This window comes from Staurois parvus, unplaced genomic scaffold (genome assembly GCF_062004578.1).
Source record: "Staurois parvus isolate SC_StPar_1 unplaced genomic scaffold, SC_StPar_1.0 ptg000302l, whole genome shotgun sequence".
Taxonomy (NCBI): Eukaryota; Metazoa; Chordata; class Amphibia; order Anura; family Ranidae; genus Staurois; species Staurois parvus.
This window is the reverse complement of record NW_028318098.1, coordinates 355-72,443: the sequence shown is the minus strand read 5'-3', so window position 1 is coordinate 72,443 and position 72,089 is coordinate 355.

Sequence of the window (72,089 nt, the reverse complement as noted above, 5' to 3'; positions counted from 1 at the left end):
TATTCCTATTTAACTCCTTATAAACTTTCAGTAAACTTAAATTAGTTCTCATTAACATTTTACCCCCCCCCCTCCTCTTAGCTATTATTTACCTATTTATTATTTTTATGTCGTATCCGTTTATTTATTTTTTTTGTTTTCATTCATTTTGTTTGTTGTTCAACACTGTATGAAAAAATAGACAAAATTGAACAAAAAAAAAGTTTTTTTTTCAATTGCAAATAATCATGCCATGCATTATCCCAGAATTCTTTATTTTAGTATAATTTTAAACAGAACACATTATAGAATAAATTATATATTTTGTATTTACAGTAAAATGGTTTTCTTAAAACTAACACGAGTACAAAAAACAAAAAAGTTATATCCCTTTGTCTATAAATTACATGGAATATAAAAGACAGAAATCCTAATTTGTCTAAAAAAATGTATGTTTTACTTTGTTATCCTAAAGTGTATCTCTGGTCAAAATGTAAAATCATATATTCGTCTCCACATTGTATCTCAAATATTGCTAGCTTACTCCTATTAATCTGAATATTCTTGAAGTTTGTAAACTTACTTTGTGAAGATCCTCACACATTTACTCCCTCATATTCACTATAACCTGTGTATAGACACTGCTGTGTCACATATTTCACACAGCCTGCCTTCTGAACTACAGAGGTGCTGAGAGGAGGAGATTCAGGAGGAGGAGTCAGTACAGGAGTCACTGCTTACAGGTAGAAAACTCCATGGGATATGTAATCCTTAGAAATTGAAAGAAAACAGCAGAGGAGAAGCTGCAAAGCATGCTGGGAATCCAGGAAGTTATGGAAGGAGACACCAAGCAGAGAGACAGAATGCACAACATGAAAGGAAATTTCAAGTAACTTTACATTGGATTGTCAAATATAACTATTGTTTGCTTTGCTATTACAATGCCGATGTTGGAAAAATGAAAGCTATTACCTTTTGTATCACTCAACCCTTCCTCCTAGATTGTAAGTAGAGATGAGCGAATTATTCAAAAATTTGGTTCGGCTGATTCGCCGAATTCGCCGAATAAATTCGCTTCGAGCCGAATATATTCGCTGCAAATTTAACTTATAAAAAGGGTGTTTCTAGGCTTCAGAGAGCCTTTATATTAGTGCAGAACACTGTACCTTTAATTTAAATGCCCTTGGAGTCTGCTTGGGAAGAGAAATAATACTGTCAGTCAGTATGACATGCAGATGAGTGCCGTCGATCTTAGAATCACCGCACACTTCACTCATTTGGGCAGTCACGGGGCCAAAACCAGAGTGTGGAGCCACAGTGTGGCGGTGGAGGCAGCAGCAATGGGAGGCCATACAGCACCCTATGACAAAATGGAACCCACCAGCAGTGTGAGGAGACCTGAAAGTGGCACATGGCAGAGTGTGGCGATGGAGACAGCAGCAATGGGAGGCCGTACAGGGACCCACGACACACTCTGGACCTGGCAGCAGCATGAGGAGGCGGTACAGGGGCCCATGACAGATTACGGGCCTGGCAGCAGCATGAGGAGTCGGTACGGGGGCCCATGGCAGATTATGGGCCTGGCAGCAGCATGAGGAGGCGGTACAGGGGCCCATGGCAGAGTGGCGGAGCGTAAGCAGCTAAAATTGAAGGCCATACAGAGGCCTATGTTAAAAAGTCCCCCCAGCAGCAGCGTGGGGAGACGACTATCAAGAGTCCAATGGCAGAGTGGCGGAGCAGAAGCAGCTTCAATTGAAGGCCATACACAGGCCTAGGTTTAAAAGTCCCTCACAGTTAATTCCAATAACGAACTCTACTCCTCCGTGCAATCTACTTACGAGACCCTGGGCAGGTCTGGGTCCAATTTGTGGTAGAGACTGGTTTTGTTCAGCCATGCTTGAGCGAGTAATAACAGGTCTGTGCTGCCCTTTGGTGTCTGGCTTAATGCGCACAACACTGAATGTCCCAGCGTTTGTCAACGATTTGCCGTTAAGTGATGCAAACCCGCTGAGCCACGTTCATGAGGAGCCGGTACAGGGGGCCATGAATCAGTATGGACCTGGCAGCAGCGTGAGCAGACGACAGAGGCACATGGCACAGGGTGGTGGTGTAGGCAGCATTATTCTGAAGCCATACACAGGCCTAGGTTAAAAAGCGGAAGCCGTCAGCAGCGTGAGCAGACGACAGAGGCACATGGCGCAGGGTGGCGGTGGAGGCAGCAGCAATGGAAGGCCATACAGCACCCTATCACAAAATGGAACCCACCAACAGTGTAAGGAGATCTGAAAGTGGCACATGGCAGAGTCTGGCGATGAAGTCAGCAGCAATGGGAGGCCGTACAGGGACCCATGACACACTCTGGACCTGGCAGCAGCAAGAGGAGGCAGTACAGGGGCCCATGGCAGAGTGGCAAAGCATAAGCAGCTTAAATTGAAGGCCATACAGAGGCCTATGTTAAAAAGTCCCCCCAGCAGCAGTGTGGGGAGACGACTATCAAGAGTCCAATGGCAGAGTGGCGGAGCAGAAGCAGCTTCAATTGAAGGCCATACACAGGCCTAGGTTAAAAAGTCCCCCCAGCAGCAGCGTGGGGAGACGACTATCAAGAGTCCAATGGCAGAGTGGCGGAGCGGAAGCAGCTTCAATTGAAGGCCATACACAGGCCTAGGTAAAAAAGTCCCGCCAGCAGCAGTGTGGGGAGATGACTATCAAGAGTCCAATGGCTGAGTGGCGATCCGGGAAGTCAGCGTTGTGATTGCAGATGCAATGCAGAAATTCTACGAAGTAATGCCGTGGGTGCGAAGAAGATCATATACCGTCGTACTTCCATCCATAAGACGGAACAACCTGCGAACCGGGAGCTTTATTGCCCTGACCCGCTGAGCAGCTTCTGGGATACCCAAGAGGCCCATGGCAGAGTGGCGGAGCGTAAGCAGCTTCAATTAAAGGCCATACAGAGGCCTATGTTAAAAAGTCCCCCCAGCAGCAGCGTGGGGAGACGACTATCAAGAGTCCAATGGCAGAGTGGCGGAGCGGAAGCAGCTTCAATTGAAGGCCATACACAGGCCTAGGTTAAAAAGTCCCCCCAGCAGCAGTGTGGGGAGACGACTATCAAGAGTCCAATGGCTGAGTGGCGATCCGGGAAGTCAGCGTTGTGATTGCAGATGCAATGCAGAAATTCTACGAAGTAATGCCGTGGGTGCGAAGAAGATCATATACCGTCGTACTTCCATCCATAAGACGGAACAACCTGCGAACCGGGAGCTTTATTGCCCTGACCCGCTGAGCAGCTTCTGGGATACCCAAGAGGCCCATGGCAGAGTGGCGGAGCGTAAGCAGCTTCAATTAAAGGCCATACAGAGGCCTATGTTAAAAAGTCCCCCCAGCAGCAGCGTGGGGAGACGACTATCAAGAGTCCAATGGCAGAGTGGCGGAGCGGAAGCAGCTTCAATTGAAGGCCATACACAGGCCTAGGTTAAAAAGTCCCCCCAGCAGCAGTGTGGGGAGACGACTATCAAGAGTCCAATGGCTGAGTGGCGATCCGGGAAGTCAGCGTTGTGATTGCAGATGCAATGCAGAAATTCTACAAAGTAATGCCGTGGGTGCGAAGAAGATCATATACCATCATACTTCCATCCATAAGACGGAACAACCTGCGAACCGGGAGCTTTATTGCCCTGACCCGCTGAGCAGCTTCTGGGATACCCAAGAGGCCCATGGCAGAGTGGCGGAGCGTAAGCAGCTTCAATTAAAGGCCATACAGAGGCCTATGTTAAAAAGTCCCCCCAGCAGCAGCGTGGGGAGACGACTATCAAGAGTCCAATGGCAGAGTGGCGGAGCGGAAGCAGCTTCAATTGAAGGCCATACACAGGCCTAGGTTAAAAAGTCCCCCCAGCAGCAATGTGGGGAGACGACTATCAAGAGTCCAATGGCTGAGTGGCGATCCGGGAAGTCAGCGTTGTGATTGCAGATGCAATGCAGAAATTTTATGAGGTAATGTCGTGGGTGCGAAGAAGATCATATACCGTCGTACTTCCATCCATAAGACGGAACAACCTGCGAACCGGGAGCTTTATTGCCCTGACCCGCTGAGCAGCTTCTGGGATACCCAAGAGTTTGGCTTCTGTGGGGAATATGGTTGAAAACTGAAACTTAAAGGCATGTTGACGGAAGGGCACCAGTGTCAGTGCTCCGGAGGGAATATAGCTTCAAAGCTGACACTTAAAGATATATCGACGGTCAGAGACCACAGGAAGTGGAGCTTGCGTCTTAAATCGACTGAATGTGGCAGACGTGAAACGTCTACGGGCCGTATATGAAACGGGTTGTTCCTCTTTCTGGAATAAGTGTTGGAAATGGCCACTCTTTTTGGTGTGGCGTTTTGTCTATTTAATTCCGATAACGGACTCTACTCCTCCGTGCAATCTAGTTACGAGACCCTGGGCAGGTCTGGGTCCAATTTGTAGTAGAGACTGGTTTTGTTCAGCCATGCTTGAGCGAGTAATAGCAGGTCTGTGCTGCCCTTTGGTGTCTGGCTTAATGCGCACAACACTGAACGTACCAGCATTTGTCAACGATTTGCCGTTAAGTGATGCAAACCCGCTGAACCACGTTTATGAGGAGCCAGTACAGGGGGCCATGAATCAGTATGGACCTGGCAGCAGTGTGAGGAGACCCGAAAGTGGCACATGGCGCAGGGTGGCGGTGGAGGCAGCAGTATTCGGAAGACATACACAGGACTAGTTTAAAAAGCGGAAGCCGTCAGCAGCGTGAGCAGACGACAGAGGCACATGGCGCAGGGTGGCGGTGGAGGCAGCAGTATTCGGAAGCCATACACAGGCCTAGGTTTAAAACTGGAACCCAGCAGAATTCATGAGGGGCCCGACCTGCAGAGTATAAGTCATTAAAAATGTGCAAAACATGAGTCGGCCGACCAGCAGCCTCTCAATAAAATATATATACAAATGTACGGATCAGGTGGAGGTCTTCCATTTGTCCCTAATAACATGTTTGGGGCATGATTCATGGCGGATTTAGTCAGTTGTGTCAGGAACTGGTGGTTTGAAATCCAGACTAATCCACGCCTGATTCATTTTCACAAACGTGAGTCTCTCCACACTTAGGGTGGACAGTCGTGTCCTCCGTGGAGTTACAATACCTCCTGCCACACTAAACACGCGCTCCGATGCCACGCTACTGGCCGGGCATGACAGCCTTTCAAGGGCAAATTCAGCTAGTTGGGGCCAAAGGTCAAGTTTCGTTGTCCAGTAGTCAAGGGGATTGTCTACCTCGGTTGGCAGGGTGCTGTCCACGTAGGCCCAAGCCTGTTGTTTGAGGTCCTGCTCCAGGTCCACCTGATGCTGCTGCTGCTGCGGCTGGTTAGTAGTTTCCTCACTGCGCTGGTGAAGAAAGCTACTCATCATCGACTGCAGACTGAGGCAGCCGCTGCTGGTGGAGCTGCCACTGCTCCTACCACCCCACCCCTCCCCTGCTGCCATGGCAGCGGAACGCGAGCGCACAGGGCCCACAGTGTCTGAGGATGGACGTTGGCGCAGAAAGGCAGAGACCAACTGACTACATAGGTGGTTTTTATAGTACGTTATTTTGGCCTCCCTCTCAGCAGGTGTGAAAAAGGCCACCATTTTTGAACGGTAGCGAGGGTCCAACAAGGTGGACAGCCAAAAATCATCCCTCTGTCTGATGGTTATTATTTGGCTGTCGCTACGCAAGCAACCGAGCATGCTATGGGCCATTTGTGCCAAGGAATGCGAGGGACTCCCTGCCTCCATCTCCACAGCATACTGCCACGGTGCGTCTGGGTCCTCTGTCTCCTCCTCCTCCTCTACCAGATGCTCCTGCTCCTCCACTCCTGTCCGCTGAGTGGAAAAACCACCCATTTCACTCAATAATTCCTGAGCACCAATGTCCTCCTCTACCTCCTCCTCTTCTTCCTGTCCTGCCCCCACAGGGGTCATGTGGCGTTGAGATCTGTGCGCCACGTCTACCGCACCCTGACCAGCCATTGTTAACAGCATTTGTTCCAGGACGTGCAACAGAGGAATGACGTCGTTCATCCCATAGTCCTGCCGACTCACAAATAGCGTGGCCTCCTCAAAGGGCCTGAGCAAGCGGCAGGTGTCACGCATGAGCTGCCAATGGCTGACATCTAAGTTACACAGGGGAGTACCTTTATCCGCTTTTAACATCAGGAAATCGGTGATGGCCTTTTGCTGTTCGTAAAGGCGGTCTAACATATGTAGGGTTGAATTCCACCTTGTTGCAACGTCGCAGATCAGGCGATGCTGTGGAATTCCATTCTGCCGCTGCAGCTCAAGGAGGGTGTGCTTTGCGGTGTAGGAATGGCTGAAATGCATGCAAAGTTTACGTGACATTTTAAGGATGTCTTGCAGTCGGATGGTGGATTTTAGGAACCGCTTGACAACCAGATTGAACACGTGAGCCATGCATGGCGCATGGCACAACCTTTCTTGACGCAGAGCAGACACCATGTTCTTTCCGTTGTCGGTCAACATGGTTCCGATTTTCAGTTTGCGCGGAGACAGCCATCTGTCGATTTCTCTGTTCATTACACTCAGAAGTTCCTCCCCTGTGTGACTACGTTTGCCAAGGCATACCAGGTGCAGCACAGCGTGACACCGTTGCGTCCTGCACATGTGATATGCCGGTCGGGTAATGGGACTTGGCACGGGGGTGGCGGCTGAGGACACGGCGGAAGAAGAGGTGGTAGAGGCGGACATCTTTGCTGGACCAAGGACGTGTAAACGTGGAGGCAAAAGCGGCGTGACCTGTCCAAGTTGCTGGTGCGGCTGTGCCGGCACCACGTTCACCCAGTGGGCTGTAAATGACATGTACTGTCCCTGACCGTAGTTACAGCTCCATACGTCGGCGCTGCCGTGCACTTTGGCAGAGACCGACATGCTCAAAGACTGGCCCACCATCTCTTCTACATGTGAATGCAGGGCTGGCACTGCCTTTTTGGCGAAGAAATGCCGGCTTGGCACTCTCCACCGCGGCGCGGCACAAGCCATCATTTCTCGGAAAGGTGCTGAGTCCACCACTTGGAAAGGGAGGGACTGCAGCACCAGCAACTTGGACAGGAGGACGTTCAGCTTCTGCACCGTCGGGTGCGTGCTCGCAAACTGTTGTCTCTTGGAAACGGATTCCAAGAAAGACTGCTGACGGAATCTGTGAAGAGGAGTAGCAGGAGAAGGAGCATCTGAACGAGCGGAAGATGCCAACGAGCGACAACTCCCCTCAGCAGAGGTGTTGGAGCCTTAACTGGCTTATAGAGGGCGATTGACGTCGGGTGACGGAGCAAGTAACGGAGCGGGTGTTGGAGCGGGGGCTGGGGCAGGCAGAACCGCCGTATCTTTATCACGGTTTTCCCAGGCCACCGAATGGCGACGCTGCATATGCTGACGCAACGCTGTAGTCCCAACATTGGCCCCCTGGCCACGCTTGACTTTCTGGCCACATAGTCGACATATACGGCTACGTTTACTTCCTCGGGCGGCTTGACGAAAAATTGCCACACCGCCGAGTAGGAAACTTTGCCCCCGCTACTCCTCACTGGCTGACTGCTACTTCCTCCGTGCACACCGGCACCACTACTGGCCGTGGTGGTAGGCTGCAGTGGAGCTGGTGCTCTACTCCGTGGCCGTTTGGCTCCACTGACACTGCTGCGACCCTGCTGCCTCCTGGGCAACCCACCGACTGTTTTGCTCGCTGCCAAGCTGGCACCCTCTTCTCCTGATGATGCGGAAGCAATAGCCTGATGACGACGAGGCTGCCAAGTGCGATCAGCCTCATCATCAGCATGCGATACTTCGCTTGGTGAGGGAACACCAAAGGACAGGGGCAGGTCGAGGACATGTGATTTCAGTGGGCTTGCTCCCGGGCCATGGCAACTAACGGTTGTGCTTGACGTACCCACCGACCGTTGGCTGTAGGTGTCAGAGGTGACCTGGGAAGAGGAAGACGACCGAGTCAACCAATCTATGACGGCAGGGTTGTCGGTGGAGACACGACCGCTGGATGACACCGGGAGCACTGGCCTCTGGCTGCGACTAGTGCTGCCTCGACCCCTTCCTCTGCTGCCACGTCTGCTCGCTCCTGAAACATTGCCTCCTCTGCCACTCCTCTGCGTGTTGTCTGACATACTCTTTAATTCAATAAGCACCCCAAAAATAAAACCGGATTTAACTCTTTGAACGTACAATAGTGGTTGTGAAGCAGAAAGTCAGTTTATTTAGCACAATCGGTCAATTGCAGCTTGCCGTTGGCTGTAAACTGTACGTTTATGTCACTGGAATGCACTAATCACCCCAAAAATATTACCGCCACCCGGCGTGTAAATGGATTTAACTCTTTGAACGTACAATAGTGGTTGTGAAGCAGAAAGTCAGTTTATTGTACACAATCGGTCAATTGCAGCTTGCCGTTGGCTGGAAACTGTACGTTTAGGTCACTGGAATGCACTAATCACTCAAAAAATATTACCGCCACCCGGCGTGTAAATGGATTTAACTCTTTGAACGTACAATAGTGGTTGTGAAGCAGAAAGTCAGTTTATTGTACACAATCGGTCAATTGCAGCTTGCCGTTGGCTGTAAACTGTATGTTTATGTCACTGGAATGCACTAATCACCCAAAAAATATTACCGCCACCCGGCGTGTATATGGATTTAACTCTTTGAACGTACAATAGTGGTTGTGAAGCAGAAAGTCAGTTTATTTAGCACAATCGGTCAATTGCAGCTTGCCGTTGGCTGGAAACTGTACGTTTATGTCACTGGAATGCACTAATCACCCAAAAAATATTACCGCCAGCCGGCGTGTAAATGGATTTAACTCTTTGAACGTACAATAGTGGTTGTGAAGCAGAAAGTCAGTTTATTTAGCACAATCGGTCAATTGCAGCTTGCCGTTGGCTGTAAACTGTACGTTTATGTCACTGGAATGCACTAATCACCCAAAAAATATTACCGCCACCCGGCGTGTATATGGATTTAACTCTTTGAACGTACAATAGTTGTTGTGAAGCAGAAAGTCAGTTTATTGTACACAATCGGTCAATTGCAGCTTGCCGTTGGCTGGAAACTGTACGTTTAGGTCACTGGAATGCACTAATCACCCCAAAAATATTACCGCCACCCGGCGTGTAAATGGATCTAACTCTTTGAACGTACAATAGTGGTTGTGAAGCAGAAAGTCAGTTTATTGTACACAATCGGTCAATTGCAGCTTGCCGTTGTCTGTAAACTGTACGTTTATGTCACTGGAATGCACTAATCACCCAAAAAATATTACCGCCAGCCGGCGTGTAAATGGATTTAACTCTTTGAACGTACAATAGTGGTTGTGAAGCAGAAAGTCAGTTTATTGTACACAATCGGTCAATTGCAGTTTGCCGTTGGCTGGAAACTGTACGTTTATGTCACTGGAATGCACTAATCACCCAAAAAATATTACCGCCAGCCAGCGTGTAAATGGATTTAACTCTTTGAACGTACAATAGTGGTTGTGAAGCAGAAAGTCAGTTTATTTAGCACAATCGGTCAGTTGCAGCTTGCCGTTGGCTGGAAACTGTACGTTTATGTCACTGGAATGCACTAATCACCCAAAAAATATTACCGCCACCCGGCGTGTATATGGATTTAACTCTTTGAACGTACAATAGTGGTTGTGAAGCAGAAAGTCAGTTTATTTAGCACAATCGGTCAATTGCAGCTTGCCGTTGGCTGGAAACTGTACGTTTATGTCACTGGAATGCACTAATCACCCAAAAAATATTACCGCCACCCGGCGTGTAAATGGATCTAACTCTTTGAACGTACAATAGTGGTTGTGAAGCAGAAAGTCAGTTTATTGTACACAATCGGTCAATTGCAGCTTGCCGTTGGCTGGAAACTGTACGTTTGTGTCACTGGAATGCACTAATCACCCAAAAAATATTAACGCCAGCCGGCGTGTAAATGGATTTAACTCTTTGAACGTACAATAGTGGTTGTGAAGCAGAAAGTCAGTTTATTTTGCACAATCGGCAAACTGCAGCACCAACTGTGCACGACAGCCACCAAAAAAAAAAGGGTGTATGTCACTTTAAATTTTCGATTCTTTGATAGCTGTGGCCCTAAGTAATGATTCTGTGTCCCTGAGTAACGATTCTGTGTCCCTGAGTAACGATTCTGTGTCCCTGAGTAACGATTCTGTGTCCCTGAGTAACGATTCTGTGGCCCTAAAGTCTCTGTGGCCCTAACTCTGTCCCTTAATACACACAGGTCTGTCTCTCTTGAATGACCGGAGGCTAATGGAGAATTCTAAGATGGCCGCGATTTATAGCTCCACCATTACACAGTGCTGGCTGGCTGCTGATTGGCTAATGCGATCACATGTCATGAATGCATTATGGGTCAGCGCGCCTTGTCTGCGCGCCTTCCCAGAGATCCCCGCCCCATCTTCTCTGTCCATTTTCTCTGTCGCCACACATGTCGCCGCCATTTTTGGGAAAATTTGATTCGTGCATCCGAAGTTTGCTAATCTTCGGATTCGTCGCGAATAGGATTTTTCCAAATCTTCGGAATGAATTCCACTTCGTCATGTTCGATTCGCTCATCTCTAATTGTAAGCTCTGATGAGCCGGGACCTCTGTTTCCTCTTGTACCAAATTGTATTGTAACTGTAATGTCTGCCTTCATTTTGTAAAGCGCTGCGCAAACTGTTGGCGCTATATAAATCCTTTATTATTATAATAATAATAAATAATTATAATTAATTTAGCTTATAACAGATGTTGTTATTCTTTAATAATTCTGATTCTCCAAAGTCTGCATATTGAGACTCAGCATTAGCTAGATTAAAATGAACCGTGTGGATGGGCTCTGTAAGCCGGGTTCAAGTGCACCATGGTATTTCATGGCTAAGAGGTCAGTAGGTCAATGGCTTCCCATCCTAAAATCTATCACTTGGAATGCAGTAAAGAGTTAAGTAAGAGATAAGAAAATATCTTTTATAAAGAGAATCAATTCTAATCTATAATATAGCTAGTTAGTTATTTCATATAGTTAATTAACTAATTAGTTAGGAATAGTGTGTGATAGTATATTCTCAAGGTTGGACCTGTTTTAAGAAGAATAGTTATGTGATCCTATAGTACGGGAAGATCATATAACAGTCCAATGTAACAGTATTGTATGTTTCTGCCGAGCGATGTATTTTGTAGATAACATCAGCTAAGAACCAGACATATGTTTAGAACACTTACTAATATGACTATTACACATTTCTCTCAGACTGAATTAGGAAATAGCTGTAGCTTCTAGTTGTTATCCTGCTAAACAAGAAAATGTTTCTGTTTCCTCATACTGAATAATTCTTTGTGCTCAGATACTGGATGTCTACAAGGTGGCATCTGGTATTCCTTTATGTAGGGATGAGATGGACAGAACCAGGTTTGGTAATACACAAGTGCCCCAAAAGCAAGCGGCTTGCTATGGGGGCACTTGGTGTGGGGGGGGATCACCATCGGGGAACCCAAGAAGTGTAGGATCAGTGCTGCTTTTTGCAAAACCATTACACATAGCAGGTTACATAGTTACATAGTTAGTCTGGCTGAAAAAAGACAAAAGTCCATCTAGTTTAACCATGAAAAAAAGTTATAATCCTACACCCAGAGTTAATCCAGAGGAAGACAAAAAAAAAACCTCCGCAAAGCATGATCCAATTTTCTCCTGCAGGGGAAAAAATTCCTTTCTGATCCCCCAAGAGCCAATCAGATATTACCTGGATCAACATTACCTATAAAAAGTATAAATGTTCCCCACCCAGGCCGATGCTCTCCTGGCCCCCATCTCCTTCCCGACACTCTCTGAGCACCAACTAGCAGCCTTAGAACAACCCATCACCCCAACCGAAACCTTAAGCGCAATTAAAAATCTAAAGCTTCGTAAACGCCCAGGACCAGACGGTTATTTTGGACATCAGGAAGGCATTTTATACAGTTTCATGGCCCTATCTATGCTACATTCTGAGCCGCTGGGGCTTTGGCCCACATTTTTTAACCTGGGTTTTCTCATTATCTCAGAATCATATTCCTTTCCTGGGAATCAGACTAACTCCTAATTTATCAGATCTTTATACAGCTAACTATACTCCTATACTAACACATCTTACCGCTCTTATGACTAAGTGGTCCTCCTTACCACTCGCATGGCTTGGCAGAATAGCAGTCATAAAGATGTCAATACTTCCAAAAATGTTATATCTATTCAGAGTTCTCACAATCCCTGTACCTCCCCATTATCTTTGTGTTTTACAGCGTCGCATTTCATCTTATGTATGGGGCACTATCCACCCCCGCGTACCCTGCTCCACCCTCGTTCGCTCCAAACTCAAGGGAGGTCTTGGTCTTCCCAATATCGGTAAATATTATCAGGCGGCGCACTTGGCTCAGTTGCCAAAATATCATGCGACCTATGAAATACCTCAGTGGGTTGTTCTTAAATCTATAGATTATGACCCCCTTTCCATGGCTAATTTACTTTGGCTTTGACCAAGTGACCGTCGCTCGATAACAAACCCCATCATCTCTCATTTTCTATCATTATGGGACAAATTTAAGACTCGCTACCTCCTCTAATCATCACATAACCCCTTACTCTCACATCTCAAGAATCTAGCTTTTCCCCCGGCTGGTCGTCACCACTCTCATTCAAATTATGGACCTCTGCTAACCTACTCCGCACTCATCACTTCCTACAGAGGAACAAATTCAAATCTTTCGCTTTACTGCAGGAGGCATATAGAATCCCAGCCTCTGAAATATTCAGATATCTACAACTGCAACATTTTTATGGCCCCTACACTAAAATACCCAACCAAACTAATACCATGTCACCCTTTAAATGAGCTCGCTATAAAGATCCTCATAGGTGCGGCCTCATTTCATACCTATACTCCCTCATTGCAACTTTGGCATCCACACCCCCCCTTCATATACCCGCACATGGGAAACAGACCTGAATAGGCAATTAGATCAATCTGACTGGGACCACATATGGGCCAATACAAAATCATCTTCACAGAACGTTGTTGCTTTGGAAACCAACTATAACCAACCAACTATAAAGTTTTGACCCGTTGGTACATGGATCCAGCAAGAATCGCAAAATATACTCCTAACTACCCCCCCCCCCCCCAACTGCTTCAGAGGCTGTGTAGACCCGGGAACATACTATCACATCTGGTGGGATTGCCCGGTAGCCAAAACAATTTGGATGGATTTCTTCACTATGTTATCCAGACTTAGTGCAAACACGCTCCAACCCACCCCGACAACAGCTCTTCTCAATCTGCGCCTCCCAATGTAACGTCGTCACAATTCAAACTCATCATGCAAGTTACCACAGCAGCCAAGCAAGTCATAGCAAAATCTTGGAAAACCCCCACCTTAAGCATTGCTGCTGTTAGAACTAGAGTAATGCAAGCTATTAGAGATGAGCGAATCGAAGTAGGCGAAGTGGAATTCGTTTCGAATATTGGAAAATTTTCGATTCGCGCCGAATCCGAAAAATAGCATACTTCGGATGCGCGAATCAAAATTTTTCCTAAAATGGCGGCGACATGTGCGGCGACGGAGCGGGGATGTCTGGGAAGGCACGCAGACAAGGCGCGCTGACCCATAATGCATTCATTAGTGACATGGGATCGCATTAGCCAATCAGCAGCCAGCCAGCACTGTGTAATGGTCGAGCTATAAATGGCGGCCATTTTAGAATTCTCCATTTGCCTCCAGTCATTCAAGAGAGGCAGACCGCTCTGTATTAGGGACAGAGTTAGGGCCACATAAACGTTACTTAGGGACAGAGAAACGTTACTTAGGGACAGAGAAACGTTACTTAGGGACAGAGAAACATTACTCAGAGACACAGAATTGTTACTGAGGGCCACAGAATCGTTACTTAGGGCCACAGAAACGCTAGTTAGGGCCACAGAATTGTTACTCAGGGACAGACACAGAATTGTTACTGAGGGCCACAGAATTGTTACTGAGGGCCACAGAAACGTTACTCAGGGACACAGAATTGTTACTGAGGGCCACAGAACTGTTACTTAGGGCCACAGAAACGTTAGTTAGGGCCACAGAATTGTTACTCAGGGACAGACACAGAATTGTTACTGAGGGCCACAGAACCGCTACTTAGGGCCACAGAAACGTTACTCATGGACACAGAATTGTTACTGAGGGCCACAGAACTGTTACTTAGGGCCACAGAAACGTTAGTTAGGGCCACAGAATTGTTACTCAGGGACAAAAACAGAATTGTTACTGAGGGCCACAGAATTGTTACTGAGGGCCACAAAACCGTTACTTAGGGCCACAGAAACGTTACTCAGGGACACAGAATTGTTACTGAGGGCCACAGAACCGTTACTTAGGGCCACAGAATTGTTACTCAGGGACAGACACAGAATTGTTACTGAGGGACACAGAATTGTTACTGAGGGCCACAGAACCGTTACTTAGGGCCACATAATTGTTACTCAGGGACACAGAATTGTTACTGAGGGCCACAGAACCGTTACTTAGGGCCACAGAATTGTTACTCAGGGACAGACACAGAATTGTTACTGAGGGACACAGAATTGTTACTGAGGGCAAACAGAACCGTTACTTAGGGCCACAGAATTGTTACTCAGGGACAGACACAGAATTGTTACTGAGGGACACAGAATTGTTACTGAGGGCCACATAACCGTTACTTAGGGCCACAGAAACGTTACTCAGGGACACAGAATTGTTACTGAGGGCCACAGAACTGTTACTTAGGGCCACAGAAACGTTAGTTAGGGCTACAGAATTGTTACTGAGGGACAGACACAGAATTGTTACTGAGGGCCACAGAATTGTTACTGAGGGCCACAGAACCGTTACTTAGGGCCACAGAAACGTTACTCAGGGACACAGAATTGTTACTGAGGGCCACAGAACCGTTACTTAGGGCCACAGAATTGTTACTCAGGGACAGACACAGAATTGTTACTGAGGGACACAGAATTGTTACTGAGGGCAACAGAACCGTTACTTAGGGCCACAGAATTGTTACTCAGGGACACAGAATTGTTACTGAGGGCCACAGAACCGTTACTTAGGGCCACAGAATTGTTACTCAGGGACAGACACAGAATTGTTACTGAGGGACAAAGAATTGTTACTGAGGGCCACAGAACCGTTACTTAGGGCCACATAATTGTTACTCAGGGACACAGAATTGTTACTGAGGGCCACAGAACCGTTACTTAGGGCCACAGAATTGTTACTCAGGGACAGACACAGAATTGTTACTGAGGGACACATAATTGTTACTGAGGGCCACAGAAACGCTACTCAGGGACACATAATTGTTACTCAGGGACACAGAACCATAACTTAGGGCCACAGAATTGTTACTCAGGGACACAAAATTGTTACTGAGGGCCACAGAACCGTTACTTAGGGCCACAGAATTGTTACTCAGGGACAGACACAGAATTGTTACTGAGGGACACATAATTGTTACTGAGGGCCACAGAACCGTTACTTAGGGCCACATAAATGCTACTCAGGGACACAGAATTGTTACTGAGGGCCACAGAACCATTACTTAGGGCCACAGAATTGTTACTCAGGGACAGACACAGAATTGTTACTGAGGGACACAGAATTGTTACTGAGGGCCACAGAACCGTTACTTAGGGCCACAGAATTGTTACTCAGGGACAGACACAGAATTGTTACTGAGGGCCACATAACCGTTACTTAGGGCCACAGAATTGTTACTCAGGGACAGACACAGAATTGTTACTGAGGGACACAGAATTGTTACTGAGGGCCACAGAACCGTTACTTAGGGCCACAGCATTGTTACTCAGGGACAGACACAGAATTGTTACTGAGGGACACAGAATTGTTACTGAGGGCCACAGAACCGTTACTTAGGGCCACAGAAACGTTACTCAGGGACACATAATTGTTACTGAGGGCCACAGAACTGTTACTTAGGGCCACAGAAACGTTAGTTAGGGCTACAGAATTGTTACTCAGGGACAGACACAGAATTGTTACTGAGGGCCACAGAATTGTTACTGAGGGCCACAGAACCGTTATTTAGGGCCACAGAAACGTTACTCAGGGACACAGAATTGTTACTGAGGGCCACAGAACCGTTACTTAGGGCCACAGAATTGTTACTCAGGGACAGACACAGAATTGTTACTGAGGGACACAGAATTGTTACTGAGGGCCACAGAACCGTTACTTAGGGCCACAGAATTGTTACTCAGGGACAGACACAGAATTGTTACTGAGGGCCACAGAACCGTTACTTAGGGCCACAGAATTGTTACTCAGGGACAGACACAGAATTGTTACTGAGGGACACAGAATTGTTACTGAGGGCCACAGAACCGTTACTTAGGGCCACAGAAACGCTACTCAGGGACACAGAATTGTTACTGAGGGCCACAGAACCGTTACTTAGGGCCACAGAATTGTTACTCAGGGACAGACACAGAATTGTTACTGAGGGACACAGAATTGTTACTGTGGGCCACAGAAACGTTACTTAGGGCCACAGAATTGTTACTCAGGGACACAGAATTGTTACTGAGGGCCACAGAACCGTTACTTAGGGCCACAGAATTGTTACTCAGGGACAGACACAGAATTGTTACTGAGGGACACAGAATTGTTACTGAGGGCCACAGAACCGTTACTTAGGGCCACAGAATTGTTACTCAGGGACACAGAATTGTTACTGAGGGTCACAGAACCGTTACTTAGGGCCACAGAATTGTTACTCAGGGACAGACACAGAATTGTTACTGAGGGACACAGAATTGTTACTGAGGGCCACAGAACCGTTACTTAGGGCCACAGAATTGTTACTCAGGGACAGACACAGAATTGTTACTGAGGGACACAGAATTGTTACTGAGGGCCACAGAACCGTTACTTAGGGCCACAGAAACGTTACTCAGGGACACAGAATTGTTAATGAGGGCCACAGAACTGTTACTTAGGGCCACAGAAACGTTAGTTAGGGCCACAGAATTGTTACTCAGGGACAGACACAGAATTGTTACTGAGGGCCACAGAATTGTTACTTAGGGCCACAGAAACGTTACTCAGGGACACAGAATTGTTACTGAGGGACACAGAATTGTTACTCAGGGCCACAGAATTGTTACTCAGGGACAGACACAGAATTGTTACTCAGGGACACAGAATTGTTACTCAGGGACACAGAATCGTTGAATTAAAGAGTATGTCAGACAACATGCAGAGGAGTGTTTTAGGAGCGAGCAGACGTGGCAGCAGAGGAAGGGGTCGAGGCAGCACTATTCGCAGCCAGAGGCCAGTGCTCCCGGTGTCATCCAGCGGTCGTGTCTCCACCGACAACCCTGCCGTCATCAATTGGTTGGCTCGGTCGTCTTCCTCTTCCCAGGTCACCTCTGACACCTACAGCCAACGGTCGGTGGGTACGTCAGACACAACCGTTAGTTGGCATGGCCCGGGAGCAAGCCCACTGAAATCACGTGTCCTCTACCTGCCCCTGTCCTTTGGTGTTCCCTCACCAAGCGAAGTATCGCATGCTGTGGGCTCAGCCCCACTGTACAGTGAGGAAGAGCTAACAGAGGGCGGTCAGGAACGGGGGGAGACATCCGCCTTTTCAGCAGCCAGGCGAAGAAGTACTGGCGAGGAGAGTGGCTCGGTAACCGGTCTAGAGACAGGTCTGTCTCCTGACCCAGACGCAGCCGAGGGGGCTAGTAGTGAGGCGGAGACCGTACTTGATGATGAGGAGGTTGATCGCACTTGGCAGCCTCGTCGTCATCAGGCAATTTCTTCCGCATCATCAGGAGAAGAGGGTGCCAGCTTGGCAGCGAGCGAAACAGTCAGTGGGTTGCCCAGGAGGCAGCAGGGTCGCAGCAGTGTCAGTGGAGCCAAACGGCCACGGAGTAGAGCACCAGCTCCACTGCAGCCTACCACCACGGCCAGTAGTGGTGCCGGTGCGCACGGAGGAAGTAGCAGTCAGCCAGTGAGGAGTAGCGGGGGCAAAGTTTCCTACTCGGTGGTGTGGCAATTTTTCGTCAAGCCGTCCGAGGAAGTAAACGTAGCCGTATGTCGACTATGTGGCCAGAAATGCAAGCGTGGCCAGGGGGCCCATGTTGGGACTACAGCGTTGCGTCAGCATATGCAGCTTCGCCATTTGGTGGCCTGGGAAAACCGTGATAAAGATACAGCGGTTCTGCCTGCCCCAGCCCCCGCTCCATCACCCGCTCCGTTACTTGCTCCGTCACCCGACGTCAATTGCCCTCTATCAGCCAGTCAAGGCTCCAACACCTCTGCTGAGGGGAGTTGTCGCTCGTTGGCATCTTCTGCTCGTTCAGATGCTCCTTCTCCTGCTACTCCTCTTCTCGGATTCCGTCAGCAGTCTTTCTTGGAATCCGTTTCCAAGAGACAACAGTTTGCGAGCACGCACCCGACGGTGCAAAAGCTGAACGTCCTCCTGTCCAAGTTGCTGGTGGTGCAGTCCCTCCCTTTCCAACTGGTGGACTCAGCACCTTTCCGAGAAATGATGGCTTGTGCCGCGCCGTGGTGGAGAGTGCCAAGCCGGCATTTCTTTGCCAAAAAGGCAGTGCCAGCCCTGCATTCACATGTAGAAGAGATGGTGGGCCAGTCTTTGAGCATGTCGGTCTCTGTCAAAGTGCACGGCAGCGCCGACGTGTGGAGCTGTAACTACGGTCAGGGACAGTACATGTCATTTACGGCCCACTGGGTGAACGTGGTGCCGGCACAGCCGCACCAGCAACTTGGACAGGTCACGCCGCTTTTGCCTCCACGTTTGAACGTCCTTGGTCCAGCAAACATGTCCGCCTCTACCACCTCTTCTTCTGCCATGTCCTCAGCCGCCACCCCCGTGCCAAGTCCCATTACCCGACCGGCATATCACATGTGCAGGGCGCAACGGTGTCACGCTGTGCTGCACCTGGTATGCCTTGGCGAACGTAGTCACACAGGGGAGGAACTTCTGAGTGAAATGAACAGAGAAATCGACAGATGGCTGTCTCCGCGCAAACTGAAAATCAGAACCATGTTGACCGACAACGGAAAGAACATGGTGTCTGCTCTGCGTCAAGGAAGGTTGTGCCATGCGCCATGCATGGCTCACGTGTTCAATCTGGTTGTCAAGCGGTTCCTAAAATCCACCATCCCACTGCAAGACATCCTTAAAATGTCACGTAAACTTTGCATGCATTTCAGCCATTCCTACACCGCAAAGAACACCCTCATTGAGCTGCAGCGGCAGAACGGAATTCCACAGCATCGCCTGATCTGCGACGTTGCAACAAGGTTGAATTCAACCCTACACATGTTAGACCGCCTTTACGAACAGCGAAAGGCCATCACCGATTTCCTGATGTTACAAGCGGATAAAGGTACTCCCCTGTGTAACTTAGATGTCAGCCATTGGCAGCTCATGCGTGACACCTGCCGCTTGCTCAGGCCCTTTGAGGAGGCCACGCTATTCGTGAGTCGGCAGGACTATGGTATGAACGACGTCATTCCTCTGTTGCACGTCCTGGAACAAATGCTGTTAACAATGGCTGGTCAGGGTGCGGTAGACGTGGCGCACAGATCTCAACGCCACATGACCCCTGTGGGGCCAGGACAGGAAGAAGAGGAGGAGGTAGAGGAGGACATTTGTGCTCAGGAATTATTGAGTGAAATGGGTGGTTTTTCCACTCAGCGGACAGGAGTGGAGGAGCAGGAGCATCTGGGAGAGGAGGAGGAGGAGGAGACAGAGGACCCAGATGCACCGTGGCAGTATGCTGTGGAGATGGAGGCAGGGAGTCCCTCGCATTCCTTGGCACAAATGGCCCATAGCATGCTCGGTTGCTTGCATAGCGACAGTCGAATAATAACCATCAGACAGAGGGATGACTTTTGGCTGTCCACCTTGTTGGACCCTCGCTACCGTTCCAAAATGGTGGCCTTTTTCACACCTGCTGAGAGGGAGGCCAAAATAACGTACTATAAAAACCACCTATGTAGTCAGTTGGTCTCTGCCTTTCTGCGCCAACGTCCATCCTCAGACACTGTGGGCCCTGTGCGCTCGCGTTCCGCTGCCATGGCAGCAGGGGAGGGGTGGGGTGGTAGGAGCAGTGGCAGCTCCACCAGCAGCGGCTGCCTCAGTCTGCAGTCGATGATGAGTAGCTTTCTTCACCAGCGCAGTGAGGAAACTACTAACCAGCCGCAGCAGCAGGACAGCACCCTGCCAACCGAGGTAGACAATCCCCTTGACTACTGGGCAACGAAACTTGACCTTTGGCCCCAACTAGCTGAATTTGCCCTTGAAGGGCTGTCATGCCCGGCCAGTAGCGTGGCATCGGAGCGCGTGTTTAGTGCGGCAGGAGGTATTGTAACTCCGCGGAGGACACGACTGTCCACCCAAAGTGTGGAGAGACTCACGTTTGTGAAAATGAATCAGGAGTGGATTAGTCTGGATTTCAAACCACCAGTTCCTGACACAACTGACTAAATCCGCCATGAATCATGCCACAAACATGTGCCACTTTCAGGTCTCCGCACACTGCTGCTGGGTTCCATTTTGTCATAGGGTGCTGGCAGATTACGGGCCTCCCATTGCTGCTGCCAGGCCCCTAATCTGCCATGGGCCCCCGTACCGCCTCCTCATGCTGCTGCCAGGTCCACAGTGTGTCATGCCATGTGCCACTTTCAGGTCTCCTCACACTGCTGGTGTGTTTCATTTTGTCATAGGGTGCTGGCAGATTACGAGCCTCCCATAGCTGCTGCCAGGCCCCTAATCTGCCATGGGCCCCTGTACCGCCTCCTCACGCTGCTGCAAGGTCCACAGTGTGTCATGCCATGTGCCACTTTCAGGTCTCCTCACACTGCTGGTGTGTTTAATTTTGTCATAGGATGCTGGCAGATTACGGGCCTCACATTGCTGCGGCCAGGCCCCAAATCTGCCATGGGCCCCCGGACCGCCTCGTCACGCTGCTGCTGGGTCCACAGTGTGTCATGGGTCCCTGTACCGCCTCCCATTGCTGCTGTTTCCATCACCACACTCTGCCATGTGCCACTTTCAGGTCTCCGCACACTCCTGCTGGTTTCCATTTTGTCATAGGTTGCTGGCAGATTACAGGCCTCCCATAGGTGCTGCCAGGCCCCAAATCTGCCATGGGCCCCCGTACCGCCTCGTCACGCTGCTGCTGGGTCCACAGTGTGACATGGGTCCCTGTACCGCCTCCCATTGCTGCTGTTTCCATTGCTCCCACTCTGCCATGTGCCACTTTGAGGTCTCCTCACACTCCTGCTGTTTTCCATTTTGTCATAGGTTGCTGGCAGATTACAGGCCTCCCATAGGTGCTGCCAGGCCCCAAATCTGCCATGGGCCCCCGTACCGCCTCGTCACACTGCTGCTGGGTCCACAGTGTGACATGGGTCCCTGTACGGCCTCCCATTGCTGCTGTTTCCATTGCTCCCACTCTACCATGTGCCACTTTGAGGTCTCCTCACACTCCTGCTGTTTTCCATTTTGTCATAGGTTGCTGGCAGATTACAGGCCTCCCATAGGTGCTGCCAGGCCCCAAATCTGCCATGGGCCCCCGGACCGCCTCGTCACACTGCTGCTGGGTGCACAGTGTGACATGGGTCCCTGTACCGCCTCCCATTGCTCCCACTCTGCCATGTGCAACTTTGAGGTCTCCTCACACTCCTGCTGTTTTCCATTTTGTCATAGGCTGCTGGCAGATTACAGGCCTCCCATAGGTGCTGCCAGGCCCCAAATCTGCCATGGGCCCCCGGACCGCCTCGTCACACTGCTGCTGGGTCCACAGTGTGTCATGGGTCCCTGTACCGCCTCCCATTGCTCCCACTCTGCCATGTGCCACTTTCAGGTCTCCTCACACTCCTGCTGTTTTCCATTTTGTCATAGGTTGCTGGCAGATTACAGGCCTCCCATAGGTGCTGCCAGGCCCCAAATCTGCCATGGGCCCCCGTACCGCCTGGTCACGCTGCTGCTGGGTCCACAGTGTGACATGGGTCCCTGTACCGCCTCCCATTGCTCCCACTCTGCCATGTGCCACTTTGAGGTCTCCTCACACTCCTGCTGTTTTCCATTTTGTCATAGGTTGCTGGCAGATTACAGGCCTCCCATAGGTGCTGCCAGGCCCAAAATCTGCCATGGGCCCCCGGACCGCCTCGTCACACTGCTGCTGGGTCCACAGTGTGTCATGGGTCCCTGTACCGCCTCCCATTGCTCCCACTCTGCCATGTGCCACTTTCAGGTCTCCTCACACTCCTGCTGTTTTCCATTTTGTCATAGGTTGCTGGCAGATTACAGGCCTCCCATAGGTGCTGCCAGGCCCCAAATCTGCCATGGGCCCCCGTACCGCCTCCTCACGCTGCTGCTGGGTCCACAGTGTGACATGGGTCCCTGTACCGCCTCCCATTGCTCCCACTCTGCCATGTGCCACTTTGAGGTCTCCTCACACTCCTGCTGTTTTCCATTTTGTCATAGGTTGCTGGCAGATTACAGGCCTCCCATAGGTGCTGCCAGGCCCCAAATCTGCCATGGGCCCCCGTACCGCCTCGTCACACTGCTGCTGGGTCCACATTGTGACATGGGTCCCTGTACGGCCTCCCATTACTGCTGTTTCCATTGCTCCCACTCTACCATGTGCCACTTTGAGGTCTCCTCACACTCCTGCTGTTTTCCATTTTGTCATAGGTTGCTGGCAGATTACAGGCCTCCCACAGGTGCTGCCAGGCCCCAAATCTGCCATGGGCCCCCGTACCGCCTCGTCACACTGCTGCTGGGTCCACAGTGTGACATGGGTCCCTGTACCGCCTCCCATTGCTCCCACTCTGCCATGTGCCACTTTCAGGTCTCCTCACACTCCTGCTGTTTTCCATTTTGTCATAGGTTGCTGGCAGATTACAGGCCTCCCATAGGTGCTGCCAGGCCCCAAATCTGCCATGGGCCCCCGTACCGCCTCGTCACACTGCTGCTGGGTCCACATTGTGACATGGGTCCCTGTACGGCCTCCCATTACTGCTGTTTCCATTGCTCCCACTCTACCATGTGCCACTTTGAGGTCTCCTCACACTCCTGCTGTTTTCCATTTTGTCATAGGTTGCTGGCAGATTACAGGCCTCCCACAGGTGCTGCCAGGCCCCAAATCTGCCATGGGCCCCCGTACCGCCTCGTCACACTGCTGCTGGGTCCACAGTGTGACATGGGTCCCTGTACCGCCTCCCATTGCTCCCACTCTGCCATGTGCCACTTTCAGGTCTCCTCACACTCCTGCTGTTTTCCATTTTGTCATAGGTTGCTGGCAGATTACAGGCCTCCCATAGGTGCTGCCAGGCCCCAAATCTGCAATGGGCCCCCGTACCGCCTGGTCACGCTGCTGCTGGGTCCACAGTGTGACATGGGTCCCTGTACCGCCTCCCATTGCTCCCACTCTGCCATGTGCCACTTTCAGGTCTCCTCACACTCCTGCTGGTTTCCATTTTGTCATAGGTTGCTGGCAGATTACAGGCCTCCCATAGGTGCTGCCAGGCCCCAAATCTGCCATGGGCCCCCGTACCGCCTCGTCATACTGCTGCTAGGTCCACAGTGTGACATGGGTCCCTGTACCGCCTCCCATTGCTCCCACTCTGCCATGTGCCACTTTCAGGTCTCCTCACACTCCTGCTGGTTTCCATTTTGTCATAGGTTGCTGTATGGCCTCCCATTGCTGCTGCCTCCACCGCCACACTGTGGCTCCAAACACTGGTTTTGGCCCCGTGACTGCCCAAATGAGTGAAGTGTGCGGTGATTCTAAGATCGACGGCACTCATCTGCATGTCATACTGACTGACAGTATTATTTCTCTTCCCCAGCAGACTCCAAGGGCATTTAAATTAAAGGTACAGTGTTCTGCACTAATATAAAGTCTCTCTGAAGCCTAGAAACACCCTTTTTTAAGTTAAATTCACAGCGAATATATTCGACTCGAATCAAATATTTTCCACGAATTCGCCGAATCAGTTGAATCAAATTTTTGAATACTTCGCTCATCTCTACAAGCTATGATACACGCAAAGGTTGAAGCCACAATTCTAGATACAATCCCTAATTTTTTGAACGTCTGGACTCCCTGGGTCGAGAGTTTCTTTCCACAAAATTTTGACGAATCCCTCCTTCTTCCCTGATATTCAAATTAAATATTTTTTTCACAGTACTGGTACCACTTTTAACCACTCTCATGTTTTACTTATATTCCTTCTCAATAGTCCTGGAGTAATCCCTGCCTCCCCCCCCCCACTCCTCCTTGGTCTCCCTCGGTCTCTCCCCAACTCCTCACGTAGCTCTGGAGAGTCTTTATCCCCGACGAACGAACTTTTCTTTCACACATCATTACCTTTTGCTAGAATATTCTCTGTATGCCTAGAGCCATAAGCTTTATTGCATTGTTTGTTTGCCGCTTTCTCTCCCCTTTTGTTTACCTCTACAATTCACAGCCTATACAATGTCTAATGCCAGTTGTCAATGTCTTTACCTCTTTGTTTCAAAACCAATAAAATGTTTGAACAAGAAAAAGTATAAAAGTTATTTGTTATTTTAAAAAAATACATTTACAATCACGTTAAGTGGAGAGGGCAGTGCAGCTTGGATTAGGGTCTGGTAATAATTTTAGGGAGATCCCTGGTCATTTTTCTGCATGGGGCTCCTAAACTTCATACTAGGTGTAGAGGTGAAGGTTTTTGGAGACCCTTTGTCCTTTCCACCAATCTCTTGCCTTTAAGCTTTAAAAATTGGGATAATTGATTTGCAGTTCCGGCTCTTCTTGATTTCAGTGGAGTTGGGATTTGGAACCCAGATTTATGATATGTTTGCTGAACATCAAGTGAACCAAACCTGATTCTGTCCATCTCATCCCTACATACAGGAATACCAGATGCCACCTTGTAGACATCCAGTATCTGAGCACAAAGAATTATTCAGTATGAGGAAACAGAAACATTTTCTTGTTTAGCAGGATAACAACTAGAAGCTCCATGAATGGTCTCATGATTTCTGAAAGCACGCCATTATCAGATGTTATTTTATCTCCGTATTTTCCAATATAAGAGTTTGCACAGAATAAGTGTTTATTAACCATTTCAACTTTTGTATCTTTATGCTCCATATGGACCGCTATGCGTCTGTTTAATTCAGCAATATTTTTCTACTTAACCACTTGCCCTCTGGAAGATTTTGCCCCTTTCATGACCAGGGCATTTTATTGCTGTTCAGCACTGCACTACTTTAACTGGCAATTGCTTAGTCATGAAGTGTTGTACCAAAACAAAATTGATATAATTTTTTTCACCCAAATGGAGCTTTCTTTTGGTGGTATTTTTGTTTAGGTTTTTCTGTTTTGCTATATAAATAAAAAATAATTTGCATTTTAGAAAAAAAAAACATATTTTCTACTTTCTGTTTTAAAAAATATCCAATAAAATCAAATGTATGCATAAATGTAGGTCAAAATGTATTCTCATACATGTCTTTCATAAAGAAAAATCCCAATAGGTGTATATTATATGGTTTGTGTGAAAGTTATAGTGTCTACAAACGATGGTAAATATATTTGAAAATTGTTCATTCCTGATATACCGACAGCCAATCATTTCTTGAGGCCCTAGAATTCCAGGACAGTACAAATACCCCAAATGACCCCTTTTTGGAAAGTAGAGAGTCTGAGGTATTTAGTAAATAGTATTGGCCATTTTTTTGAAGTTTCACTTTATGGAAAATGCACTGGAAAATGAAGAAATCAAATATAATTTGGTGTTTTTTTACAATGTTTTTGCATACTATCACCAGTGGAGTACAATGTCATTATATGACTGGTGGGGTGGTGATCAGGGATGCTGACTGCTGTCAGTATGTAAAAAAAAAATTAAAAATAAACATGTTTTATTCTATTTTTTTCACTTTTCTTATTTCACAATTTATTTTTAACTTTTTTTTACATACTGTCATCAGAGTAGTACAGCGTAACCATAGTGACATTGTACTACTTTGGGGGCTGAACAGGGATTTATTTTACACCGTGGTTGCTGTTACATTGATGATCACTGTAACAGCAATTGTTTGAACTGGCATGCATTAATTTCAATGATAACAGCTGTGCTTACTCCAGGGGTGCTGTGATTTACCCACAGCTATCACATGGTACAGGGTGCTGTGATTTGCCCAGGTACCATGTGATAGCTGTAGGCTAATCATAGCATCACTATAGGAGACACATCTGTTATGCATGAAATTCACTCATAACAGCTTTGTTGAGATTGTGATCTTGTGATACCTCGGATACACAAAGCAGGGGGTGCACCAGTGTGCACGTGCTCAGCAATGTATATTCATGTTGCTGAGTCTGAAGAAGTAAAGTGGTTAAAGGAAATACGTGGTCAAAGCATGCATTTTCGTTTTCCAACATCAGCATTGTAATAACAATACAAACAATATTTATATTTGACAATCCAATATAAACTTACATGAAAATTCTCTTTTCATGTTGTGAATTCTGCCTGCCTGCTGGCTATCTCTTTCCACAAGTTCCTGCATTTCCTGTGATTGGTTCACAGCTAACACATGGTACCTGGCTACCTGGATTATGTAATAGCTGTTGGCCAAACACAACATCACAATAGTAACAAAAAACATTCATGACAGTTACAAAGATTTCTTATAATTGTGATTATCCCTGTTATAAGCAATCACAGTGTAAAAAAGAATATACCTGATCACCCTCCCATTCCCCAGAGTAGTATAGTGTCATTATGGTGCCACTGAACTACTCTGGTTACAGTATGTATCAAAAAAAGGAGATTATAAATTGTAGAAAAAAAAGTAAAAAAAAATTAAATAAATTATAAATATTAATATTTTTTTAACATATTGTCACCAGTCAGTATCCCTGATCTCTGCCCCACCAATCAAATTATGACGCTGTATTGCTCTGGTGACAGTATGTAAAAAAAACCCCGAAAAAACACATTTTATTTCATTTCTTCATATTCCTAAAAATTGTGACAAAAATGTACAACTTAAAGAAAATTGCCATGCCTCTTACTAAATACCTCAGACTACTTCACAAAAAGGGTTCATTTGGGGGTTATTTGTACTGTCCTGCCATTTTAAGGGTCTCAGGAAGAGTGTCAGTACATTAAAAACTTATCTTTAATATACAGAGGGTATAGAAAAGAATCACCCCCCTTTAAAATAATCATATTTGTTGCTTTCAAGCCTAAAATGAAGACAGACACAGTTTTTGTTTTATCCGGCTGTATTTACTCAGTGCAACTTATAACATCCAAGTGAAAGATATAACACCAACATATCATATAGTAGCAGAATACATTGTAGCTAAAATTTAAAAAGTAAGATTACTTGTTTATGACAGAAACAAAAAACATATTTTTTAAAATGTTTGGTATTTTTTCCTTTATATAGCAAAAATAAATAACAATTAAAGAAAGCTCTACTTGTGTGGAAAAAAATATATAAATGTCATTTGTGTACAGTGTTGCATGACCGATCAATTGCCAGTTAAAGTAACTTTTTTTTTTTAGTTAAGCTCTGCCTTAAAACTTCCCAGCTGAGGAACCTTTAAATCTTTCCTGTATTTCTGGAGGATTCTCCTGTTATGTTTCTGCAAGGTGGTGACTGGTGGAATGGTAGTTTGGTCTGTGGACAAACGCAATGTACTTAGCAAGATATAGAATGTGAGGACAAGATGGATTCACAAAGATGTATAGATGTCTGAACACAAAGAATTATTTAGCACGAGGCGACAGAAAACATATTTTTGGTTTAGCAGGATAACAACTAGAAGCTACTTTACTGGTCTTCTGATTTCTGCAAGTACGCTATTATCAGATTTTATTTGATTTCGCTATCACACAGGATAATCATTTGCACACAATAAATGTTTATTTAAAGGAACTTTATGATCCTTGTGGACCCGAGCTATTGTTACATTTCCACTATGGGTCTGTTTATTTAACAATCACCTTTTTCGTCACTGAAAGGAAATCTATGGTCACAGCATACATTTATTATATTTATTGAAAGACTTTAGAAATGGATTGTTCGCTGACGATGTTATTCTCACTGTCACTGATCCGGTGAAATCCCTTATGGAAATTTCATCTTCCTTGCATTCCTTCAGTGCAGTCTCCTATTACAAACTAAACATTACAAAATCATGTGCCTTACTGATAGCCATATCGAAGACGCTATTAAAGGATCTCAAAATTAAATTTCCCTACTGCTGGACCCAGAAAAAACTTGACTACCTTGGTATATATATTTCTTCTCCAACTTATAATACCTTCAAAGATAATTATGAAAAGCTATACAAGTCTGTTCTATCGGAGCTACAGTGACTGAATAATTTTTAAACATCTTGGATAGGTAGAATAGCAGCTTTTAAGATGCTGAATCTTCCCAAAATATTATATTATTTTCGAACAATTCCAATTATTATCCCCCATGCTTACTTTAATAAACTAGAGGCGGCTATTAGAACCTATATTTGGCAAGGGAGGAAAGCGAGAATCTCTTTCCTGTCACTCACTAAACATAAATCTAAAGGGGGGGATCGGCCTTCCAGTGCTCTCTAAGTATTATTATGACTCTATTTTGGACCAACTTCCGGAGTGGTTCTCCTCATCAGATAAACTATGGGTACAAATTGAGAAATCTGTAATTTCCAATAGGGACCTTCGGGCTCTTTTATTAGCTAAATCTGCTAACCCCAAACTCCTCAATACATTCCCTCCATCTATTACTGCATCCCTTGAGGCATGGTTATTTAGCATAAATAAAATAAATTCCTCTTCCCCTAAGATCCAAATAGACATACCACTCTCAGCTTACGAACACTTCATTCCTAACCTCAACACCAAGCCTTTACAAGATTTGGGTTTCAGCACCTTTGGTGATATAGGGACTACTATCCCTAATAGCGGTCTTCACCCACTCCTACAGATTAGAGGCTTCCATAGGGTGAACCCGAAGACATGGGTTGAAATTGACTCCAAACTATGGCAAGATATGGCAAATTCGGTCCAACTTATAAAATGGATCTCGTGGTTCTACAGTTACCTACATTATGATAATGACATCGCTCTCCTCCGTAATATACATAACTGGGAAACAGATCTTAAACAATCTTTTACTAAAGATGAATGGGAAGCTGCCATGGTCAACAGCTTAAGTATTACTAAATGCACTAATCTTTGGAACTGCTCTCTTATAATACTATATTGTAGCTACCTTACCCCTTATAAACTCGCTAAAATGTACCCCAATATGTCTCCCTTATGTTAGAGGAACTGTGGGGAGGAAGGTAATATACTCCATACTTTGTGGGCATGTCCACTCCTACAAAAATTCTGGCAGGAGGTCTTTGCACTCATCTCATGGGTTACAGGCATGTTAACTAGCCCAGCACCTCATCTTGCGCTACTCAATATCTCCTTGCACTTATTTCCCACCCAGTATAGAACAATTGTTGGCCGTATACTTATTGCTGCTAGAATGTCTATTATTGCTGTCTGGAAATCAGTGAGGATCCCCTCCTTGCTAGAAGCAACTCATAGAGTTCATTCAAATTATCTGTGTGAAAGAGCTGTGGCTCTTCAATGCCAAAATATGGGGAAATTTGACTTGAAATGGTCTAGTTGGACAACAATGTTTATGCCCCAAGATTTGAATACTTGAATACTGGAATATCTGAATGTATGAGTATACAACTTCACATACCATAGCGCTCTCATGGTTCATCTGTTTTTTGCTGCTTCTGTGTTCTTATCCCATCTCCCTCTATCTTTTTCATTCCTTATTTTTTTGTTTCTCTCCCCCCTTTTTTTTTTTCTCTTGCACTATCTTTGTCTATAACGAGCACTATGTATGCACTATATACCTTAAAGGTCACTAATTATGCTGGTTACCTGTATTGTAAACTGAAAACTATTTTTCTTTTAGATACGCAATGGTAGGCCAAGGGCCATCACACAACTGCTCTTCTTGATCTGTGAGTGTAGTGGCGCCATGGTGCTAAGATATGTCTATGTACACTGTCTATGTATATTTTCTACTCTGATCTAGTATTGTTAATGTAACTGTATTCTTTTGAAAAATGTAATAAAAAAGAATTGAAAAGAAAGACTTGACAAATGTTGTTTGTTGTCTATTTACTATTGTCATTTTATTTTTGTAAATGCATATTTTATATACTATGTACCCCTTACTCATCCATGCTGGGGAGAGATCTGGAAGCCCTCATTTTTTGCAAGGGGATTCCAGATTCTAAAAAGTCGCCCCATGCCCCCAAAATCACCAGATCAGGGTTGTGGGGAATAGACCATTGGCCTCACCAACATGGGGCCACCTACTTTGAGGGCTAGTGCACCGGTATAGTTTAAAGTGGTTGTAAATGCTGAAGGTTTTTTACCTTCATGAATTCTTATGTGAAGGTAAAAAACCTTCAGTGTGCAGTTCCCCAGCCCCCCCCAATACTTTCCTGAGCCCCATCTCGATCCAGCGATGTGCACGGGAGCAGTGGCTCTCCCAGCTCTCTCCATCCTCATTGGTAAAGACACAGCAGTGGGAGCCATTAGCTCCCATTGCTTTCAACCACATCCAGTGAATAGAGAGTGGGAAGTGGGGCTGGACCATACTTTGTGTGTCTTATGGACACACAGAGAGCGACTCAGGAGTGAGCATGCACAAGTACCCCCATAGAAAGTGGCTTGCTATGGGGGCACTTGGTGGGGGGGGGGAGCCAGGAGCACCATTGGGGGACCCAAGAAGAGTAGGATCAGGGCTGCTCTTTGCAAAACCATTACACAGAGCAGGTAAGTATGACATGTTGATTATTAAAAAAATACATTTACAATCACTTTAAGAGGAGAGGGCAGTGCAGCTTGCATTAGGGTCTGGTATTCATTTTAGGGACACCCCTTGCCATTTTTTTGCATGGGGTTTCCTAAAATTCACTTCGTAGAGGTGTAGGTTTTTTGAGACCCTTTGTCTTTTTCACCAATCTTTTGCCTTTTTAGCTTTAAAAATGGGGATAATTGATTCTACAGTTTTGGCTCTTCTTGATTTCATTGAGGTTGCAATTTGACTTCCAGAATTTTGGCATGTTTGCTGAACATCAAGTGAACCAAACCTGGTTATGTTCATCTCATCCCTACATACAGGAATAACAGATGACACCTTGTAGAAATCTAATAGGGAAATTATGGCAAACTTTCCTCCCAGTTCATCCTACTTCATCTATGGGAAGTCTCAATGCTCTGTCATCACCAATGTCATCTTCTCAGTTCCTTCTTCTCACCTGCTATGCTCGATCTTTGGCCACTGAGCAGCCATGATAATGGAACTCTCTCATATGGGCGCACTGTATGGGAGATACATTATCCCAGCATCTGGCTCCTATTCTTTGCATTGTTCAGGTGGTTGGAGGGCAGGAAGGTTCACTGGAATGTATGTGCACCTTCCAAAATTCCAAGCAAAAGGGACATACAGTGGGGATTGAAAGTTTGGGCACCCCAGCTAAAAATTTGTATTAATGTGTATAAAGAAGCCAAGGAAAGATGGAAAAATCTCCAAAAGGCATCAAATTACAGATTAGACATTCTTATAATATGTCAACAAAAGTTAGATTTTATTTCCATCATTTACACTTTCAAAATAACAAAAAACAAAAAATGGCGTCTGCAAAAGTTTGGGCACCCTGCAGAATTTATAGCATGCACTGCCCCTTTGCAAAGCTGAGACCTGCCAGTGTCATGGATTGTTCTCAATCATCGTCTGGGAAGACCAGGTGATGTCAGTCTCAAAGGTTTTAAATGCCCAGACTCATCTGACCTTGCCCCAACAATCAGCACCATGGGTTCTTCTAAGCAGTTGTCTAGAAAACTGAAACTGAAAATAGTTGACGCTCACAAAGCTGGAGAAGGCTATAAGAAGATAGCAAAGCGTTTTCAGATGTCAATATCCTCTGTTCGGAATGTAATTAAGAAATGGCAGTCATCAGGAACAGTGGAAGTTTAAGCAAGATCTGGAAGACCAAGAAAAATATCAGACAGACAGCTCGCAGGATTGTGAGAAAAACAATTCAAAACCCACGTTTGACTGCACGATCCCTCCAGAAAGATCTGGCAGACACTGGAGTTGTGGTCACTATTCCACTATAAAGAGATACTTGTACAAATATGGTCTTCATGGAAGAGTCATCAGAAGAAAACCTCTTCTACATCCTCACCACAAAAATCATTGTTTGAACTTTGCAAATGAACATATAGACAAGCCTGATGCATTTTGGAAACAAGTTCTGTGGACCGATGAGGTTAAAATTGAACTTTTTGGCCGGAATGAGCAAAGGTACGTTTGGAGAAGAAGGGGCACAGAATTGAATGAAAAGAACCTCTGTCCAACTGTTAAGCATGGGGTTGGATCAATCATGCTTTGGGGTTGTGTTGCAGCCAGTGGCACAGGGAGCATCTCACGAGTAGAAGGAAAAATGGATTCAATAAAATTTCAGCAAATTTTGGATGGTAACTTGATGCCATCTGTGAAAAAGCTGAAGTTAAAGAGAGGATGACTTCTACAAATGGATAATGATCCTAAACACACCTCGAAATCCACAGGGGATTACATCAAGAGGCGTAAACTGAAGGTTTTGCCATGGCCTTCACAATCTCCTGACCTCAACATAATTGAAAATCTATGGATAGACCTTAAAAGAGCAGTGCGTGACAGACAGCCCAGGAATCTCAAAGAACTGGAAGACTTTTGTAAGGAAGAATGGGCAAAGATACCTCAAACAAGAATTGAAAGACTCTTGGCTGGCTACAAAAAGCGTTTACAAGCTGTGATACTTGCCAAAGGGGGCAGTACAAGATATTAACTCTGCAGGGCGCCCAAACTTTTGCAGACACCATTTTTTTGTTTTCTGTTATTTTGAAAGTGTAAATGATGGAAATAAAATCGAACTTTTGTTGACATATTATAATAATGTCTAATCTGTAATTTGATGCCTTTTGGAGATTTTTCCATCTTTCCTTGGCTTCTTTATGCACATTAATACAAATGTTTAGCTGGGGTGCCCAAACTTTCGATCCCCACTGTACAAAGTTGCTCCTATGAAAAACTCTAGACATTAATTTTTTGTTTTTACTTTTCATCTGCTTCAAATACTCACAGCTGAAGGACTTTTAAATATTTCATATGCATTTAAGGAATATTCCCCTGTTATGTTTCTGCAAGTTGGCATCTGGTGATTGGTAGTTTGGCCTGTGGACAAGTGCAAGATTCAGAATGTGAGGGAGAGATGGTTGGATATCTGAGCAACTAGAAGCTAAGATAATGGTTAGAGATGAGCGAATCGAAGTAGGCGAAGTGGAATTCGAGTCGAATATTGGAAAATTTTCGATTTGCGCCGAATCCGAAAAATAGCCTACTTCGGACGTGCGAATCGAAATTTTTCCTAAAATGGCGGCGGACATGTGCGGCGACGGAGCGGGGATGTCTGGGAAGGCGCGCAGACAAGGCGCGCTGACCCATAATGCATTCCTTAATGACATGTGATCGCGTTAGCCAATCAGCAGCCAGCCAGCCAGCACTGTGTAATGGTCGAGCTATAAATAACGGCCATTTTAGAATTCTTCATTTGCCTCCAGTCATTCAAGAGAGGCAGACCGCTCTGTATTAGGGACAGAGTTAGGGCGACAGAAACGTTACTTGGGGACAGAGAAACGTTACTTAGGGAAGAGAAGCATTACTCAGGGACACAGAATTGTTAATGAGGGCCACAGAATCGTTACTTAGGGCCAAAGAAACGCTAGTTAGGGCCACAGAATTGTGACTTAGGGACAGACAGAATTGTTACTGAGTGCCAGAGAATTGTTACTTAGGGCCACAGAAACGTTAGTTAGGGCCACAGAATTGTTACTCAGGGACAGACACAGAATTGTTACTGAGGGCCACAGAACTGTTACTTAGGGCCACAGAAACGTTATTAGGGCAACAGAATTGTTACTCAGGGACAGACAGAATTGTTACTGAGTGCCAGAGAATTGTTACTTAGGGCCACAGAAACGTTAGTTAGGGCCACAGAATTGTTACTTAGGGACAGACACAGAATTGTTACTGAGGGCCACAGAACTGTTACTTAGGGCCACAGAAACGTTATTAGGGCCACAGAATTGTTACTCAGGGACAGACAGAATTGTTACTGAGTGCCAGAGAATTGTTACTTAGGGCCACAGAAACGTTATTAGGGCCACAGAATTGTTACTCAGGGACAGACAGAATTGTTACTGAGTGCCAGAGAATTGTTACTTAGGGCCACAGAAACGTTAGTTAGGGCCACAGAATTGTTATTCAGGGACAGACACAGAATTGTTACTGAGGGCCACAGAACTGTTACTTAGGGCCACAGAAACGTTATTAGGGCCACAGAATTGTTACTCAGGGACAGACAGAATTGTTACTGAGTGCCAGAGAATTGTTACTTAGGGCCACAGAAACGTTAGTTAGGGCCACAGAATTGTTACTCAGGGACAGACACAGAATTGTTACTGAGGGCCACAGAACTGTTACTTAGGGCCACAGAAACGTTATTAGGGCCACAGAATTGTTACTCAGGGACAGACAGAATTGTTACTGAGTGCCAGAGAATTGTTACTTAGAGCCACAGAAACGTTAGTTAGGGCCACAGAATTGTTACTCAGGGACAGACACAGAATTGTTACTGAGGGCCACAGAACTGTTACTTAGGGCCACAGAAACGTTAGTTAGGGCCACAGAATTGTTACTCAGGGACAGACAGAATTGTTACTGAGTGCCAGAGAATTGTTACTTAGGGCCACAGAAACGTTAGTTAGGGCCACAGAATTGTTACTCAGGGACAGACACAGAATTGTTACTGAGGGCCAAAGAACTGTTACTTAGGGCCACAGAAACGTTATTAGGGCCACAGAATTGTTACTCAGGGACAGACAGAATTGTTACTGAGTGCCAGAGAATTGTTACTTAAGGCCACAGAAACGTTAGTTAGGGCCACAGAATTGTTACTCAGGGACAGACACAGAATTGTTACTGAGGGCCACAGAACTGTTACTTAGGGCCACAGAACCGTTACTTAGGGCCACAGAATTGTTACTCAGGGACAGACAGAATTGTTACTGAGGGCCACAGAACCGTTACTTAGGGCCACATAATTGTTACTCAGGGACACAGAATTGTTACTTAGGGCCACAGAAACGTTACTCAGGGCCACAGAATTGTTACTGAGGGCCACAGAACTGTTACTTAGGGCCACAGAAACGTTAGTTAGGGACACAGACTTGTTACTCAGGGACAGACACAGAATTGTTACTGAGGGCCACAGAATTGTTACTTAGGGCCACAGAAACGTTACTCAGGGACACAGAATTGTTACTGAGGGCCACAGAACCGTTACTTAGGGCCACAGAATTGTTACTCAGGGACAGACACAGAATTGTTACTCAGGGACACAGAATTGTTACTGAGGGCCACAGAACCGTTACTTAGGGCCACAGAAACGTTACTCAGGGACACAGAATTGTTACTGAGGGCCACAGAACCGTTACTTAGGGCCACAGAATTGTTACTCAGGGACAGACACAGAATTGTTACTCAGGGACACAGAATTGTTACTGAGGGCCACAGAACCGTTACTTAGGGCCACATAAACGTTACTCAGGGACACAGAATTGTTACTGAGGGCCACAGAACCGTTACTTAGGGCCACAGAATTGTTACTCAGGGACAGACACATAATTGTTACTGAGGGACACAGAATTGTTACTGAGGGCCACAACCGTTACTTAGGGCCACAGAATTGTTACTCAGGGACACAGAATTGTTACTGAGGGCCACAGAACCGTTACTTAGGGCCACAGAACTGTTACTTAGGGCCACAAAATTGTTACTCGGACAGACACAGAATTGTTACTCGGGGACACAGAATTGTTACTGAGGGCCACAGAACCGTTACTTAGGGCCACAGAATTGTTACTCAGGGACACAGAATTGTTACTGAGGGCCACAGAACTGTTACTTAGGGCCACAGAATTGTTACTCGGACAGACACATAATTGTTACTCAGGGACACAGAATTGTTACTGAGGGCCACAGAACCGTTACTTAGGGCCACATAAACGTTACTCAGGGACACAGAATTGTTACTGAGGGCCACAGAACCGTTACTTAGGGCCACAGAATTGTTACTCAGGGACAGACACAGAATTGTTACTGAGGGACACAGAATTGTTACTGAGGGCCACAGAACCGTTACTTAGGGCCACAGAAACGTTAATCAGGGACACAGAATTGTTACTGAGGGCCACAGAACCGTTACTTAGGGCCACAGAATTGTTACTCAGGGACAGACACAGAATTGTTACTGAGGGCCACAGAACTGTTACTTAGGGCCACAGAATTGTTACTCAGGGACAGACACAGAATTGTTACTGAGGGACACAGAATTGTTACTGAGGGCCACAGAACCGTTACTTAGGGCCACAGAAACATTAATCAGGGACACAGAATTGTTACTGAGGGCCACAGAACCGTTACTTAGGGCCACATAAACGTTAATCAGGGACACAGAATTGTTACTGAGGGCCACAGAACCGTTACTTAGTGCCACAGAATTGTTACTCAGGGACAGACACAGAATTGTTACTGAGGGACACAGAATTGTTACTGAGGGCCACAGAACCGTTACTTAGGGCCACATAATTGTTACTCAGGGACACAGAATTGTTACTGAGGGCCACAGAACCGTTACTTAGGGCCACAGAATTGTTACTCAGGGACAGACACAGAATTGTTACTCAGGGACACAGAATTGTTACTCAGGGACACAGAATCGTTGAATTAAAGAGTATGTCAGACAACACGCAGAGGAGTGGCAGAGGAGGCAATGTTTTAGGAGCGAGCAGACGTGGCAGCAGAGGAAGGGGTCGAGGCAGCACGATTCGCAGCCATAGGCCAGTGCTCCCGGTGTCATCCAGCGGTCGTGTCTCCACCGACAACCCTGCCGTCATCGATTGGTTGGCTCGGTCGTCTTCCTCTTCCCAGGTCACTTCTGACACCTACAGCCAACGGTCGGTGGGTACGTCAGACACAACCGTTAGTTGGCATGGCCCGGGAGCAAGCCCACTGAAATCACGTGTCCTCTACCTGCCCCTGTCCTTTGCTGTTCCCTCACCAAGCGAAGTATCGCATGCTGTGGGCTCAGCCCCACTGTACAGTGAGGAAGAGCTAACAGAGGGCGGTCAGGAACGGGGGGAGACATCCGCCTTTTCAGCAGCCAAGCGAAGAAGTACTGGCGAGGAGAGTGGCTCGGTAGCCGGTCTAGAGACAGGTCTGTCTCCTGACCCAGACGCAGCCGAGGGGGCTAGTAGTGAGGCGGAGACCCTACTTGATGATGAGGAGGTTGATCGCACTTGGCAGCCTCGTCGTCATCAGGTAATTTCTTCCGCATCATCAGGAGAAGAGGGTGCCAGCTTGGCAGCGAGCGAAACAGTCGGTGGGTTGCCCAGGAGGCAGCAGGGTCGCAGCAGTGTCAGTGGAGCCAAACGGCCACGGAGTAGAGCACCAGCTCCACTGCAGCCTACCACCACGGCCAGTAGTGGTGCCGGTGCGCACGGAGGAAGTAGCAGTCAGCCAGTGAGGAGTAGCGGGGGCAAAGTTTCCTACTCGGTGGTGTGGCAATTTTTCGTCAAGCCGCCCGAGGAAGTAAACGTAGCCGTATGTCGACTATGTGGCCAGAAATGCAAGCGTGGCCAGGGGGCCCATGTTGGGACTACAGCGTTGCGTCAGCATATGCAGCGTCACCATTCGGTGGCCTGGGAAAACCGTGATAAAGATACGGCGGTTCTGCCTGCCCCAGCCCCCGCTCCATCACCCGCTCCGTTACTTGCTCCGTCACCCGACGTCAATCGCCCTCTATCAGCCAGTCAAGGCTCCAACACCTCTGCTGAGGGGAGTTGTCGCTCGTTGGCATCTTCCGCTCGTTCAGATGCTCCTTCTCCTGCTACTCCTCTTCTCGGATTCCGTCAGCAGTCTTTCTTGGAATCCGTTTCCAAGAGACAACAGTTTGCGAGCACGCACCCGACGGTGCAAAAGCTGAACGTCCTCCTGTCCAAGTTGCTGGTGCTGCAGTCCCTCCCTTTCCAACTGGAGGACTCAGCACCTTTCCGAGAAATGATGGCTTGTGCCGCGCCGCGGTGGAGAGTGCCAAGCCGTCATTTCTTCGCCAAAAAGGCAGTGCAAGCCCTGCGTTCACATGTAGAAGAGATGGTGTGCTGCACCTGGTATGCCTTGGCGAACATAGTCACACAGGGGAGGAACTTCTGAGTGTAATGAACAGAGAAATCAACAGATGGCTGTCTCCGCGCAAACTGAAAATCGGAACCATGTTGACCGACAACGGAAAGAACATGGTGTCTGCTCTGCGTCAAGGAAGGTTGTGCCATGCGCCATGCATGGCTCACGTGTTCAATCTGGTTGTCAAGCGGTTCCTAAAATCCACCATCCCACTGCAAGACATCCTTAAAATGTCACGTAAACTTTGCATGCATTTCAGCCATTCCTACAGCGCAAAGCACACCCTCCTTGAGCTGCAGCGGCAGAACGGAATTCCACAGCATCGCCTGATCTGCGACGTTGCAACAAGGTGGAATTCAACCCTACACATGTTAGACCGCCTTTACGAGCAGCGAAAGGCCATCACAGATTTCCTGATGTTACAAGCGGATAAAGGTACTCCCCTGTGTAACTTAGATGTCAGCCATTGGCAGCTCATGCGTGACACCTGCCGCTTGCTCAGGCCCTTTGAGGAGGCCACGCTATTCGTGAGTCGGCAGGACTATGGTATGAACGACGTCATTCCTCTGTTGCACGTCCTTGAACAAATGCTGTTAACAATGGCTGGTCAGGGTGTGGTAGACGTGGCGCACAGATCTCAATGCCACATGACCCCTGTGGGGCCAGGACAGGAAGAAGAGGAGGAGGTAGAGGAGGACATTTGTGCTCAGGAATTATTGAGTGAAATGGGTGGTTTTTCCACTCAGCGGACAGGAGTGGAGGAGCAGGAGCATCTGGGAGAGGAGGAGGAGGAGGAGACAGAGGACCCAGACGCACCGTGGCAGTATGCTGTGGAGATGGAGGCAGGGAGTCCCTCGCATTCCTTGGCGCAAATGGCCCATAGCATGCTCGGTTGCTTGCGTAGCGACAGCCGAATAATAACCATCTGTCAGGGATCGCGGCTCCGTGCCCCTCGATCGTGGCTCCGTCCCCCGCGCATGCGCATTAGCGGCAGATCGCGCCGGGACACAGGCACTAGGTCCCGGCGAGCCGCGGATGACAGGACGTCGCGCATGCGCAGTAGGTGCCGGGGGCGCGCCTCATGCGCCCAATGACAGCCGGGGGCGCGTCCTAGCCGGCCAATGACAGTGCAGGGCGCACTATTTAAAGATGCCCTGCACTGTCACAGATTGCCGCAAGGTCTTCCTGTGATCCTGAGTTCCTGCACCTGTCTTGTGACCCTGATTGACCCTGACTACGCTGCCTGCTCCTGTGATTGACCCGGATTGTCCTGACTATTCTGCCTGCTCCTGCGTTTGACCCGGATTGCCCTGACTATTCTGCCTGCTCCTGCGTTTTGACCCGGATTGCCCTGACCATTCTACGGATTGACTTCCCTGCTGACCCTGCGTGTGACCCGACTATTCTACGCCTACCGATTCTGTACCCCGCTTACCCTCACGGGCCCACGATCCGTTACTACCCTGCTGGGGCCGCCATCCTCTTCATATCTGGCTCTCCCGGTACCTGTCCCCAAAGGTCTCCTCAGCCACTGGCGGGCCTGCTCGGAGGTCGTGACCTGGCCCGGGACTGTTTCAAGTCCATCCCCACCATCAGGGGCTCTGGTGAAAGCACAGCCCGGGCTTAGACCCCACGCTCTGAGTAGGTCTGTCAGTTGGCAGCCTGAGGCACCACCTGCGGATCATAACAGTACCTTGCGGCCATGACAGAGCCAGGAAGTGGACCGGCGTCCCTAGAGGATATTTGTCAGCACCTGGCAACCTTGACCCAGGCTTTTCAGAACTTCCACAGTCGCTGCGCCCGACTGGAGGACCGCATGGAGTCATTAGCCCCTCTGACTCCCCCTGCTCAGTGTCCTCCACCTGCAGAACCTCCCGTTAACCCGGTATCCGGAGCGGTTGCCACACGCCTAGCTCCTGAACCCCGCGTTCCTCTGCCGGAACGATTCCGTGGTGACCGGAGCCGCTTCCGAGCCTTCCGGAACGCCTGCACCCTATACTTTGACTTACAACCCCGCACGTTCACCACCGAGACCGTCAAGGTGGGGTTCATAGTCTCCCTCCTTCAGGATGAGCCCCAGGATTGGGCTCACCATCTGATGGAGAAGCACGACCCCCATCTTGACTCCGTGACCGAGTTCTTTCGGGCCATGGCCGTCTTGTATGACGACCCTCAGCGAGCTGCTTCCGCAGAAGCTACTCTATACTCCCTGCGGCAGGGCCGCCGGACAGCCGAAGAGTACGCGTCCGATTTTAGACGTTGCATGGGAGACACCAGATGGAACGATGCGGCCTTATGTCACCAGTTCCGCATCGGGCTGTCTGAGTCTCTCAAGGACGAACTAGCACGAGTAGGCCTACCTGACTCCCTGGAAAAACTGATTGAGTTAGCCATTCAAATTGACCGTAGACTAAGGGAACGTCGGCTGGAGAGGAGCAGCCAGGGTCAATGGGTGGCATGGATTCCATCCAGAGATACAGCTCCAACCCCAGGGAACCATCCGCGAAGCACGGAAACAGGGGACAACCCGGAACCCATGCAGCTGGGATTGGCCCGTTCCCACTTATCGGTCGAGGAACGTCAGAGGAGATTATCACAGAACCTATGTCTGTACTGCGGGGAAGCTGGTCATCAGGTGCACTCCTGTCCTGCTAAACTGAGTAAGTCCACGCCCGTTTCTTTTTCTTTACCTGCAGGAAGGGATGATCAGTCGAGTTACCTGGCCATTCCTGTGTCTTTACAGCTCCCCGGAGGAACATTGTCGGTGACCGCAATCGTTGACTCAGGAGCCTGTAGTTGCTTCATCGATCTGACTTTTGCCCACCGGCAAAAGATCCCTCTCCAGACCAAAGAAAGGGGGTTCAACATCTTCTTGGCAGATGGGTCCCGTATAAATCAGGGGTGGTGGACCAGGAGACACCCCCCATTTTCACCACAGTGGCAGACCATCACCAGGAGTTCCTCCGTATGGATGCCATCGCATCCCCCCTTTTTCCAGTCATTCTGGGCCTCCCTTGGCTGAGGGCCCATAACCCCCAGATTGACTGGGAAAAGGGAACAATTCAATTTTGCTCACCCTATTGTTTGAGTCACTGCCACGTCACAGGATCCGTGGTTCCCCGGTTCCTCCTGTGCTTGGATGGTGACACCAATCTATCCCAGGTTATTCCGCCGGCCTACCATGACTTCTTAGACGTCTTTAGTAAGCGAGGAGCTGACGTTCTCCCTCCGCACCGTTCTTACGACTGCCCCATAGACCTCCTACCCGGATCTGAAATCTCATTCGGCCGTATCTTTCCCTTGTCCGAATCAGAATCAGGAGTACTGAGGGAATACCTTGACGAAAACCTTCAGAAGGGATTTATTCGTCCATCCACATCCCCAGCCGGGGCCGGGTTATTCGTCGTAGAGAAGAAGGACAAATCGTTACGGCCCTGCATAGACTACCGTGACCTGAACAAAATAACGGTAAAGAATCGTTATCCCTTACCCCTAGTCCCCGAGCTCCTCCAAAGATTGAGATCGGCAACGATATTTACCAAATTAGACCTGCGGGGGGCCTATAACCTTGTCCGTATCAGGGAGGGGGATGAGTGGAAGACGGCGTTCCGTACGAGATTCGGTCACTACGAATATTTAGTGATGCCGTTCAGGCTCTGTAATGCTCCGGCGACCTTTCAGCACTTTATCAACGATGTTTTTCGTGACTTTCTCGATATTTTTGTGGTGGTTTATTTGGATGACATCTTAATTTTCTCCCCCTCACTGGAGGTTCATCGGGGTCACGTGATACAGGTATTAGAACGGTTGCGTCAACACGGGCTATACGCAAAGGCAGAAAAGTGCTGTTTCGAACAGCACGAAGTCACGTTCTTGGGACTGGTTCTCTCTTCCGCGGGGGTCGCGATGGATCCCCAGAAAGTCACGGCGATCTTAGATTGGCCAATACCCGCCGACAAAAAGGGGGTACAGCGTTTTATCGGTTTTTCCAACTTTTACAGGAAGTTTATTAGGAACTTCTCCGGTCTGGTCTCCCCGATCACGCAACTGACGAAACAAGGGGCCCGCTTTAAATGGACTCCCGAAGCGCAGACAGCCTTCGAAAAGCTCAAAGAATTGTTCACCTCTGCTCCCATTCTCTGCCATCCAGATGCTTCTCTCCCATATGTGTTGGAAGTGGACGCCTCCGAAAATGCGGTAGGGGCGGTTTTGTCCCAAAGGAATGGTACCAAGGAACTTCTGCACCCTGTGGCGTTCTTCTCCAGGAATTTGACACCAGCGGAACGTAACTATGACATTGGGGATCGGGAGCTCCTGGCCATTAAAACTGCTCTTGAAGAATGGAGGTATTTACTGGAAGGAGCCACACACCCAATCCTTATATTCACAGATCACAAAAACCTTGAATATTTGAGAACGGCAAAACGACTGAGACCTCGCCAAGCGAGATGGGCTCTTTTCTTATCTCGATTCTCATTCCATATAACTTACCGACCCGGTACTAAGAACACTAAACCAGACGCTCTGTCCCGCATGTTTGAGGACCCCGACGACGCTGTGGTACCTGACACCATCCTACCTTCTGGGAGTTTCCTCGCTCTACAAACAGAACTTCGCTCCCGGCTTCTCGATGCTTCAGTAGGACTATCAGTTCCGTCTGGGTCACCCCTCCAGAGCCATGGTGGGCTATTTTGGAAGGAAGACCGGATCATGGTCCCAGAAGAAGTGCGAACCTTGGTCCTAGGGCACTGCCACGACCATCCTATGGCGGGCCACTTCGGGGTAACGAAAACTTTGGATCTACTACGGTGCTCGTTCTGGTGGCCAGACATGATCAAGGATTGTGAGCGTTACGTCCGAACTTGCCCCACCTGTCAAAGGAACAAGCCCTCCAGGAGCAGGGCATGGGGATTGTTACGTCCATTACCCATACCCAAGCGGGCCTGGCAAATGATAGCCATGGATTTCGTGGTCGAACTTCCACCATCCCAGGGCTACACTGCAATAATGGTGATCGTTGATCGCTTTTCAAAGATGGCACATTTCGTGCCCCTGGAGAAGACCCCATCTGCACCGGAAACGGCACGGATCTTCATCAAGGAAGTGGTTAGGCTTCATGGTGTTCCCGAAGATATAGTATCTGATCGGGGGGTCCAATTTACCTCCAGGTTCTGGAACGCCTTATGTAAATCGCTGGGAATCAAGCTGTCGCTTTCATCCGCCTACCATCCACAGACCAACGGCCAAACTGAGAGGACAAACCAGACGCTGGAACAGTACTTACGGTGCTACACATCCTACCTTCAGGATGACTGGCTATCATTGCTGCCTTCCGCGGAATTCTCGTACAATAACTCGAGTCACTCAGCCACGGGTCAATCCCCATTCTTTTCCAATTATGGGTATCATCCCACATTCCTCCCTGATCTGATGCCTGAAAATCCGGTACCGGCATCTCAAGACATCTTGAACTTCTTTTCGGTCAATAACATGACAATTCAGGAAGCCATCGCTAAAGCCCAAGAGGACAGTAAAAGGGCATTCGACCGAAAGAGAAGAGGAGAATTACTGCTTCAAACAGGGGATCAGGTTTGGCTGGCAACAACCAACTTGAAGATGCTGTGTCCTTCAAGGAAGCTGGGACCCAAGTACATTGGCCCATTTCCGGTAAAACGAGTAGTTAACGAAGTGGCCTACGAACTCGAGCTTCCGCAGACCTTCAAGATACATCCTGTCTTCCATGTATCTCTCCTGAAGCCATCCAGACCGGATCCCTTCCCGGACCGTGAATCCAGACCTCCCGAGGCAGTCTCCATTGGTGACCAGGAGGAATATGAAGTGGAGTCTATCCTCAGTTGCCGATGGAGGGGGGGCCAGACACAGTTCCTGATAAAGTGGAAGGGGTATGGCCCTGAGGAGAACTCATGGGAACCCGCCCAGAACGTCCACGCACCCAGGCTCATCCGGGAGTTTTATCGTGCTCACCCGCGGTGGAGAGATCAGTGGGGCTCCCGGAGGGTGCCCATTGGGGGGGGGCAATGTCAGGGATCGCGGCTCCGTGCCCCTCGATCGCGGCTCCATCCCCCGCGCATGCGCATTAGCGGCAGATCGCGCCGGGACACAGGCACTAGGTCCCGGCGAGCCGCGGATGACAGGACGTCGCGCATGCGCAGTAGGTGCCGGGGGCGCGCCTCAGGCGCCCAATGACAGCCGGGGGCGCGTCCTAGCCGGCCAATGACAGTGCAGGGCGCACTATTTAAAGATGCCCTGCACTGTCACAGATTGCCGCAAGGTCTTCCTGTGATCCTGAGTTCCTGCACCTGTCTTGTGACCCTGATTGACCCTGACTACGCTGCCTGCTCCTGTGATTGACCCGGATTGTCCTGACTATTCTGCCTGCTCCTGCGTTTGACCCGGATTGCCCTGACTATTCTGCCTGCTCCTGCGTTTTGACCCGGATTGCCCTGACCATTCTACGGATTGACTTCCCTGCTGACCCTGCGTGTGACCCGACTATTCTACGCCTACCGATTCTGTACCCCGCTTACCCTCACGGGCCCACGATCCGTTACTACCCTGCTGGGGCCGCCATCCTCTTCATATCTGGCTCTCCCGGTACCTGTCCCCAAAGGTCTCCTCAGCCACTGGCGGGCCTGCTCGGAGGTTGTGACCTGGCCCGGGACTGTTTCAAGTCCATCCCCACCATCAGGGGCTCTGGTGAAAGCACAGCTCGGGCTTAGACCCCACGCTCTGAGTAGGTCTGTCAGTTGGCAGCCTGAGGCACCACCTGCGGATCATAACACCATCAGACAGAGGGATGACTTTTGGCTGTCCACCTTGTTGGACCCTCGCTATCGTTCCAAAATGGTGGCCTTTTTCACACCTGCTGAGAGGGAGGCCAAAATTACGTACTATAAAAACCACCTATGTAGTCAGTTGGTCTCTGCCTTTGTGCGCCAACGTCCATCCTCAGACACTGTGGGCCCTGTGCGCTCGCGTTCCGCTGCCATGGCAGCAGGGGAGGGGTGGGGTGGTAGGAGCAGTGGCAGCTCCACCAGCAGCGGCTGCCTCAGTCTGCAGTCGATGATGAGTAGCTTTCTTCACCAGCGCAGTGAGGAAACTACTAACCAGCCGCAGCAGCAGCAGCAGCAGCAGCAGCAGCATCAGGTGGACCTGGAGCAGGAGCTCAAACAACAGGCTTGGGCCTACTTGGACAGCACCCTGCCAACCGAGGTAGACAATCCCCTTGACTACTGGGCAACGAAACTTGACCTTTGGCCCCAACTAGCTGAATTTGCCCTTGAAAGGCTGTCATGCCCGGCCAGTAGCGTGACATCGGAGCGCGTGTTTAGTGCGGCAGGAGGTATTGTAACTCCGCAGAGGACACGACTGTCCACCCAAAGTGTGGAGAGACTCACGTTTGTGAAAATGAATCAGGCGTGGATTAGTCTGGATTTCAAACCACCAGTTCCTGACACAACTGACTAAATCCGCCATGAATCATGCCACAAACATGTGCCACTTTCAGGTCTCCTCACACACTGCTGGTGTGTTCCATTTTTTGTCATAGGGTGCTGGCAGATTACGGGCCTCCCATTGCTGCTGTCTCCATCGCCACACTCTGCCATGTGCCACATTCAGGTCTCTTCACACTGCTGGTGTGTTGAATTTTTTGACATAGGGTGCTGGCAGATTACGGGCCTCCCATAGCTGCTGCCAGGCCCCTAATCTGCCATGGGCCCCTATATACCGCCTCCTCATGCTGCTGCCAAGTCCAGAGTCTGTCATGGGTCCCTGTACGGCCTCCCATTGCTGCTGTCTCCATCGCCACACTCTGCCATGTGCCACTTTCAGGTCTCCTCACACTGCTGGTGTGTTGAATTTTTTGACATAGGGTGCTGGCAGATTACGGGCCTCCCATAGCTGCTGCCAGGCCCCTAATCTGCCATGGGCCCCTGTACCGCCTCCTCATGCTGCTGCCAGGTCCACAGTCTCTCATGCCATGTGCCACTTTCAGGTCTCCTCACACTGCTGGTGTGTTGAATTTTTTGACATAGGGTGCTGGCAGATTACGGGCCTCCCATAGCTGCTTCCAGGCCCCTAATCTGCCATGGGCCCCTATATACCGCCTCCTCATGCTGCTGCCAAGTCCAGAGTCTGTCATGGGTACCTGTACGGCCTCCCATTGCTGCTGTCTCCATCGCCACACTCTGCCATGTGCCACTTTCAGGTCTCCTCACACACTGCTGTTGTGTTGAATTTTTTGACATAGGGTGCTGGCAGATTACGGGCCTCCCATAGCTGCTGCCAGGCCCCTAATCTGCCATGGGCCCCTATACCGCCTCCTCATGCTGCTGCCAAGTCCAGAGTCTGTCATGGGTCCCTGTACGGCCTCCCATTGCTGCTGTCTCCATCGCCACACTCTGCCATGTGCCACTTTCAGGTCTCCTCACACACTGCTGTTGTGTTCAATTTTTTGACATAGGGTGCTGGCAGATTACGGGCCTCCCATAGCTGCTGCCAGGCCCCTAATCTGCCATGGGCCCCTATACCGCCTCCTCATGCTGCTGCCAAGTCCAGAGTCTGTCATGGGTCCCTGTACGGCCTCCCATTGCTGCTGTCTCCATCGCCACACTCTGCCATGTGCCACATTCAGGTCTCTTCACACTGCTGGTGTGTTGAATTTTTTGACATAGGGTGCTGGCAGATTACGGGCCTCCCATAGCTGCTGCCAGGCCCCTAATCTGCCATGGGCCCCTATACCGCCTCCTCATGCTGCTGCCAAGTCCAGAGTCTGTCATGGGTCCCTGTACGGCCTCCCATTGCTGCTGTCTCCATTGCCACACTCTGCCATGTGCCACATTCAGGTCTCTTCACACTGCTGGTGTGTTGAATTTTTTGACATAGGGTGCTGGCAGATTACGGGCCTCCCATAGCTGCTGCCAGGCCCCTAATCTGCCATGGGCCCCTGTACCGCCTCCTCATGCTGCTGCCAGGTCCACAGTCTCTCATGCCATGTGCCACTTTCAGGTCTCCTCACACAGCTGGTGTGTTCCATTTTTGTCATAGGGTGCTGCCAGATTACGGGCCTCCCATTGCTGCTGCCAGGCCCGTAATCTGCCATGGTCCCCTGTACCGCCTCTTCATGCTGCTGCCAGGTCCAGAGTGTGTCATGGGTCCCTGTACGGCCTCCCATTGCTGCTGCCAGGAGGCAGCAGGGTCGCAGCAGTGTCAGTGGAGGCAAACGGCCACGGAGTAGAGCACCAGCTCCACTGCAGCCTACCACCACGGCCAGTAGTGGTGCCGGTGTGCACGGAGGAAGTAGCAGTCAGCCAGTGAGGAGTAGCGGGGGCAAAGTTTCCTACTCGGCGGTGTGGCAATTTTTCGTCAAGCCGCCTGAGGAAGTAAACGTAGCTGTATGTCGACTATGTGGCCAGAAAGTCAAGCGTGGCCAGGGGGCCCATGTTGGGACTACAGCGTTGCGTCAGCATATGCAGCGTCGCCATTCGGTGACCTGGGAAAACCGTGATAAAGATACGGCGGTTCTGCCTGCCCCAGCCCAGGGTTCCATTTTGTCATAGGGTGCTGGCAGATTACGGGCCTCCCATAGGTGCCGCCAGGCCCCAAATCGGCCATGGGCCCCCGTACCGCCTGGTCACGCTGCTGCTGGGCCCACAGTGTGACCTGGGTCCCTGTACGGCCTCCCATTGCTCACACTCTACCATGTGCCACTTTGAGGTCTCCTCACACTCCTGCGGTTTTCCATTTTGTCATAGATTGCTGGCAGATTAAAGGCCTCCCATAGGTGCCGCCAGGCCCCAAATCGGCCATGGGCCCCCGTACCGCCTGGTCACGCTGCTGCTGGTCCCACAGTGTGACCTGGGTCCCTGTACGGCCTCCCATTGCTTCCACTCTGCCATGTGCCACTTTGAGGTCTCCTCACACTCCTGCGGTTTTCCATTTTGTCATAGGTTGCTGGCAGATTACAGGCCTCCCATAGGTGCCGCCAGGCCCCAAATCGGCCATGGGCCCCCGTACCGCCTGGTCACGCTGCTGCTGGGCCCACAGTGTGACCTGGGTCCCTGTACGGCCTCCCATTGCTCCCACTCTACCATGTGCCACTTTGAGGTCTCCTCACACTCCTGCGGTTTTCCATTTTGTCATAGGTTGCTGGCAGATTAAAGGCCTCCCATAGGTGACGCCAGGCCCCAAATCGGCCATGGGCCCCCGTACCGCCTGGTCACGCTGCTGCTGAGCCCACAGTGTGACCTGGGTCCCTGTACCGCCTCCCATTGCTCCCACTCTGCCATGTGCCACTTTGAGGTCTCCTCACACTGCTGGTGTGTTCAATTTTTTGACATAGGGTGCTGGCAGATTACGGGCCTCCCATTGCTGCTGCCAGGCACGTAATCTGCCATGGGCCCCCGTACCGACTCCTCATGCTGTGACGTTGCAACAAGGTGGAATTCAACCCTACATATGTTAGACCGCCTTTACGAACAGCGAAAGGCCATCACAGATTTCCTGATGTTAAAAGCGGATAAAGGTACTCCCTGTGTAACTTAGATGTCAGCCATTGGCAGCTCATGCGTGACACCTGCGCTTGCTCAGGCCCTTTGAGGAGGCCACGCTATTCGTGAGTCGGCAGAACTATGGGATGAATGAGGTCAAATCGGCCATGGGCCCCCGTACCGCCTGGTCACGCTGATGCTGGTCCCACAGTGTGACCTGGGTCCCTGTACCGCCTCCCATTGCTCCCACTCTGCCATGTGCCACTTTGAGGTCTCCTCACACTCCTGCGGTTTTCCATTTTGTCATAGGTTGCTGGCAGATTACAGGCCTTCCATAGGTGCCGCCAGGCCCAAAATCGGCCATGGGCCCCCGTACCGCCTGGTCACGCTGCTGCTGGTCCCACAGTGTGACCTGGGTCCCTGTACGGCCTCCCATTGCTCCCACTCTACCATGTGCCACTTTGAGGTCTCCTCACACTCCTGCGGTTTTCCATTTTGTCATAGGTTGCTGGAAGATTAAAGGCCTCCCATAGGTGCCGCCAGGCCCGTAATCTGCCATGGGCCCCTGTACCGCCTCTTCATGCTGCTGCCAGGTCCAGAGTGTGTCATGGGTCCCTGTACGGCCTCCCATTGCTGCTGCCAGGAGGCAGCAGGGTCGCAGCAGTGTCAGTGGAAGCAAACGGCCACGGAGTAGAGCACCAGCTCCACTGCAGCCTACCACCACGGCCAGTAGTGGTGCCGGTGTGCACGGAGGAAGTAGCAGTCAGCCAGTGAGGAGTAGCGGGTGCAAAGTTTCCTACTCGGCGGTGTGGCAATTTTTCGTCAAGCCGCCCGAGGAAGTAAACGTAGCCGTATGTCGACTATGTGGCCAGAAAGTCAAGCATGGCCAGGGGGCCCATGTTGGGACTACAGCGTTGCGTCAGCATATGCAGCGTCGCCATTCGGTGGCCTGGGAAAACCGTGATAAAGATACGGCGGTTCTGCCTGCCCCAGCCCAGGGTTCCATTTTGTCATAGGGTGCTGGCAGATTACGGGCCTCCCATAGGTGCCGCCAGGCCCCAAATCGGCCATGGGCCCCCGTACCGCCTGGTCACGCTGCTGCTGGGCCCACAGTGTGACCTGGGTCCCTGTACGGCCTCCCATTGCTCCCACTCTACCATGTGCCACTTTGAGGTCTCCTCACACTCCTGCGGTTTTCCATTTTGTCATAGGTTGCTGGCAGATTAAAGGCCTCCCATAGGTGCCGCCAGGCCCCAAATCGGCCATGGGCCCCCGTACCGCCTGGTCACGCTGCTGCTGAGCCCACAGTGTGACCTGGGTCCCTGTACGGCCTCCCATTGCTCCCACTCTGCCATGTGCCACTTTGAGGTCTCCTCACACTGCTGGTGTGTTCAATTTTTTGACATAGGGTGCCGGCAGATTACGGGCCTCCCATTGCTGCTGCCAGGCACGTAATCTGCCATGGGCCCCCGTACTGACTCCTCATGCTGTGACGTTGCAACAAGGTGGAATTCAACCCTACATATGTTAGACCGCCTTTACGAACAGCGAAAGGCCATCACAGATTTCCTGATGTTAAAAGCGGATAAAGGTACTCCCTGTGTAACTTAGATGTCAGCCATTGGCAGCTCATGCGTGAAACCTGCGCTTGCTCAGGCCCTTTGAGGAGGCCACGCTATTCGTGAGTCGGCAGGACTATGGGATGAACGAGGTCAAATCGGCCATGGGCCCCCGTACCGCCTGGTCATGCTGATGCTGGTCCCACAGTGTGACCTGGGTCCCTGTACCGCCTCCCATTGCTCCCACTCTGCCATGTGCCACTTTGAGGTCTCCTCACACTCCTGCGGTTTTCCATTTTGTCATAGGTTGCTGGCAGATTACAGGCCTCCCATAGATGCTGCCAGGCCCCAAATCTGCCATGGGCCCCCGTACCGCCTGGTCACGCTGCTGCTGGGCCCACAGTGTGTCATGGGTCCCTTTACCGCCTCCCATTGCTCCCACTCTGCCATGTGCCACTTTCAGGTCTCCTCACACTCCTGCTGGTTTCCATTTTGTCATAGGTTGCTGTATGGCCTCCCATTGCTGCTGCCTCCAGCGCCACACTGTGGCTCCAAACACTGGTTTTGGCCCCGTGACTGCCCAAATGAGTGAAGTGTGCGGTGATTCTAAGATCGACGGCACTCATCTGCATGTCATACTGACTGACAGTATTATTTCTCTTCCCCAGCAGACTCCAAGGGCATTTAAATTAAAGGTACAGTGTTCTGCACTAATATTAAGTCTCTCTGAAGCCTAGAAACACCCTTTTTTAAGTTAAATTCACAGCGAATATATTCGACTCGAATCGAATATTGTCCACGAATTCGCCGAATCAGTCGAATTGAATTTTTGAATACTTCGCTCATCTCTAATAATGGTCTCATGATGAAAACACAAAATTATCAGATTTCCTTTTAACTCAGTATTTTACAATGTAATAGTTTGAATGGAATAAGTGTTTATTAACCATTTCAGCGTTTCTATCATTATGCTCCTTGTGGACCACTATTGGTCTGTTTATTTAACAATAAACTTTTTTTTATTACTTAAAGAAAATCTATGATCACAGCATACACTTTCATTTTCCAACATCAGCATTGTAATAGCAATGCAAACAATAGTTATATTTGAAAATCCAATATAAAATCTCCTTTCATGTTGTACGTTCTGCTTGTCTGCTGGGCATCTCTTTACACAACTTTCTGGACTCTCAGTGTCATGGTCAGGGGTCAGGCTCAAAGACTAGTTGCTATAGCAGCGGAAAAGCTCACACCAAAACCAGCAGGATAGGTACACAAGCAGGATACAGTGGCGGAGGAGTGGGCTCAGCTGAGGTGCAGAGTCTTAGTACTAACCTGTGTTCACCAGAGCTCCTGATGGTGGAGATGGATTTTGCTGCATGTTAGTGCTAGGATGCGGTCCTCAGGATCCCCCCACCAGGAGGTGAGCAAGCGGAGGTCCAGTAGTGTATTAAGCAGGTAAGGATCAAATGGAAGCGTGGTCAGTAAACAAGTCAAGGTTGGTAAGGAGCAGTCGCAGGTTGAGATCAGGCAGAAGCGTAGTCAAGCACAAGTCAAGGGTCAATAACGAGTGATAGTAAAATATGGATAACAGCAGAGAAGGCAAGGAGCAAGATACTGGCTGGAGAGCACAATAATCTGGCAAACAGGAAGTGCAGAGACATGGCTTATATCAGGAAGTTCGTGGGAGGTTCAAGGTTCATGACAAACAAGGTTATGGCAGAATCATCAATTTTTTTCTAAACATCCTAGAGTCAAGAATTTTCTCCACCACATATTCTTCTTCACCCTGTACCTCAACAGGTGGACAAGGGGGAAGAATTCTTCCAGAGAAAGGATTTTCATGAAATGGTTTGAATAGCGATATGTGAAAAACAGGGTAAATCTTCATACTGTCAGGAAGTTTTAAGAGAAAGGTGACTGGGTTGATCTGAGCAGAAATCTGGAAAGGTCCCACAAACTTTTGGCCCAACTTCAGATGGATCATGAAACTTTAGATTTTTGGTTGATAGCCAAACCTTGCACCCACATGAAAGTTAGGAAGTGATCTGTGATGTCTGTTGGCAGCCTTTTTATAATATTCCTGACCCTCCCCCAAGGTCTCGATCAACTTCGACCTGAATCTCCTGCAATGCAGTTAATCTGTTGGCAACAGCAGGAATTTGAGTTGCGATAGGGAGATCAGGAATAAAAACTGGATGATAGCCAGTATTGAGGAAAAAAGAGCTTTGGGAGGTGGAGATATATTTAGCATTGTTATAGGCAAACTCTGCCGTAGGAAGATAGTTCACCCAGTCATCCTGAAGTTAAGTGACAAAACACTGAAGGTACTGCTTCAAAGTTTGATTGGTCCGCTTGGTCTGACCATTAGACTGAGGATGAAAAGCAGAGGACAGGTTGATTGTTACACCTAAAGCTGAACAAAACTTTTCCAAAATTTTTAAGTAAACTGTACTCCTCCGTCAGATACCACATCATCAGGAATTTCATGCAGTTTAAAAACATTTCGAACCATCAACTCTGCAGTTTGTTTAGCAGAAGGCACCCCCTTAACTGGTATAAAATGAGCCATCTTTGTAAGACGGTTGACGACTACCAAAATAGTGGTCATTTCTTTTGAGGGAGATATCTCGGCTACAAAGTCCATAGAAATTGACCCCCAAGGTACTGATGGAACAGGAAGTGGCTGGAGCAAAGGAGAAGCTTGGGATGTGTTATGGGTGCGCACGTCAGACAGGAGGCCACATAGCATTTGACATCTTTCTTATAACCAGGCCACCAGAAGGAACTTGACAAAAGTACATCTGTCTTGGAAATACCACCAGTTTAGAGTCATGAACTAACTTGAGGACTTCCACCGGAGCAGATTCAGGTACATAGAGACGATGTGCTTGAGTCCAAAAGCCATTCTTGTACTCAAGGTTAATGTCCTTAGGACGATAATTGAGAAATGGGTCATTGTCATACCCCTCCTTGGGAAGACTCAAGAATGTCTTGGTACTTGTGGCCCCTAGGAAGTTCTTTTGAGTTAGGATTGAACATTCAGAGTTATTTTAATAGAATAGTTTTTTGTGAGCCACCAGGAGTTAACTTACTCTATTATTAGTGTTAATTGTGTGCTTAAGTGAATATTTATTAAATATTAGATCGCTAGGCACTAATTACACCCTCTCTAGGTGTATAAATATAAACTATGAATTCTTATACTGTACCGCGCTCCAATATTATCAACCTTTTGTGATTGACCTTTTTTGATTGTGTGAATTTCTTAATATACCACCTATAATCCAATCATTACTTACTTCTATGGTGCTTAAATATACAATTAACATAAATTAATTTATAAATGTGAATTAAAAAATTATATGTGATTATAACAAATATTAATAAAAAATTAATGAAAAATTGGAATGTCAATTCTATGTGAATAAAATTAAAAAAAAAAAAAAAAATAATAAAACATTAATAAAAAATGGGAATGTCAATTATTTTCTTTGAATTTGAGATGGTGTTGTTATTCAATTTAGTTAATGTGATGAGTCTGTGTTGGCAGTTTGAACCTCTCCCTCTTGTCTCCTCTCCTCAGCTCAGCCTTCTCAATTGTGCTTTCTTCACTGGCTGCTTTATTTATTCCTCCATGTACGGAACATGCAGAGAAGGGAAAAGAAACATAGTGTCTTATCCGGGATATAAGTGATTTATTGCTCTTTGATCTCCCACTCACATTGTGTAAATGTAAATAACGCTTTGCATACAATGTATCCAGATCATGCTTCAGACAGCCTGGCTGATGTGTTTGTTTTCAGTAAATATACTCGAGATCCTCTGTGGATGCGTGATAACGTCACCGCCCCTCCCCTACGCGTTACGCTACAGGGACTCATAGCTTCCTCTGGGGGATGTGGATTTGCATTCCATCATTCACAGAGGCTATTTATATCCTGCCAGCTCCAATTTTGCTGTGATTTGTTAACTATTCGTTACCTCTCCATTGCTTTGGAGTCCAGACTATATCTCAATATTATTCATTGTATATATACAAAGTGCGCATCATCATCCTTCGGCTGTATACTTAATGCTTACATCCACACCCCTCACAATCTGGATTACAATCTTATATTTGATCATCTTTCCACAAAGTTTTTTAATATCTAAAATTTAACTTAAATATCTTATTTACCATACTTTATTAATTCAGACTTTTAACTCTTAAAAATATATATATACCCTACACTCAATTTAAATTTAATATGAAATAAATTTAAATAAATAAAATTACATATATCTGTATAAAAATCAATAATAATGGAGAGTATAAAATTTATTGAAAATTTACTTATAATTCAAAATAAACAAAATTAAAATATATAAAATAAACTAAAAATAAATATTATAATGAAATAATGCAAAAAAAAAAAAAATTTATCAAATTAAAATAAAAGTAAAAATAAAAATAAAAAATAAAAAATAAAAATAAAAATTAAAAATGTTTATCTAAAATTCTTTAAGTTTAATATTATGCAAACTTAATAGCTTAAATACTACTTTGAAATGCTTGTATATGCTATTGTATGCTTAATGTCTTTATCATTAATCCTTCTATTTTCCCCTTTATTATGTTCTATATTTAATAATCGCTCAAGAAACAAGCTAAATCAAATTCCTTGTTTAATCCCAACGGATGCAAGGAATTCATTTGATATATCCACTGGGATTCTTTCTTACTTATTTCTCTAATGAGATTATCTCCTCTCCAGTGTGCCTTATGCTTCTCTATTCCCCAAAATTCTAGGCCTTCTGTTTTTTGTTCATGGTATAGTTTGAAATGTAATGATACATTATGGTATTTATAACCTTTTGAAATGTTCCGAACATGCTCCTTTATTCTCTCTTTTAGCCTGCGTTTAGTTCTTCCTATATAAATTTTATTGCACGGACATTTCAATGCATATACTACCCCCTTGGTGTCACATGATATGAATTGTTTTATCTTAAATGTTTTACCACTTATCAAATTAGTGAAATGCATTCTTTTTCTGGGGTTATTTTTTGTTCTGATACAGCTATAACATCTTCCACACTTATAAAATCCAATATCCTGAAAAACAGTAAGTGTATTTTGTTTAGGTGGATTTAATACGTTCTTCACTATCTTGTCTCTGATATTGGGGGCTTTTTTATAAATAAATCTTGGATTTTCAGGGATACTATCTTTTAAATCTTTATCTAGCTTTAATATGTCCCAATGTTTATTTATTATTCTTTGCACATCTTTATATTGCTTATTGTACGGCATTATAATAGTCATAACATTGTCCATACTATTGTTATTCTGACTTTTTGTTAGTAATTTGTTTCTATCTAGTACTCCTACCCTTTCTCTTTCTTCTACTATATATTCTTTTTTGTACCCTTTATTAATAAATCTCTTTATAAGGATGTCACTCTGTTCCTGGTAATCAATATCATGTGTACAATTTCGTCTCAGTCTCATAAACTGCCCTCTGGGTATGTTCTTTATCCATGCTTTATGATGGCAACTATGGGTGGGTATATATGAATTTCTGTCTGTATTTTTAAAGTAATTTTTTGTAGAGATTTTTGATCCCTCTTTCACTAGCCATATATCCAAAAAAATAATGGTTTTATCGCTGCTATTCCAGCTAAGTGATATATTATTATTATTATTATTATTATTATTATTATACAGTATTTATAAAGCGCCAATAGTTCGCTCAGCGCTGTACATTACAAAGGGGGACAGAACATGTGACAGAACAATACCAATACAATGCAAAACATGAGGGGATCGAGGGCCCTGCTCTTTCAAGCTTACAATCTAGGAGGGAGGGGATGGTGGCACAGGAGGAGATAGCTGTGGAGGATGGAGTGGTAGGAAGAGTGGAGGAGGTCGGCAAGTTAGCAGGGGGCGGGGTAGGCTTCCCTGAAGAGATGGGTTTTCAGGGTGCGCCTAAAGGAGAGGAGAGTAGGTGATAATCTGATGGGTTGGGGCAGGGAGTTCCAGAGGATGGGTGACACCCTGGAGAAGTCCTGGAGGCGGGCATGGGAGGAGGAGACCAGGGAACTAGAGAGAAGGAGGTCTTGTGAGGAGCGGAGTGTGCGTGCTGGGCGGTACTTGGATATTAGGTCAGTGATGTAGTTCGGGGCAGTATGGTGGACAGCTTTGTACGTCAGCGTTAGGATTTTGAATTTGATCCGTTGCGCAATCGGAAGCCAGTGGAGGGATTGGCAGAGGGGGGTGGCGGAAACGGAGCGGTTGGAAAGGTGAATGAGTCTGGCAGCTGTATTCAGGATTGACTGAAGCGGGGATAGCCAGCGGCGAGGCAGGCCAGTGAGGAGGGAGTTGCAGTAGTTGAGTCGCGATATGATGAGGGAGTGGATGAGCTGTTTAGTGGTTTCTGGAGTTAGGAACGTGCGGATTTTGGCGATGTTGCGGAGGTGGAGTCTGCACGAGTTTGTTAAAGAGTGGACTTGGGGCTGGAAGGATAGGTTGGAGTCCAAAATGACACCAAGTACTCTGGCCTGCGGGGCGGGTTTGATGGTGGCGTTGTTGGACATGATGGAGAAGTCAATGGGGGGTGGTGTCCGGGCTGGAGGGAAGACAAGAAACTCGGTTTTGGAGAGGTTCAGTTTAAGGAAGTGGAGCGACATCCAGTCTGATATGTCGCTCAACAGGTGTGTGATTCGGGCGGAGACCGAGGGGGTGAGGTGGGGGGTTGAGAGATAGATTTGTGTGTCATCGGCATAGAGGTGGTAGTTGAAGCCGTGAGAGTGTATGAGTTGGCCAAGGGAGGAGGTGTAGATGGAGAAGAGAAGGGGCCCGAGGACAGAGCCTTGAGGGACCCCAACAGAGAGGGGGAGTGAGAGGGAGGTGGTGGCATTATAGGTAACGCTGAAAGAGCGTTGTGACAGGTAGGATGAGAGCCAGGAGAGAGCAGAATCTCTGAGGCCGAGGGAGTGTAGTTTTTTGAGGAGGAGGGGGTGGTCGACTGTGTCAAAGGCCGCAGAGAGGTCAAGGAGTAGGAGCACTGAATAGTGGCCATTAGCTTTGGCGGTTAGCAGGTCGTTGGAGAGTTTGAGTAAGGCAGTTTTGGTAGAGTGTAGGGGACGGAAGCCGGACTGTAGGGGATCGTGGAGGTTGTTGTCGTTGAGGTGAGAGCATAGGCGGGCGTAGACTAGGCGCTCGAGGAGTTTAGATGTAAATGGGAGCAGGGAGATGGGTCTGAGGTTGTTCGGGTCATTGGGGTCCAGGGAGGGCTTTTTAAGTATGGGGGTGATGTGTGCATGTTTCAGAGGGGAAGGGAAAGTGCCGGAGGAGAGGGAGAGATTGAAGATGTGGGTGAGGGAGCGTAGGATGGAGGGGGAGGGAGGTTGTAGGAGTTGTGTGGGGATAGGGTCAAGGGGGCAGGTGGTGAGGCGGGCATCAGAGAGGATCTTGGAGACTTCTTCGATGGTAGTAAGGTCAAAGGTGCGGAGTGTTGGGGGAGCTTCAGTATGAGGAATGTAGGGTGGGGTGGGAGAGGAGGTCAGAGCAGTGGTGGGGCCGTGGGAGAGGGGTGTAGAGGGGGTAGCTGAGTGAGGGGGAAGGGGGTTGGAGGGAGTTTGAGCAGCGACGAAGTCCCTGTGGGTTATGTCGAGGGGGAGGGGGGATGAGGGGGTAGCTGTGTGAGAGGGGACGGGTTGAGAAGGCGTGTGAGTTGCGGCAATGTCCTTGCGAATTGTGTCAATCTTGTTTTTGAAGTGATTGGCAATCTCAAGGGCAGTGAGTGAGGTGCTGGGTGGAGGTGGGGGTGGCGAGAGTAGAGAGTTGAAGGCGGAGAAGAGTCGGCGAGGATTGGAGGAGAGGGCCTTGATGAGGGTCAGGAAGTAGGCTTGTTTGGCAGTATGGAGGGAGGAGGTGTAGGTGTGGAAGGCAGATTTGTATCGGGTGAAGGCTTGTTGGGATTTGGTTTTGCGCCATAGTCGCTCCAGGGCACGACTGTGTCGTTTGAGGGTTTTGGTGTGATCAGTCTGCCAGGGCTGGAGCGGTCGGGGTCTGATGTTGCGTGTGGTTAAAGGCGCTAGTGAGTCAAGGGCTGTTGACAGCGCATTGTTGTAGGCGGTCATAGCCAAGTCGGGGCAGGACAGGGGGAGGATGCGGTCATGGAGTTGATCAACTGCGGAGTGGAGGGAGGCAGGGTTAAGGTTGCGGAGGTTACGGCTGGTAGTAGTGTGACATTTGGAAGGGTAGGCATTGGAGGATGAGGAGATAGAGAAAGTAATCAGGTTGTGGTCAGAGAGAGGGAAGGGGGTGTTAGTGAGGTTGTGGGGAGCGCAGCGGTTGGAGAAGAGAAGATCAAGGATATTACCGTCGGAGTGGGTGGTGGATTGTATGCACTGTGCAAGTGCAAAGGAGGAGGTTAAGTGGAGGAGACGGGCTGTGTCCGGGTTGTCGAGGTTGACAGGGATGTTGAAATCCCCAAGGATGATAGTGGGTAGCTCAGAGGAGAGGAAGAAGGGTAGCCAGGAGGAGAAGTCTTCCAGGAAGCGGGGTATGGATCCAGGAGGCCGGTATATCACAGCAATCTTCAGGGGGGTTGGGGAGAATAGTCAGACGCAGTGGGCCTCGAAGGAGGAGAAGGATAGGGAGGGGGGGTTTGGGAGGACTCGGAAGGTGCTCAGCGGTGACAGGAGCAGGCCAACCCCACCACCTTTACGACCGTTGGGGCTGGGTGAGTGGGTCCAGGTGAGACCGCCGTAGGAGAGTGCAGCAGGGGAGGTAGAGTCAGTGGGCTGGATCCAGGTTTCCGTAATCGCCAGGAGGTTGAGGGAGCGGGAAACAAAGAGGTCATGGATGGTGGTAAGCTTGTTGCACACCGATCGGGCGTTCAGGAGTGCACATGAAAACGGGGGGGAGATTTTAGGGAGCAGGGGGACAGATACTAAGTTGCGGGGGTTGCGGCAGGACGTGGAGGCGGGAGGGTTTTGTGCGGGTGAGGGAGGTGGTGGAGGGCCAGGATTCGGGGAGATGTCCCCCGCGGTTATGAGGAGGAGAAGGGTGAGAAAGGTGGCATGGGAGCGGGATGTGCAGGAGCGTGAGAAACTACTAGTGGAGGTGTTTGGGTCAGTGGGAGAGTGGAGTAATAGGAGGAGGTGGTGGGTGCCATAGAGGTGTGAGGGAAGCAGTGAGGGCACAATATACAAATGTTTGGGAGGAGCAGAGGGATATAGTGAATGGATTTTGGGAACAGAGGAGAGGAAAATGAGAAGGAGGAGTGGAAGAGGCATTTTGGGGAGGTGATGAAAGCAATAGTAGGGAGATGATAGCAATGAGGGGGAGATGTACAAGTTTTGGGGTGGAGCAGAGGGGTAAAGAAATGAGATTTGTGAACAGAGGATAGTAATATGAAGAGCAGAAGAGGGGTGTATTATATAAAAAAGGTACACGGAGTGGGACTCAGGTATGTAAGAGATGTTTCCCAGGGTGTTTCCTTGCAGTCTGTCCAGCATGCAGTAGAGTTTCTTGCTGTTGTTGTGTCTTCCTGCTGCTTAAGTTCTCCTGCTTTAGTTCAACTGCTGTGTTTAACTGCTCTGCACTCATACAAAGCCGCACTCCATCATAAGCAGCACCCCCATCAGAGACTGTGCCCCCCATCAGAGATCTCCCCCATGAGCTGAACTAAATTTATAGGGAGATGCTCAAATGAGCATTCAACTCCGCCCCAATTAGAAGCTGATAAGGCTCACATGAATAGGATTATGAATATATTATGATTATTATTATTTAATTCCTTATAAAATTGCGCTAGTGACGTTTCATTTCCTTTCCATACTAGAATTATGTCATCTATATATCTATAGTATGCTATGAGTTCTTGTTTGTGATTATTGAATATTGTATCCTCCTCCCATTGCGCCATATATAAATTTGCTATGCTGGGGGCAAAACGTGCCCCCATCGTTACTCCCTTGGTTTGCTGATAATACTTATTGTTATACCAGAAGAAGTTATGTTTGAGACAGAATATTCGGCACTTAATAAGGTATTTTTTCTGCTTTTTATTCAAATCAGAATACTTTTCTAATGCCCACTTTGCTGCTTCAATAGCCCCATCATGGTCTATATTTGTGTACAATGAGGTGACATCCGCTGTACTTAATATGCTATCATCAGTGAGTGTTAGATTTTGCATTAATTGAATTATATGCCTGGTATCTTTCAGGTATGCCTTCGTTTGTACCACTAATGGTTGTAAATATTGATCTATATATTCTCCCATCCTTGCCGTTAAAGAATCTATCCCATTTATTATAGGTCTAATTGGGGGATTCACAGGATTTTTATGGATCTTAGGTACTGAGTATATTACGGGTAGTTTGCATACTGTTGGTACTAAATACTTAGTTTCTTTTTCATTCAATATATGCTTTTTATTACCATAATTTACTATCTTTATTAGCTCTTTTTTATACTCTTTATTTGGATTATTCTTAAGTTCTTGATATGTGCTCTCATCTTTTAACATATCCTCCATAGATTGTTTATAAAATGTTTTGGACAGTATGACTATACCTCCCCCCTTATCTGCCGGCCTAATAACTATGTTTTTTCTCTCCTTAAAGCTTTTAATTCCTCTCTCAAGGTTATAGTTGTATTTGTGCTTCTGTATGTTCAATTGTTCTAAATCTTTTGTTACTAGTTTTTTGAATGTTGTTATGTATGTGTTATCGCTAGATTTGGGATTGAAAACCGATTTGTTTTTAAGATCGCTATGTTGATACTTTGATATTTTGGCCTCTTGATTATATTCTATCGGATTTTGAGCGTAATATTTTTTAATATTTAATTTTCTTATAAATTTCTGTAAGCTTATGTACATTTCAAATTTGTTCAATCCTTTATTAGGAGCATACTTCAAGCCCTGGTCTAATGCGTATATTTCTTCTTGTTTTAAGGGTGTTCCACTTAGATTAAAGATGCCTTCCCCTTTTAATCTCTCCTTCTCTTTTTGTTTGTGTTTTCTTCCTCCTCTATTTCCCCTCTTTCTACAGTGTTTTGATTTGCTTCTGCTAGATTTTGATTCCACTCTAAAAAAGGGTTTGGTAAAGGCGTGTATGATTCCTCTGATTCTAATGGGGAATACCTATTTTGTGTAGGAACTGTGAATAATTGTGGTGTATTTCTTATCTGGTTATTATTTACATATTCTGATGTATATGTGTTTGTGTTGTCATTCCTGTATTCACTTCTGTAATTTGGCCCATAATTTCTACCTTGATTGTAATAATTTTGGCCTTGGTGGTAGTAATTTTGGTGCCCTCTGTGATTATAACCTCTATTTCTATTTCTGTAGTATGGTCTACCTCTTGGCTGTTGATATGGTGGTGGTCCTCTGTTTTGATAATAATATGGTGTTTGGCCCCTATAATCATTATTCGAATGTTGTGTATAACTCTTATTATTGTTATATTCTTCTCTCACCTGTTGTGATATGGGTGGTTTTTTTGATATTTGTGGTGGTGGGACCATTTGCTCTTGTTGCTGCACCTGTATCTTTTTTGGTTGTATTTTAGGTGTATGTTGACGTGCTTCTTTAGATGAATTGTTGGCAAAATTAATGTTTTTTTTATTTGTCAATTTATTATTCTTTTGATTCTTAGCTGGAGTACTGTCTGTCGATTTCAATCCTTCTGTCATATCTGGTTGTTGCCATTTATATATTTGTTTCAAATTGTATTCTTGTGTTACTTTTTGGTATTTTTTCTTTTTTCTATTCTGGATCTCCAAGTCTTTATTCTTCACATTTTTTCCTAATTCTGTCATGTATTTGTTAAAGTCTGGATGTTCTTTATGTGTTTCCACTTTCTCTTTATATTCCTTTAACATATTTTCTATCTTACGCATTTTTCTCTGCCTTCTTTTTATCAGGAATAATATCAGTTCCATACTCTTCTCACTAAAGAAGTTGAACCACTCTATCACATCATCTTCCTCTAGCAACCCATCAGCTATGGGTATGTCCCATCTGAGTTTTTTAAGTATAATTTTTTCTTTCAAATATTTTTCTAAGGTTGTCATATCCCACCATACATTTAATTTCTTCTCCATAATATGTGTGATTTTCCTAAATAAATTGTGTATATTAATATCTATTTTCTCTTCTCCTTGAAAAACATTATTTATATCAATGTGTCTATTTTCTAAAAAATTGAAAACCTCCATTGTGTCTACAAACAAATATGTGAGATGTTGAATGCTATTTTAATAGAACCTTCCTGGGGAGGTTCAGACAACATCCTTGATAAGGCATCGGCCTAACCATTCCTCAATCCAGGTTGATATGAAATAATAAAATTGAATCTGGAAAAGAATAGAGACCAACGTGCTTGTCTAGAAGACAATCTCTTGGCCGAGTAAATGAATTCCAGATTTTTATGATTAGTGAGAACAGTTACAGAATGATTAGCCCCTTCCAGTAAATGCCTCCATTCCTTAATTGCCAGTAACTCTTTATTCCCAATGTCATAATTCCTTTAGGCTGAAGACATCAAATGAGAGAAGTAAGCACAAGGATGAAGCTGCATTTTTTCACCACTTCGCTGAGACAGGATAGCTCCCACGGCAGAGTCAGAAGCATCCACTTCCACTATAAAGGGTAGTTCAGGATCAGGATGTACCAAAATTGGTGCAGAAGTGAAAAGAGTTTTAGCTTTCCAAACGCAGCCTGTGCCTCAGGGGTCCACAAGAAGGGTACCCCTTTCTTTGTCAGCTGTGTATTTGGAGCTATTACCTTAGAAACGTTATACATTTTCTGTAGAAGTTGGCAAACCCAACGAAACGTTGAATTTCCTTAACATTTCCAGGGGCAGACCAATCTACCACTGCTTTGATCTTCTTGGGGATCCATGCTCACTGCCTTTGGAGAAATGATATAGCCTAAGAACTGGATCTGGGTTTGTTCAAACTCGCATTTCTCCAATTTAAAGTCTATTCTTCCTTAATCTTTCAAAGACAGTGCAAACATGTTTGTGGTGCTCCTCCAGATTATCAGAAAAGATAAGAATATCATCCAGATAAGCAATCACAAATTGGTCCAACAGATCATGAAAAACATTGTTGATGAAATGCTGAAAAGTCGCAGACTCTTTGCAAAGTCCAGATGGCATGACCAATGACTCGAAATGCCCATACCTGGTTCTAAAGGCGGTTTTCCATTTGTCTCCTTGATGAATGCGGACAAAGTTATATGCCCCTCGTAAATCAAGTTTTGTAAAGATTTTGGCAGAACAAAGTCTTTCCAACATTTCAGAAATCAAGGGTAGTGGATAACGGTTTTTAATAGTAATTTGATTCATGTCTCTGTAGTCAACGCATGGATGCAAGGTGGAGTCTTTTTCAATGAAGAACAGGGCTGCTCCTGCAGGAAATGTTGAGTGTCTAATAAAGCCCTTCTCTAAATTCTCATCGAGCCACTCCCTGAGCACCTTTAATTCAGGTATTGACAGATTGAAAAGGCGGCCAAAAGGTATTTCTGCCCCTGGGAGAAGCTCAATGGGACAATCATATGGGTGATGAGGAGATAATTGATCAGCGTTTTTCTTGTCACAGACATCCAGGAACTCATGGTATTGTAGAGGCAAGTTGTCATACAACAGGATAGCTACTACATAAATTTGCGATTCCTTGGCCGGTGAAGAACTTGGTCGACAAATTTCCCTACAGTATTTTTCACAGTGGGGGAAGTAAAATCTATAGTACGTGCTCCCCAGTTGATGGAAGGATTGTGAGTGGAGAACCAAGGAATTCCCAGGATGATGGGAAACTTGGGTGATGTAATCAGCTGAAAGCTGATGGTTTACAATGGTCAGCCTCAAACTGCAGTACCAGGGGAACTGTTTTATGGGTAACAGGTCCTGAAGATAAGGGTTAACCATCAACGGTCTCCATATCAATAGGGGTAAATGTATTTCTTGCTTTAATATTATTGCTGTGAGCAAATTCTATATCCATAAAGTTCCCTCCAGCATAGCTGAGCAGGAGATTTCACGGACCTCGGAGACAAGTTTAATGGGGATGACAAAATGAGAGAGTAGAGAGTTCACTTTATTTTCTTCAGGAATCAGTGGGGAGACAGACTGGCAAATAGAGTTTATTTGTTCAGGCACAATCACATCAGTCACAGCAATTGTTATTCTAACTTTGTTAGGACAATTAACTGCATAATGTCCAGAGTCCCCACAATATAGATATAAGTTCTCTGAATGTCTTCTCTCTCTCTCCTGAATGGAAATGGATCTCTTGATAGCATCAACCTGCATATGGTGTTAGAACCCAGAGAGACTTTTAAATCCTGCTGAACAAATGGACTCTCCTTCCTCCTTTCTGTAAGTCTTTGATCAATTTGGATACATAATTGGATGAAGGCCCTAAGTTCATTAGGAGCATCTACTCTGGCAAGCTCATCCTTTACCTGTTCAGAAAGCCCTTGGTGGAACTGGCTTTTTTGTGCTGCAGGGTTCCAAGTGGTATCTGTGATCCAACATCTGAATTTGGCTGTGTATTCAGCGACAGAGCGTTTACCCTGCCGCAGACTATGCAATTTTGCTTCCGCAGTAGCACAACGGTTGGGATCATCAAAAACCTGATTCATCGCAGTAAAAAAGGTCTCAAAATTATTCAGAGTGCTACTGTCTTGTTCTATATAAGGGGAGTCCCAAGCTAGAGCTTCCCCAGTCAGAAGTCCAATAATATACGTAACCTTCTTTTTCTCTGAATAAAATGCAGCAGGGTGCATTTGGAAATATATACAACATTGATTAAGGAAAGCCCTGTAATGGCGGAGGTCTCCATTAAACTTAGATGGTTGAGGATGGGGCATATGTGTGTTAGTATCATCTCGGTCCAGCAGTTGTTTCTGTAGAGTATGAATCTCTCCCTGTTGCCTATCCACTATACTTTCCAGTTTGGCAACTTTTTCTTGATAGGTAACCCTGAATTCCTACAGCTCAGCAATTTGCTGCCTAAGAGGAGCCACAACGTTTACTATAGTGGCCTCCATGTTTGGGCCAAATTATTCTGTCACAGTCAGGGGTCAGGCTTGAAGACCAGTTGCTATAGCAGTGGAAAGGCTCACACCGAAGCCAGCAGGATTGGTACACAGGCAGGTCACCGTGGTGGAGGAGTGGGCTCACCTGAGACGCAGAGTCTAAGTACTAACCAGTGTTCACCAGAGCTCCTGATGGTGGAGATGGATTATGCTGCATGTTACAACCAGGTCAAGGTTCTCAGGATCATCCCACCAGTAGTGTATTAAGCAGGTAAGGATCAAATGGAAGCGTGGTCAGTAAACAAGCCAAGGGTCAATAACGAGTGATAGCAAAATACGGATAACAACAGAAAAAACAAGGAGCAAGATACTGGCTGGGGAGCACAATAATCTAGCAAACAGGAAGTGCAGAGACATGGCTTATATGAGGAAGTTCATGAGAGGAGCAAGGGGTTCAAGGTTCATGACAAACAAGGTCAAGGGAGGATCATCCAAATAATTGTCAAGGGAGCTGTCCTGCATTCCAGGTGGCTCAGCAAGAAGAAACATTGCCTCTCACCGCAGAAGGCCCAGATGCGGACCCATCTCTGACAAGCTTCCCTGTCCCTGCTGAAGAAAAGCATCCCCACAACATGATGCTGCCACCACCATATTTCACAGTGGAGATGGTGTGTTCAGGGTTGTGTGCTTTGTTAGTTTTCTGCTGCCACACATGGCGTTTTGATTTTAGACCAAAAAGTTCAATTTTGGACTCATCTGACCAGAGCACCTTCTTCCACATGTTTCCTGTGTCTCCACCATGGCTTCTCACAAACCGCAAAGGGGACTTCTTATGACTTTCATCCAACAATGGCTTTCTTCTTGCCACTCTTCCATAAAGGCCAGTGGAGGGCATGACTAATAGTTGTCCTGTGGACAGATTCTCCCACCTGAGCTGTGGATCTCTGCAGCTCCTCCAGAGTTACCATGGGCCTCTCTGCTGCTTCTTTCATTAATGCTCTCCTTGCCTGGCCTTGCAGTTGTGCCATACTCTTTCCATTTTCAGATGGATTGTATGGAAACACTTTATTTTATAACCTAACTCTATATTGTACAGCACTGAGCAAACCTTTTGGCGCTATATAAATACTGTATAATATTAATAATAATAACCCTGCTTTAACCGCATCCTGACTGCAATGTACTGCAGCCGAGCTGCAGCTACAGGCAAAGCGACGTACCCGCACGTGGCTCTGGCTGTACCAACACAAGCCAACTGCTGTGTCGGCGGACACAGCGGAATGAAGATCCCGGTGAATGGGATCCTGTGATTATGTGATCACTGTGTGATCACATGATCACAATATAAGCAAAGCTGTTATGGATCAATCTCATTCATAACAGTTCTACTGCTATTTCTAGTGAGCTGTAATTGACCCACCGCTGTCCCATGATACTTCACAGCACCCTGTACCATGTGACCAGCTCCAACCAATCAAAAACTTAATTCATTGATGACAGCTCATGAATGAGTTAGATTCATGACAGCAAGCTTTGTATTGCAGGAGAAAATATCTTTGTTTCTCCTGCAAAGCAAAGTGTAAAACAAAAAATACCTGATCGCCCTCCCTTCCCCCACAGCCCACAGTAGTACAATGTTACTATGGTAACAATGTCAGATAGAGGGAAGTAATTCTAGCACTATACCTCCTGTGTAAATATAAATTGGTGACCTGTAAAGGCTTTTAAAGTGTTGCCTATCGATAATAAAAATGTATGTACTTTGTTGCCATTGCACAGACATACGCAATTTTAAAGCATGTCATGTTTGGTATCTATTTACTTGGCATAACATCATCTTTTAAATTCATCAAAGAATTGGGCAATATATTATGTGTCTGTGCATTAAAATTCTAAAAAGTGTATTTTTCCCAAAAGATTTGCATTTGAAAAATTGCTGAGCAAATAATATGTGACGTAAAAAAATGTCAACGCACACCGTTTTATTCTCTAGGACCTCTGCTTTAGTGACTACTCAGTGACACTATCTACTTTCTAAAAGGTGTGACCATTGATCTGCATCAGTTAGTGAAATATTACATTTAAAAAAATAAACAAAAATTAAATAAAATAAAAAATATTCCTATTATAATACTTATAAATCTTCTGTTAACTTGAATTAGCCCTAATTAACACTTTACTCCCCCTCTCCTCTTAGCTATTATTTATCTGCTAGGTATTATTTCTATGTTGTATCCATTTTTTTATTGTCATTCATTTTGTTTGTTTGTTCTATATTGTAAGAAAAAACTGGACAAAAATTAAAGAAAAAAAGCTGTTTTGAAAATAATCGTACCATGCTTTATCCCATCATTCTTTATTTTAGTATAATTTTAAGCAGAACACATTATAGAATAAATTATATATTTTGTATTTACATTAAAAGTGCTTTTCTAAAAACTAACACAGTACAAAAAATGAAAAAACCTGATATCCTTTTCTCTAAATTACATAGAATATAAATGACAGAAATCCTACTTTGTCTAAAAAAATGTATGTTTTACTTTGTTATCCACAGCTCTGCGCGCTCCCAGCACACATGTACGGTACTCACCGAAAGGTCCTGGTCTCCTCTTGCTATCAGGACCTTTCCCGATCATGTGACCGCCATGACATCGTGTCACAGCCGTCACATGACACTAAGCCCCACCCCGTCCTGCCCACCTCCCGGCACAGAAAATCCTCTTCACACCGGGACGATCCGGCGTGAAGGGGTTAACCATTTTCAAGCAATATGGGGAAGAAAAAGGATCTCTCTGCTGCCAAAAAGAGTGAAATAGTTCAATGCCTTGGATGAGGTATGAAAACATTCGATATTTCATGAAAACTTAAGCGTGATCATCGCACTATGAAGAGATTTGTGGCTGATTCAGAGCACAGACGGGTTGGTGCAGATAAAGGCACATTGAGGAAGATTTCTGCCAGATCCATGCATCGGATCAAGAGAGCAGCTGCTAAAATACCATTACATAGCAGCAAACAGATATTTGAAGCTGCTGGTACCTCTGGAGTCCCACGGACATCAAGGTGTAGAGTCCTCCAGAGTCTTGCAACTGTGCAGAAACCTTCTATTTGGCCACCACTAACCAATGCTCACAAGCAGAAACAGCTGCATTGGTCAGAAAAATACATGGAGACTAATTTTCAAACAGTCCTGTGCACTGATGAGTGCCGTGCAACCCTGGATGGTCCAGATGGATGAAGTAGTGGATGGTTGGTGGACGGCCACCCTGTTCCAACAAGGCTGCGATGTCAGCAAGGCGGTGGTGTAGTCATGTTTTGGGCCGGAATCATGGGAACAGAGCTGGTCTGCCCCTTTAGGGTCCCCAAAAGTGTAAATATGACCTCTGCAAAGTATGTGGTGTTTATGACTGACCACTTTCTTCCCTGGTACAGAAGAAAGAACTATGCTTTCTGTAATAAAATCATCTTCATGAATGACAATGCACCATCTCAATGCAAAAGAATACCTCTGCATCAATGGCTGCTATGGGGATAAAAAGGAGAGCAAGTCATGGTGTGGCCTCCATCCTCCCCTGACCTCAATCCTATTGAGAACCTCTGGAGCATCCTCAAGCAAAAGATCTATGAGGGTGGGAGACAGCAGCTCTGGGAGGCTATTCTGACATCTTGCAAACAGATTAAAGCAGAAACTGTCCAAAAACTCCCAAGTTCAATGGATGCAAGACTTGTGAAGCTGTTATCAAATAAGGGGTCCTATGTTACAATGTAACATGACCTGTTCAAATGCTTAAAAAGTTAAAATGTTGTTAAAAGTTTGATTGAAATAGCTTTTGATTTCAGTAAATGTGTTGCAAACACAACAAATACAAATTTCAGTTCTTTACAACCTATAAAGTGTTTTGAAATAATTTGGAACAGTGCATTGTAAGTTTTTTATGTTTTAAAAAAATCCTGTTATCATTAAGAGGTTTGTTCAATAAAATCTGAATTGTAATCTTATAGTTGATAACATGAGAATTATGCTGACTGTTATTTACATCAATTATTTTGGTAAATGAGAAAAATATCATTTTCATAATAATTTGGAACAGGGTGTAGTAGAACCAACTGCCTTCAGAAGTCACCTAATTAGTAAATGGAGTCCACCTGTTTGTGATTTAATCTCAGAATAAGCCCTCAGAGGTTTGCTAGAGAACACTTGCGAACAAACAGCATCATGAAGGCCAAGGAACACACCAGGCAGGTCAGGGATAACATTGTGGAGAAGCAGGGTTAGGTTATAAAAAAAATCCCAAGCTTTGAATCTCTCACAGAGCACTGTTCAATCCATCATCTGAAAATGGAAAGAGTATGGCACAACTGCAAACCTACCAAGACATGGCTTTCCACCTAAACTGACAGGCCTGGCAAGGAGAGCATTAATCAGAGAAGCAGCCAAGAGGTCCATGGGAACACTGATTACTAAATAGAGTCCACCTGTGTGTGATTTAATCTCAGTATAAATACAGCTGTTCTGTGAAGCCCTCAGAGGTTTTTTAGAGAACATTAGCAAACAAACAGCATCCTGAATGCCAAGGAACACACCAGACAGGTCAGGGATAAAGTTGTAGAGAAAATTAAAGCAGGGTTAGGTTATAAAAAAACATCTCATGGAGCACTGTTCAATCCATCATCCGAAAATGGAAAGAGTATGGCACAACTGCAAACCTACCAAGACATGGCCGTCCACCTAAACTGACAGGCCTGGCAAGGAGAGCATTAATCAGAGAAGCAGCCAAAAGGTCCATGGGAACACTAATTACTAAATAGAGTCCACCTGTGTGTGATTTAATCTCAGTATAAATACAGCTGTTCTGTGAAGCCCTCAGAGGTTTTTTTAGAGAACATTAGCAAACAAACAGCATCCTGAAGGCCAAGGAACACACAAGACAGGTCAGGGATAAAGTTGTGGAGAAGATTAAAGCAGGGTTAGGTTATGAAAAAACATCTCATGGAGCACTGTTCAATCCATCATCCGAAAATGGAAAGAGCATGACTTTTTTGATTTGAAGATAACCTTGTCGTGCTTTATCCCAGAATTCTTTATTTTAGTATAATTTTAAGCAGAACACATTATAGAATAAATTATATCTTTTATATTTACAGTAAAATGCTTTTCTTAAACTAACATGGCTCCAAAAAACAAAAAAACTTTATATCCTTTTGTCTATATATTACATCTAGAGATGAGCGAATCGAACCAGGCGAACCGGAATTCGAGTCGAATTTCAGGAAATATTCGATTCGCGTCGAAACCGAAATTTTGCCTACTTCGGGTGCGCGAATTGAAGATTTCCCGATCAGCCGGCAAAAGTGTCCCTGCAGTGAGCTCCGCTATTTCTGACAGTTCTCTGACAGAAGGAACACATGTTTAGCGGTTGAAACATTGTATCTATTAGTTTACATTTAGGATACAGATGTTTCAACCACTGTACATGTGAAGAAGCTGTGAGAGAACTGTCAGAAATAGAGGAACTCTGCACATACACTTTTTGCCGGCTTGGAATTATTCTTCTATTCATCCTACTTCTTCTTCATCCTCAGAAGAAGAGGATGAGGATGAGGATGAAGAAGAAGAAGTAGGATGAAAAGAAGAATAATTCCAAGCCGGCAAAAAGTGTATGTGCAGAGTTCCTCTATTTCTGACAGTTCTCTCACAGCTTCTTCACATGTACAGCGGTTGAAACATCTGTATCCTAAATGGAAACTAATAGATACAATTTGTATCTATTAGTTTCCATTTAGGATACAGATGTTTCAACCGCTGTACATGTGAAGAAGCTGTGAGAGAACTGTCAGAAATAGAGGAACTCTGCACATACACTTTTTGCCGGCTTGGAATTATTCTTCTTTTCATCCTACTTCTTCTTCTTCTTCTTCTTCATCCTCATCCTCTTCTTCTGAGGATGAGGATGAAGAAGAAGAAGAAGAAGTAGGATGAAAATAAGAATAATTCCAAGCCGGCAAAAAGTGTATGTGCAGAGTTCCTCTATTCTGCAGATACACTTAGAGGAGCTCTGCAGATACACTTAGAGGAGCTCTGCACATACACTTTTTGCCTGTTTGGAATTAATCTTATTTTCATCCTACTTCTTCTTATTCTTCTTCTTCTTTATCCTCATCCTCAGAAGAAGAAGAAGAGGATGAAGAAGAAGAAGAAGAAGTAGGATGAAAATAAGAATAATTGCAAGCCGGCAAAAAGTGTATGTGCAGAGTTCCTCTATTCTGCAGATACACTTAGAGGAGCTCTGCAGATACACTTAGAGGAGCTCTGCACATACACTTTTTGCCGGCTTGGAATTAATCTTATTTTCATCCTACTTCTTCTTCTTCTTCTTCTTCTTCTTCATCCTCATCCTCAGAAGAAGAAGAAGAAGATGAGGATGAGGATGAAGAAGAAGAAGAAGAAGTAGGATGAAAATAAGAATAATTCCAAGCCGGCAAAAAGTGTATGTGCAG